We start from the raw sequence: 72,089 nt of genomic DNA, 5'->3' as shown, positions 1-72,089 counted from the left end.
ACCATTGTCCGAACTACCTTAGTCGACACCGCTAAATTTTACTAATGTAGAACTAGAGCATGCCAATTTCAGGAAAGTAAATCTGATAAGGGAAATTTAGAAAAAGGGATTTCCGATTTCACAAATCATCCCGAGAGTGCCATCTAGGCCGAAACGGCCGAAACACTTATCTCAATTTCTTAATCAGAGTTAAATTAGATTTACGCATAATTGTAATAAACGAAACAGGGCCGAAGACCACGTTTGTTGTTGATTTGGTCAGGTATAAAATAATTAAATAATTTTCAACAAATTAACAAAAACATTTAACAGCAAACGGGTCAACTTCATCGTAGAACTTTCATTCTTTTTTTATATCGGTGATGCCTAGTTGAATACAACATAAAGGTGCCTTGCGATGGCTTCAATTACCGATATGAACGTAATAATTAAATAATGGGTAATTAATTTGCATATGTGCTAAGAGAGTGGGGGATGAACGCGAACCGAAACCACCCTCAAGCGTCCAATAGGGAAACACAAGTCAAAATTAAAATGCGCGAGCAAATCCGGCTGAGCCGTTTCTTAAAAACCGAAAATTAGGGAAGAAGAGTCAGTCATTAGACGATCTTTGATTGTTTCAGTCGTACTTTCGGGTGACGATCTGCTTTATCGAAGTAATTCCGTGCTAGTGAATTTTCTTGTGCCGTGCACTTAAATTTAAATTGTTTCATTTAGATTTCTGTGTGTTTGTGCTGTATTAATCGTTTTCTAGTTTTTGTAATTGTATTTTGTGTAACCACTCTAAAATTCGAATATATACAGGATCGTGGATTTGACGAAATCCCCAACGTAATTAACGATTTAACGAATTTTACACTAAACAAAAAATATCGAAAAACCGAAAATTTGAAAAACCATAAAACCACCAGCAAAAGAATTTCGTTATCGTTCTTGAACGGGTTTAGCTAACGCAAACGTTGTTTGGAATAGGGGATACGGGGGGGATCTGAAAGTGCAGTTCTGAGATGAAAAAAAACTTATTTATATGGGGGCCCGTGTCGTGAATCGTACGGGTCCTCGCTCTTACGAGAGCCACCTTTACTTTAACATCGTGTGAGGAAACAAGAACATTCAAGCAAAGAAATGGAACCCTCAGTTAACTGTAATCCACTGGTCCTTTGTTCGCTAATTCAGTTTGCATATTCCGAGCTTCGTTTGTCGTACATTCGGTGTATTTTGCTACGAGTCGAATTCTGGACGTTGCTCGCGTGGGGCGTTCTCGCCAATCTTAGACCGGACTTGGACCGTCTAGCTAGAGCGTAATCTAAAAACCCGCGATGTAAACCAACCGTTAACTAAACACTTATTGCCTAAAAACCCGCGACGCCCATGTCTAAGTACGGTGTAAGTTCGAAGTGTCAAAATTTGTCTGGAAATCGAAGCGCATCAAGAGACCTGAAGTTAGGGGTAGTTGAAAAAGGTATGATTTTTGGGAAATCTCTTCAAGGTGCCCAGAACTCTGTTTAGTTAGCGGAAATCTCTTCTAGATTTCCGAAGAGGAAGTTAACGAATTTACTCGCCAACGAATTTACTTGCGCCACCCCGCGTCGTGCAGGAGTTAACTTAGACGCGTTGCTTGATCTAGGTGACATAACCCCCTCTGCTCTGGCCCATATTATCATCCTCTGTATTGTTTATGTTGCATGTTATTGTCTTCCGGATCTAGGATTTCGGACTTAAGATTTGGCCCTGTAAATTTAATTGATGTGTGTCAATAAACTCCTTGATATGTATTGCTGCTTTTAAATGGGTGAACCCCCTCCTTTGGTGTGTGGTGCTACTTTGCGGGGACGCTGAGGATCCTGAATTTCGACCCCGAGCATCCTTCGATGTCGGGAATAAAAAGAAAAGAGGTAATTAGCTACCCCTAATCAAAATACACAACGTAGGGTAAGCGAAGGTTTGATTTACCTTCGGTGACGATCACGCGAGCGCATCCGCCAACACGGCGGGGACTAAACGTACCCCTTTAGGGAACAACAACGGGAAAAAGGGGTTGTCTCACTACAGTACTAGTCATTTGCCTTCCCTGAACACTTACCATATCATGTTGCGGCGACTCTTCATCGAATTAATCAACAAGCAGGGTTTTGCACTTTTAGCAGCTTGGTTACTGTCCGTCAAACATATCCACCCATGTTAGAAGAATCCAGTGGCATAGTCGTTCATGGTGGTCAACAACACCGTCCAGAACGTTCTGCAATCGTTCTTAATGCTTGCAACAGGGTACGATAGGGTGTCAATGAAAGTCCCTTACATGTTTGCATCTTTTGGCGGTTCAATGAGAAAGAACAGGTTCAATATTGAAAGTAACAGTCCGTGTTGAAGTACTGCATAATTTTCAGTGGGTTGCTTTCAGTCTTGTTCGTCTTTTTTTCACTCGTCCAAGTTATTAATGAATGTTACAATGCCCTAAAGTTAATTGTTCGTTTAAAGAATTATCCCATAGAAAGAGTCGACCAACGATACTTTGTTAGAAATATCATGTGTGCAATTTTCATTGGAACGTAGGTATAAATGATGTTCATTGTCGTTTTGATTCATGTTTTTCTTGCACTACTTCTTTGACTCGTTATTCTTTCTTAGTGAGAAATCGTCGTGATACCGTGCAAGCACATTTTCCATATCATAATAGAGGGGGTATAGTGGTCCTAGATCGTTAGGTAGTTCGCAAGGTTTGTTGAAGCAACAAATACAACTCGCAACATCATGCACTATATTCAGATCAAAAGCACGAATCTGAAATATCAGATGTAAACAGTGTTCCTACAATTTGCAATGACCTTAGAAAATGTAACTCACTGTCATGCGTTTTTGGTGATCCAAAACCGCGTAGTTGTAGGTAAGTACATGTATCTGATTTCCATATTACTTATACGTCTTGGTATCATTAGTTGGTTTCCTATTCGAAGTTTCATTTTCCAATCTTTCGAAACGGAATATTAATGTTACTGTACGGCCAATTTGGACTTGAAGAAACTTTCTTGATAACACCTTTTAGTATGGCGGTCTTAAAAGTGTGCAGAATTGTGCCTACATTTGTCGATTCGACCTTGTTTCTACAAATCATAATTGAAACATACGAATTTATTAGTCGCATAGCCACTAAATACCATAAAACTCCGTTTTGACATAGATAAATTTGTCTTTGTCGTTGGTCTTGTAGGTTCTGGGCCACTCAACGATACAGCATTCTTCATTACTTTTGCATACCAACTATACCGACATTCACTTGTGAATCAAGTGATTCAAACACTCATGTAGGTACAAGCTAGTGCGCACAAATGGCTCATAGCTCAATTCTGCACCAGCATTTTTTGATAGCAGCACTACGTCCTAGATTTCATACGTATTGTGACATTGTGAACCAATTTTGACTTCTTGACTACGGCAGTTCAGATATTGGAGCTTCGACCTTAATCTACTTTGGATTAATGACATTATTAAGCAAAAGAAAAATGTTAAAACTATCTAGTACCATACATTTTATAGGTGCAGTAAAGAAGTTTGCTGAAAAAGGATGAAATCTATCTAATTCTGTCTCAATCATAACTGAAATAACTGTTTTAACGTAAATGCAATCATAAATGAGTCAAATCGCTTCACTGCATACTGAATTTCCATTTCCAATAAACCAGTGACATTTCTAAAGAAGTCGTGAATTCTAGCACCTCATAGCTCATAGCGAACCATGTTGCAATCATTTTTTTTGTTGATTACCAACTTTCAACAAGTTTTTGTCACTCACATTTCCTTGTGCCTACGAAGTTTTTGCACCAAAACGCGGTCTGATGCATTGTGATTAGTTTGCAATTTCAAAAGATCGAGATAAATCGCTCTGCGCAAGTTTAAATCAATGATTTTCATCATCATGCTCAAAAGTAAACATAACCTCGAATGAGAAATATTACAAATGTCAAGAATGTCACTGACGTCAGCGATTATTGACAGACCGATCGCAGGGATGTCCAAAATTGGGCGTGGGAAATTATTTTTTTCATAGCCGCCTATGATTTTGCCTCTTTTGGAAATGTTGAGGGTCTTTTTTCTCTTTTTCTCGGCAACTTGACTAGCTAAACGGTTGAGTTTTGGCACACTCAAATAATTATTGATGTTTTATAAAATGACATAAATCTTAACTAATTAAAATTTAAAATAAGACAAGTAAAATTAACATTTTTAAGACAAAGATGACGCTGGTAATGTCACATCATCCTTACCTATTCAAGAAATTATATTTTAAATTTTGGAAAAATCCGTTCATAAATGACAAAGATATTGAGCCCGAAAGTCTTAGATGGGCCACCCTGTATATTTCATTTTCTTTCCATTAACTTTTTTTTAATTTGTTTCATTTTGGAAAAATCCGTTCATAAATGACAAAGATATTGAGCCCGAAAGTCTTAGATGGGCCACCCTGTATATTTCATTTTCTTTCCATTAACTTTTTTTAAATTTGTTTCATTTCTTCTTTATATTCTTTAGATTTAATCCAATTGCATTCCCACATTTCTATTAAATTATAGCCAGCTTTTTTATTTGCTCGCTTCTTTCTATTGTTTGTTCATAAAGATCTTCCATAGTTGTTTTATTCTTATTATTAATAAAATCTGAACTATAACATTTTGTACAACCATGCCAAAAACAACCGTGATATTGATAGACTGTATTAGTTTTTTCATCAAAGCCATCAACTTTTGATCTACATATTCTCACTTCACCATCGTTTAATGCATGTTTTATATTTGGATTATGAAAACTATTCAACCAAGAAATTGATTGTTGAGAATATTGATCTTTTTTTAGATTATCAACAACTGCAATTGTATCTTTCTTAATATATTTTGATCTATATATAGCCATACAAACACCAGCAATTGTAATGTATCTAAAAGGATCTATGTTAGCTATTTCTGGAAATTGTTTTCTTAATTCAAGACATCCTCTTCTTAATATATCCACATCAGAATTACAATAATCATAAAGTTCATTTTTAAAATCAAATAAATAATTTTCTTTTCTTTTTTGTTTATGCATTCTAAAAACTCTTGCCTATAGTATTTTGTATTTGGTATTTTTCCAACGGCCCCATCCCCTCCTCCTCCCTCTACTCCCTTCTACGTATATAAGGACGAATTATTTGTTAGTTTTTAGTTTAATCATCGCTCTGATGATGACAGCATTGCTATGGAAACGCGCGTCAGCATTTTTTGTCAAATTTGGTGTTTGGGGAATAAATTGTAATTTTGATAATTTATCAACAACACCAAGAATTGATCCAATAAATTTTCTTTGGATAAAAATCCTTATCTCTAATAAGCTAATCACTACCTGCTACCGGTGGATTTTATACGTTACCAATAAGACAATTTGCTTTCAAAAATGTCAAAGCTAACACCATAATTTTCATTTCAAGAAAAGATTGTAAAACCCAAAACTTCAAATCATCCAAAAGCAATTAAAAATGTATTCGGAAAACCTATAAATAAATATCTTGAAAAAATATTTAAATTCTTTCAATCTTTGGAAACTTGTGTTTTTAACTGTGCTCGACTTGTAAATCAATGTACTTTTTTAAATTTCGAGAGTTTTGTCGATTAAAGTTGGTCAGTTGCTTTTATCAAACTTGCGAGTTAGCAGTTTTTGACGAAATTTGGTGTTTGGGAATAAAATGTGTTTTTGATAATTTTTGTCAACACCAAGATTTGAGCCAACAATTTTATTAAAAAACGGTGATGAAAAATATTAGAAATTGTTCCGAAAGTAAAAATGTAAATAGCAGTTTTAAGTCAGAGTTATCAGATAAAGTTTTTGAAATAGAAAATGTTCCCAATAATACACATTTTATAATTGCGGAAAAAAGGTCTTTTAGTTTAAAACTGGAAAATACGAAATGTAAAATTAATGCGTAAATAACTGAATTTTGTGTGAAAAACAGTGAATTATACCGAGTCCGGCAACAGTAATGATCACCCTCAAAATCGTTTTTAATTTCAAAAATAAATATTTGCAATTTTGCATTCGCTTTATCAAGCTTAACAATGTAAAGCAAAAATTTGCGATGCATTAGAAGAGTAATTTTTAGCGATGTTTGTTTTTTTAACATAACTGTGACCAGCTTCATCTAAAATTTAATGTAACTTGTAGTGCGATTCGAGCATAAATTGCTGTCTTAACAAGTTAGTTTTCAAAACTATGACGGACAGTGGCAAACTACATCAAATTTTTACAAGTCACTTCAATTTTGATTAACGTTGATTGTTGCACCTTTTGGACACTAAATAGAAATAGTTAATTATTTACATTGAAAAATAAGAACTTAGGGCCCGATTTCAAATCAGTTGAATATACCTTTGTTCCCTACCATCACTAAATAATCATTTACAATGTCAGGATTAATATGAAGGTTTGCTGCCTTAATAATTATGTATTATCATTTTGTACAGGGAATTAAAAAACCGATGCTTTGTTCAACTTAGCTCAACTTTACCGCAATTATTCGGACAGTGTTTTCGCAAGAGCTGTTTCAATGAATAAACAATAATTTTACACAATACAATAATTTACACATTATTAGGTTTACCCAAAAAAAAAACAATTTCAGGTTACTGAGTTTTGAAAAATAACTTGTTACTATACTTACTGATAAACAGCATTTCTTCTAAAATTTTAAACACGATTTGCATACAATAAAAAAAAACAATTGAAATATTTTGAACACATTTATATTAAAAAAATATATACAGGGTGGCCCATCTAAGACTTTCGGGCTCAGTATCTTTGTCATTTATGAACGGATTTTAAAAAATTTTTAAATATAATTTCTTGAATAGGTAAGGATGATGTGACATTACCAGCGTCATCCTTGTCTTAAAAATGTTAATTTTGCTTGTCTTATTTTAAATTTTAATTAGTTAAGATTTATGTCATTTTATAAAACATCAATAATTATCCGAGTGTGCCAAAACTTAACCGTCTAGCTAGTCAAGTTGCCGAGAAAAAGAGAAAAAAGACCCTCAACATTTCCAAAAGATGCAAAATCATAGTCGGCTATGAAAAAAATAATTTCCCACGCCCAATTTTGGACATCCCTGCGTTCGGTCTGTCAATAATCGCTGACGTCAGTGACGTTCTTGACATTTGTAATATTTCTCATTTGAGGTTATGTTTACTTTTGAGCATGATGACGAAAATCATTGATTTAAACTTGCGCAGAACGATTTATCTCGATCTTTTGAAATTGGAAACTAATCACAATGTATCAGACAACGTTTTGGTGCAAAAAATGCGTAGGCACAAGGAAATGTGAGTAAAAAAACTTGTTGAATGTTGGTTATCACCAGAAAAATGATTGCAGATTGGTTTGCTATGAGGTGCAACTAGAATTCACGACTTCTTTAGAATTGTCACTGGTTTATTGGAAATGGAAATTCAGTGACACGTATGCAGTGAAGCGATTTGACTCATTTATGATTACATTTACGTTAAAACAGTTATTTCAATTATGATGGAGACAGAATTAGCTGATTTCATCCTTTTTCGGCAAACTTCTTTACCGCGCCTATAAAATGTATGGTACTAGATACTTTTAACATTTTTCTTTTGTTTAATAATGTCATTAATCCAAAGTAGATTAAGCTCGAAGCTCCAATATGTGAACTGCCGTAGTCAAGAAGTCAAAATTGGTTCACAATACGTATGAAATCTAGGACGTAGTGCTGCTATCGAAAAATGCTGGTGCAGTCGGTATAGTTGGTATGCAAAAGTAACGAAGAATGCTGTATCGTTGAGTGGCTTAGAACCTACAGGAGCAACGGCAAAGACAAGCTTACCCATGTCAAAACGGAGTTTTGTGGTATTTAGTGGCTATGCGACTAATAAATTCGTATGTTTCAATTATGATTTGTAGAAACAAAGTCGAATCGACAAATGTAGGCACAATTCTGCACACTTTCAAGACCGCCATGCTAAAAGGTGTTATCAAGAAAGTTTTTTCAAGTCCAAATTGGTCGTACAGTACCATTAATATTCCGTTTCGAAAGATTAGCAAATGAAACTTTGAATAGGAAACCAACTAATGATACCAAGACGTATAAGTAATATAGAAATCAGATACATGTACTTACCGACAACTAAGCGGTTTTGGATCACCAAAAACGCATAATAGTGAGTTACATTTTCTAAGGTCATTGCAAATTGTAGGAACACTGTTTACATCTGATATTTCAGATTCGTGTTTTCGAACTGAATATGGTGCATGATGTTGCGACTTGTATTTGTTGCTTCAACAAACCTTGCGAACTACCTAACGATCTAGGACCACTATACCCCCTCTATTATCATATAAAAAATGTGCTTGCACGGTATCAAGACAATTTCTCACTAAGAAAGAATAACGAGTCAAAGAAGTAGTGCAAGAAAAAAATGAAACAAAATGACAATGAACATCATTTATAACTGCGTTCTAATGAAAATTGCACACATGATATTTCTAACAAAGTATCGTCGGTCGACTCTTTCAATGGGATAATTCTTTAAACAACCAATTAATAACTTGGACGAGTGAAAAAAGACGAACAAGACTGAAAGCAACACACTGAAAATGATGCAGTACTTCAACACGGACTGTTACTTTCAATATTGAACCTGTTTTTTCTCAATGAACCGCCAAAAGATGAAAACATGTAAAGGACTCTTATTGACACCCTATCGTACCCTGCTGCAAGCATTAAGAACGATTGCAGAACGTTCTGGACGGTGTTGTTGACCACCATGAACGACTATGCCACTTGGATTCTTCTAACATGGGTGGATATGTTTGACGGACAGTAACCAAGCTGCTAAAAGTGCAAAACCCTGCTTGTTGATGAATTCGATGAAGAGTCGCCGCAACATTACATGGTAAGTGTTCAGCGAAGGAAAATGACTAGTATCATCGAAGCAATTGTTCCAGTTGAAAGCGACAAGCGATTTGCTCGGACCAAGGGGCCTCAAATTCATTCTTCGCCATCACAGAACATATCCAAAAACTTATGCTGCCCCTAATTGTTTGTGTCCATTTCGTTACAAGAAAATTCAAGAAATGAGTTGCTAGTAAAAAAAAAAGCCAAATTTCATCGCATCGCCAACAAGCAAAATGACAGTGACCAAACGCTTACAATATTCCAGCATTATTTGCACTTGTTATAAATGTTCAAAGTACAGACACATGTTGTAACAGTGTAAATATCTGATACATTTGTAAATTTTTGTACATTCGTTCATTACTATTGTAGAAAATATGGTGTTACATTGCTATAATTGTCACTGGTATAGTTTATTCACTGTTAAAACTTTGTACCTTACAATAAAATACCTTGTAACAAATTATGTTAATCAAAGTAAAGTATCGTGATCATCTAATTCTGTCTCCATCATAAATGAGAGTACTGTTTTAACGCAAATGCAATCATAAATGAGTCAAATCGCTTCACTGCATACGTGTCACTGAATTTCCATTTCCAATAAACCTGTGACAGTGCTAAAGAAGTCGTGAATACTAGTTGCACCTCATAACGAACCATTCTGCAATCATTTTTCTGGTGACGACCAACTTTCAACAAGTTTTTCGCTCACATTTCCTTGTGCCTATGAAATTTTTGCACCAAAACGCTGTCTGATGCATTGTGATTAGTTTTCAATTTCAAAAGATCGGGATAAATCGTTCTGCGCAAGTTTAAATGAATGATATTCATCATCATGCTTAAAAGTAAACATAACCTCGAACGAGAAATATCACAAATGTCGAGAAACGATGCTCGGTTCAATGCATTGTGATTAGTTACTAAAAGATCGAGATAAAAAATCGTGAATGTGCATGTTTAAATCAATAGTCCTCATCATAATGCTCAAAAATAAACATAACCTCAAATGAATGTCACAAATGTCATGAATGTCACGGATTCATCAACAAGTCAGGGATGTCCAAAATCTAAACTCGCTGTAGAAGTCAATTGTTTCATAGCCGACTATCAGTTAGTATCTTTTGGAAATGTTGAGGTCCTTTTTTGTCTTTTTCTCGGCAACTTGACTTGCTAGACGGTTGATTTTTGGCACACGCGTATAATTATTGCTGTTTTATAAAATGACATAACTTTTAACTAATTAAAATTTAAACTAAGACAAGTAAAATTAACATTTTTAAGACAAGGATGACGCTGGTAATGTCATATCATCCTTACCTATTCAAGAAATTATATTTTAAATTTTGGAAAAATCCGTTCATAAATAACAAAGATATTGAGCCCGAAAGTCTTAGATGGGCCACCCTGTATATTGAATGGTTCCAAAAAACCTAACAAATAGATAAAAATTACACTTTTAAGGCGTCGCGACGACAAAACTATCGGTAATAAAGAACAAGTTTTTGCGTCATCTCCTAGAGCTTCTTCGACTATCTATTAGCGTATGTAAATTTTTAAAATTTTATCTCTAAAAAAGACAATTTAGGGGGTGATCACAAATGTTGCCCGACCCTGTATCAGGACACTCAATACACTTGCTACAAGTGTCTTCGATGTTTGTTGCCGAGAGCGATCAGTTGGGTCTTTACCTGCTTTTACCCGAAAGCAGTTTATTACAATTGGGCGGAACGTCAGTGAGCGGTCGTAAATTATGAGATTTGAAGAAGATGATTTGCGTTAGTTGTACTGTTGGTTGCCTATTTTTGATTTGTTTTTTTATTAATAACTTCAAAATTATAGCATAATGACAAAAACAAAAATGTCACCTCCATAGAGGTTTTAATTCTCCACATGTTGATATATTTTTTAACTTAGTAGGTTGCTTCATATTCCTTAAAAACGAAAAATGGGAATTTCAGTTTTTAATTAATTAAAGTCAAATTTTTCACTTTTTCAAAATTCGAAGCTGTCACCTTCATAGCTCTACCTAAGACGCATACATACAGAGGTCGAGCGATTTTTCAAAGTCCAAAATGCGCTTCAAAATCGAAAAATCGTAAGCCATATACCGGGTATATGCGTAGCGTAGAGCCTTAAGGCAGTACAAAAAAAACTGTTTGCGATCTGTCGCATCGCGAGTGCAATCCATTGCTATATCGATTTTTGAGTAAGTGCAACAAAATAATTACCGTAAGGGATGAACTCTTTAAGGGTTGGATCAAAATCCAAAATTTTGGTGGTGCATGGTGATGCAGAACGTATTATTTTTTCAAATGAGTACATACAGGCTGTCCCAGAACGCTCGCATGGGAAATTCAACTCAGATTTTTATGGAGAATTTCTCATTAAAAGGATGTGCGAGCGTTCTAGGACACCTGTCATGTCACAGCAACACTTAGAGTTGAAAAACTGTAAGACTTGATTATTGAGGGGATGCAAAAAATCTTTTTGCGGTGCATGATTGTGCAGTCATTTCGCAACGTTCAAACTTTGTTTTTCTTTCGACGGGGTACAAATGTCACGGATCCAACATTTTCAATGAAAACATTTTCTGAATGTTTATTAATCTGTTGAAAATAAATTTTTATTTTTTTTAGTTGTCATTTTTAATACATACTTGTGTTCTGCTTCAGTACATATAACATATAACATTTTAAATCGTACAAACATGAAATAGGCTTTTCAGTTTTTCAATTTAGGGTTTACTTTAGTTTCTATCAAGCATATTTTTTAGTATTTTTTGCCAGTTTTAAAAAAGGTACGCAAAAATTTTCCCAAAAAATTGGCTTTCAAAAAATAATAATAAGTTAATTTTGATATTTAAGAACCACTTTCTGAATATATAATGTTTATAACGCCATTAACTTCGTGAGGAATCATTGTTACTCTGTTTTTTTTTGTTCGTAAAGGCGGTTTGATACGATCACATTTTTTCTCAAAGTTGTACGAATAAAAATTTGAGAATTTATTTTCAAGCAAATATTCTCGTGACAAACAGCGAAATTGGGTTACCCGAAATTGTAGAAAACATTTTTGCAAAAATATTTGCAGAAAACTTTTAAAAAATGTTCTAAAAAATTCACAAATAATTTCACAATTTTGCGCAGTAACAATGCGTCAAGTGAAGAGAATAAACCCCCCAAACCGCTGATTTTGGAGGTTAACGAACAGGAAAAAATTTTTCGCATTAATTTTGTGACAAATCTTGAACGTCCATTTAAAAAAAAAATTCTCAAATTTTTCTTCGTAAAAATTTGTGAAAAATGTGATTTTCTTTAAACCGCCTTTAAAGAGTTATCGATAAATTTGTTTGGGACAATAAGTACAGCATATGATCATAGTAACTATCTTACAAAGTTTATTTAATCGTTTACCTACCTTTACACAAATAAATATGTACCTAGAATTATCGTTAGATGATTAGACAATTAATATATTCATAATGTTTAAACAGATACATGGATGTGGCAGAGCTATATCAGGATGGCATAAATCTTTGTTCCCTTGGGTGGTTTTGTGGAAGAGACAGGCAGCCTGGTAGGAACCGACAGGAAGCCAATGGTCAAGCGTTAAAGTTGTTTGAGCATTGTGGAGTGGTACCGACGCGAGACCAACAAAATGCGCGTTGTCCTGTTTGCAACGTCTCATTTAACCGAAATCCTCCTGTTGTTTTGATGGGGACGGTAACAGACAATGCAAGAGAGGGATGGCGCTTCTGTTGCCCCAATGGCCACAAACGTTCACGCTTTTGTGGCACCTTTCCCGAGCGTGCTCTGCTCAACGATGTGGGGGGATCCAGGATTCTGAAGATAATATGTTGCTGGTTACAAGATATTAATAGTTTGTCAGGTCATTTTTGAATAACATCTAAAATTGATTGGAATTTCAGACTTAACACAAGCTGCTTGTTACCAAACTGTGCATTGTACCACCGACGCCATCAACGCGTGGTACAGTTATTGTCTTCGTTCCGTTCCGATCGGCGGTGACCACGATATTGTGGAGATTGACGAAACCCATCTCTTCAAACAGAAGAACCATGTTGGGAGATACACACAGTGGACGCATCATTCGCTATTTGGGGGAATCCCACGCACAACTGACAAGAGGTTTGGAGTGGTGGTGCCCAGACGTGACAGGAACACGCTTTTGCCATTGATGCAGCAATTTGTTGACTCCGACTCGGTGGTATTTTCGGACGAATGGCGAGCATATCATCGAGTAGTAGGACAAGCATTTGCTGGTCACATGATGGTCAATCATAGCGAAAACTTTTTATATCCACCAAAGGATGAAGACCCACTTTGGGCACCGGCAGGCACATTTCATCCCAGATGCCTGGAAACATTTATCGGTCTTCGTATGGAACAAGCGTATCGCGTTTCTACGAACAAATGTGAACGCTCCTGGAGAGATTTAAAGAAGACGCTGCGAACAGTGAATAATGTTGAGCTGACCGATAGTGATATTGGAGTATTGATATATCGACACACCATTTTGGACAACCATCCAGACTTAACGGCCAAATTAGATTGTTTTCGCAGACGCAGACGCAGACGCAGACGCAGACGAGAAAAAACTTCTAACAAAATATGTTTTAAAAACCAGACGCCAAATTTAGGCCAAGGAACGAGTATACGTCAAATGCACTACTGTTAGGAGACATGCGACGACTGCTTTTATCAAAAAAATCTGACGCCTGTTTGTCTTTACAATTGAATCAGACTAGACAAAACGATACAGCACAATTGGAAAAGAAATTCTGGGTATTGTCTTTGCGACCATATTTATACGGCAGAAAATTCATAGTTCATACAGATCATCGACCCTTAGTATATTTATTCGGTAAGACCAATCTATCTAGTCGTCTAACCAAATTTCGTTTAATTTTCGAAGAATATGATTTTATTATCAAATACATTAAAAGAAAAGATAACGTGACAGCAGACAGAGTTTATCTAGAATCTAAATCAACTCAAAAAAATTTGAAAGAATTAGGAAACAACGTGTGTTCTTCAATGAACGTAATGACACGAGCCCAAAAGGTAAAAGAGATTAAGAACAATGAGAGAAAAAATGAAGAAGTTCCTTTAGTTTTAGAAGACAGGCTCGATCACCTTGGAGTGGTAGAATTAATTGAACGACCTTCATCACAAGCTTTCGAACTTAGACCAATTTATAAAAATGAATACGATACGATTAAAAAAATAAAGTTTACTTGTCCTAGACGCAACGTTAAGAGATCTAAAGAATTGTTATGAAATATAATATTCAAGCCAGAAAACAACGAAAATCAGCGAAAAATCGTCGTTTTGCATCGAAATAAGCGGATTTCTCTAAGAATTTTGATTTCGTGCAGATTTCTGCTATTTTCTTGCAATTCAGCCTTGAATCTTGATAAAAATTGATGGTTTTGTATACAAAATACAAGCTCTTCTTTGAGAATTCAAGCCAGAAAACGACGAAAATCAGCGAGAAATCGCCGTTTTGCATCCAAATTAGCGAATTTATTAAGAATTTTGATGATTTCGTGCAGATTTCTGCTATTTTCTTGCAATTCAACCGTTGAATCTTGATAAAAATTGATGGTTTTATAGATTTCAAGCTCTACTTTGCGAAGGATACGTAGACACGTTAGAACAAGTAGATTCTTTCCAAAAATGGAAACAAATCAATAAGCTTAAGTGGGGCGCTACTCTGTATCAAAATGTAGAGCTTAAGGTTGGAAGCCACGTGGACATTCAAGACCCATCGACAAAAGTAATTTTTGTAGATCCAAAAGACCCACAGATGAGAAAAAATGCAAAGCGCTTTTAAAGATAAATATCCTGAAATACAAGAGCTCGAAGGATCTTTCGAAGTAATGGAACAGATTACAAGAATTAAAAATAAAGGACCAAATGAAGGGATCATGCTGATGTCGTGAGGCCTTTCGGGGTCCTCCGGTTTCTGGGGGCTGCCTAGCTTTCGCCTTAGTGCCACCCATCCATATAGGATCAGGATCAATCGGATACGCCGGATCAACGCACATGTTTGTGTCCCATGTTACCAGAAGTATCTCCACAGGTCAGACTGCTTTGATCGCTCTGGTGAACGAAGCCCTATCCAAGCTCTACCCTTGTTAGCAGTTGGGTGCCCGAGCAGTTGCCAATCCAAGCCCGCTGCTCACCCGGCGAGTCCTGCCCCGGGGACTACGCTCCAATGGGCCTCCTGGTATAGACAGGTAGCAAACAGAAGTAAGCCACCCGCCATTGACCCAGATGGCATCCACTTGCGCGGACAATGAAGGGATCAGTCGGAAAGTCATTAAAATTACCCAGGAAAATAAAGAAAACAGTATGTGGGAAAACCTGGAGAAAATACGTAATGAAGCTATCTCAGACTCCAAAATAGCACCGCACCAGGTAAACTCTACAAGCACCTAACATTTTGGTCAATTCGAGCCGGATAAAACAGACGTCGAGTACAGTGTAGTGTTACATCTGTAAAACCAGAAAAGTGTAAACAACCAAGACGTCAGAATCAAGACCCGTCCATCCAACTAGGCGTCGTAACTGCCAAGACCCGTTCGGTGAACCAGGCGTCATAACTGAAGCTAGACCGCTTCTCAACCATAAGTATCTGACCTAAACCAAGACCCGTTCAGGCGCTAGGCGTCGTAATCAAGACCCATGACGCTGAAGATAACTTGCCACTATCAACAGTTAAGGATTTGTTAAAAGATGTTAAACAATTAGGAGCAGTGAATGATCAAGCGGTAGAAGATTTTATCAAGTTAGATCAAAATCTAGAAACCAAATCAAAAAATTTTGACATTCAAGAAGTAAACTTCAACTATGAAAGTGATGGTGACGAAGATACCGTTGAAACAAAAGATGACATTTTGGTGACTGGTGAAAACAACGAGATTAATTCTAATAATAAGGCTCTAAAAGTGGTCAATATATTAAAGCACTTTGCACGAGAAGATTTTACTGCATTTCACCACATACAAAATTTAGAATGTCATTTCCAAAATTGCCTTTTAGAACAAAAAAAAATAGGGCATTGCGTCATACTAATATTTTGAATTTTGAAATAAATAAACGATTACAGGTACGACGTAGGAAAAAGAAGAAGTTACCGCGCTCGCGTTCAAATAAAAAATTGTACGAAACGAATTAAAATCTATGTACCCGGTATCGGAATGTAGGGTGAACACGGTTCCCACCGCCGACGCCACACGTGTTGGGGGGGGGGGCCGCCCATAAATTTGCCATCCACTTATTAACCGTGTTAAAGATTCCCGAGAACTGAGCCCTTGAAAGTGTTTGCTACAGTGGCCCTTTTTAGTTGTGATAAATCGAGAAACAGCCCGCGTCTATTCAAACAAAGAAATTTAAATCGCTTTTGCCTGCTTCCCAGGAAATAAAGACAATCCAAGTAAAATTTAGTTACAGGAACGTTAGATAACGTAACCACAATTAGCTGACATCGAAATTAGGATCATTTAAAAGGGAAATTAAATTAATAAAACTAAATGTTCGGAATATGTAGTAGTGACAGCGACGGGGGCCGCACAATCAAAATTAACCCGTAAAAATTCGTCCGGTACCATTGGAAAAGTAACGTGATCAAAGTGCACCAATTAATTGGCCAACTTTAAAGGAGAAAAAGTCACACGCTTTGGCAAGCATAATCTAGGAGTTAACTTAGACGCGCTGCTTGATTTAGGCGACTTAACCCCCTATGCTCTGGCCCATATTATTGTCATTTGTATTGTTATGTTGTATGTTATTGTCTTCCGGATCTAGAAGTTCGGACTTAAGATTTGGCCCTGTAAATTTAATTGATGTGTGTCAATAAACGCTTTGATATGTATTGCTGCTTTTAAATGGGTGAACCCCCTCCTTTGGTGTGTGGTGCTACTTTGCGGGAACGCTGAGGATCCTGAATTTCGACCCCGAACAGCCTTCGATGTCGGGAATAAAAAGAAAAGGGGTAATTAGCTATCCCTAATCAAAATACACAACGTATGGTAAGTGAAGGTTTGATTTACCTTCGGTGACGACCACGCGAGCGCATCCGCCAACACGGCGGGGACTAAACGTACCCCTTTAGAGGACAACAACGGGAGAAAGGGGTTGTCTCACTACAGTAGGTAATACATAGTAGGATTTTTCCATTTTTTATTGAAGTATTATAAGTTTGTTTGCTTAATTGTAACAACCGTGTACCTTTTTTTGTTTCAGTTGAATTGTTATGAATAAACAGACTAATTAAAATGTTAATCATCAATTTAAAGGTCTACGATCATAAATTCCAACAACCGGACATCTATCACAACCGGACAAAAAAGATGATACCATGAGTGTCCGCTTATGGGAGCTTTTACTGTATAATAATATTGTATCTGCGATTAAATCAATATTGGTACTAGAAAAATCGTCGTCATCCACTAATACTTCTAACTCCAGCGCTGGTACCACAATCCATATCAACATCACCAGTGCGGACACATCTAATTCGGTTCTCGCCAATCTAAAACCTCTCGAATTGCAATCGTTTTTCGGAAAGCTAAGTGAAAGGTCCGCGTTTTTTGACTTGTTTCAATCACTAATTCATAATGAAACCAAGCTTAGTAAAATTCGGAAATTTTATTACCTGCGGGATTGCCACAAGGGCGAAGCATTTAACTCCATCGAATCGTTGGCCGTCTGCAAGAAAAACTATGACAGCGTCATACAATTACTTCAAAATCGGTGTGAAAATAAACGGCTAACAATAGAAGAACATTTCGCTCATATATTGTATTTTCCTCCATTGTTATAGTCAACAACATCGGAGCTGCGTAATTTAATTGATACTACCAACAACAACATAGCAGCATTAAAGGTTCTACAGATACCTATAGGACAGTGGCATTCACTATTAATCGCTATAATTATTGAAAAATTGGATTTATTGGTCAAAAAGGAAGTATTGGACAATAAGTTGCCCAAATTCGAAACAATCAAGCAGTTTTTCGAAAAGCGGCAACAAACGTTGGAATCGACCGACCGTCTAAAGTCCAACAATGTCGAATCTAATATCTAAAATCCCTCAATCCCACGGTGAGGTGCGCGCCAAAAGGATGCGTGGCTGGAGAGCGGTCCAGTCGTGAGCGGCCAACTTCGGGGCACCAGGCACACCCCGTCGGAGGAAGCCTTTCGCACGTGCAGGGGGCACCGCGTGCGACGACAGTTCAATCCCCCACACTCGTGGGAACACAGATGGAATCTTTTAACAAACAAATCAAGGAGGAAAGGGTGGACGAAGGAGCCACCGGAGAGCAGACAAGGTCGGATGCAGGAGGGGCACAAAGCCGAAGCGTGCAAGGAGGAGCCAAGCTGCAACCGCTGCAAGGCCAAGGGGCACAGGAGCGACACTCGCGCATGCCCCAAGCACCGAGAGGCTCAGCAAAGAGAAAAGGAGAAAGCCAGCTCCAGGAGCAAGAAAACTCCTGAGGAAAGGGGGCAGCGGGGGGCCCTTCTCGCGCATGAGGGTCTTCCAAGTCAACCAAAATAGGTGTGCAGCAACGCATGAGCTGCTGCTTAGGACGGCGTCTGAGAGGAAAGCAGACGTTGTAATGGTGGCCGAGCCGAACATCAGGATGGCGGGCCACAGAGGGTGGCTGACTGAACCCAACCGGGATGCCGCGATAAGGTTCACCAGCAACAAGTACAATGGTAAGTACACTGGTGGCGGGGAGGGATATGTGTGGGTGGACGTAGATGTATGCGTCATGTACGCGTCCTACGATTCATCAAATGTGCACATCGAAAAACTGAGTAGGGTCCTAAACTCTATTCGACATAGTGTTTGGGCGGCAGGTGAGCGTCGAAATATGCGTCAAGAGTAGAAGACGAAAGGGGCAAGATCCTCAGCGAATGGGCAGCGGCGAATGAACCTGTGGATCCTCAACCAAGAGGATGCACCTACGTGAATCAGACTTAACAGAGTGTCGCACATTGACGTCATGATGAGCAGCGAAGAATTGGTAAGTTGAGTTTGTAGCATTTCAAAAATGCTACAAATAAATAAACAAATATTTACTTCAGGAACCTCTTCGAATGCTAGGGTATTTAAAATGACGGCTTTAACATCACTGCTAGAGTAGCGTTATCATCTCAAAAACTGAAACGTTAGTTTTGTCAGTATGAGATAAATCTTTGTTTTAACGTTCATTCCATCATTTAACTCATTCAATCCGCGTTACGAAATTTTTCTATTGTGGCCGCCCTAAGGCATCGGATCAACCACGTGTTACCGCCTCAGAATTTCAGCTAGTAGAGGTGCTATAACTTCCTACCCGAATTTCACGTTGGATTCGGTAATCCCGTCTTAGCTTTCCTGTCTTCTCTTATCTCTTCGCAACGTTTATGTTTCGGTCCCATTCGAGTACAGGCAGCACAAAACTTGAACTTTACGAAATAATTAAATTATATAAAAATAAGAATCCGCAATATACGTTAGACACATTTATGAATGAAAAAGGATTTTATGTACTTCGTCTGCCACCCTATCATCCCGAGCTGAATCCTATAGAAAAAATTTGGGCTCTGCTAAAAAACTGGGTGGCAGCTCGAAATCTAACTTTTAAGTTAGGTGATGTCCAAAATTTGGCTAAGGAAAAATTTTCACAAATAACTACTGAAAATTGGTCGAACATTTGTCAACATGTGGACAAAGTTGTCGACGAATACATGAAAAAAGAACATATTTTAGGTGGACTGCAAGACAATATGTCATTTATTGTGAACACTGGCGATTCAGACGACGATATATGGTCTGATGAAGAAGAAACTGAGGATGGTCTCAGCGTTTCGCCATTAGTGCATTAATGTTGAAATTTTAATAAACGGTCCGGCAACACTTGTGTCCACCCCCAAAATCGTCTTTTATTTTAAAGTTACAATTTTGAAAATTTGCATACGCTCATAGTTGACAAAGCTCTAGAAGCTGACGCAAAAATTTGTTTTTTATCATGGTTTGGTTGGCGTCGCGACGCCTAAGAAGTATAATTTTTAGCAATTTTTGAGTTTTTGCGGAATTATTCGCGAAATCAATTTTTTTTCAATATAACTGTGATACAAATATCTGAGTTTTTATTTTAAATCAAATGCAAATTGTGTTTAAAATTTGCGATAAAAACGTTGTTTTATCAAGTTAGTTTTCAAAATTATGGCAGCGCATCGGCAAACTACGTTTACACCAAAATTTCACAAGTGACTTCACTCACTCTTATAAAGGTTAATTTTGATTAACACGGGCATGTTGCACTTTATGGACACCAGAAATCGTTAATTAACATCGACAAAGCGACAATTTCACCAAGTAAGACTTTTGTTACAATCTAAAGCGAGCCAAAAGATAGATGTCATTTGTGACACAAGATGCTGACAGATGGGTGTAAACGTAGTTCCCAACTTTGACGTAATGAAATTGGAAACCAACTTGATAAAACAGCATTTTTTTCTCAAATTTTGAAGACAATTTGCCTTGAATCTAAAATAACAACTGAGATATTTTTAACACATTTATATTGAAAAAAAATTAAATTAGAGGTTGATATCACAAACCCTCACAATTAACTAAAAATGACATTTTAAGGGCGTCGCGACGCCAACACTATCAGTGATAAAAAACAAATTTTTGCGTCAGCTTTTAGAGCTTTGTCAACTATGAGCGTTTGCAAATTTTCAAAATTTTATCTTTAAAATTGAAGGCGATTTTAGGGGTGGACACAAGTGTTGCCGGACCCTGTATAAACGTTGCTATGTTTTATTTTACAAAAATCCGCATTCAAGTCATTTTCTTTAAATTTAAATATTTGAAAACTTACACAGTAGCAGTTGCAGTGGTTATAAATTTCTTTTTATTTTTGGGACATAATAATGCGAAATTCTTGAAGTAAAAATCGTGTTTGGTACACTGTTCAAGTCAGAAACATCGACTTTAAAAATTAGTTTAAATTTGCGGATAACCCCAATAATAACTACAAACGGTTACGCCACTGTTCTTTTCACGCTTGTCAGATCGTGATGACTCACTGTGTACATCTGAAAGTATTCGTACTCTATCCCTTAGTTTTTCGCTCGAGAACCTCAAGTCATTTTATCGAATTATGTTAAGTTACGCCGACGCCTCTTGAAATTAGGTTATATGTACCTGTCGTTCCTATCAACTCAAGTTGGTAGGCAGTTTTAATGCCCTCACCGACATGTGAGTGAGCGACACATGCCGTAGCGTTAAGCTCACGTCTTTTGTGTACATCATCATAGTGATAGTGTTAAACCGCAGTGGCGCTCAATCTCGTTATCATCTGTCTGCTTTTGAAAATTTAAAAGAATCCTTACTTCGACCTAAATGCTCTCCGACGTAAAACTGCCGTTTGCTTTTGTGTGCGCAGTTCTGTACCAGAAGTCGTTACAACCTAATAAGGTCTTTATTAAAAGAAAAATTAATCGGTGGGGAGCAGTCAATAGAAGTAAAGTCCCTGAGAAAGACATTCAACGGGAATCAATCGGCGATCTTAATAACCAACGAGGCGAATGCGGAAAAACTAATCTCCCGCGGAAAGATAAAGATTGGTCTTTCTATATGTAATATTTCAGAAATTAGAAGAGCAGAGAAATGCTATAGATGCTGGGGTTACGGACACATAGCACAAAATTGCACCGACGTTGATAGGAGAAAAAACTGTCAGAAATGCGGAAAGGAGGGCCACAAAAAAGTGGAATGCCAAGACGAAGCCTTCTGTCCCCTTTGCCAAGCCAAGGGATACGAGGCAGGAAGCTATACAGTTTGGGGAATTAGCAACCGTTATATGGCAATATATTTTAATTGAAAGTGGGAGATTAGAGGAGTGATGGGGCGAACCGCTGACGCATTCCCCTTAAATCCCGCGATACTCGTGCTTTGATTGTTCTTTTCGAAACGTCAGGGTAAACGAGTAGGTGTCATTGTTCAATAATAATCTCACTGTCAAAATGAACTTAGAAATTTCTGAGAAGGTACAAATTGTAAAGTGGTTTTTTCAAGGTCACTCGATTGTAGAAATCACTTCTAATTTATTTCTTCTTGCGTTTGAAAACCGTCCTCCTCCCTCAATTTCTGCAGTGTACCGAATTATCCACAATTTTGAAACACACGGCTGCGTCTCTCCAAAAAAACATAAATTTCCGAAACAACCAATTCTCAATGAAGAACGGGAAAACAGGGACACAATGATTTGTGCAAGCGTTGAGGAAAATCCAATGCAGTCAAGTCGAACCCTTGCTGTGGAATTTGGAGTTGACAAAAACACAATCCGCCGTGTGTTAAAAAAGAATGGTTATCGGTCATTTAAACTGCAAAAAACAAACGAAATTTTTCCCGAAGATCGAATCAAACGTATGGATTTTTGCGAACACGTAATGGAAAGGGCAAATCAAAATCCAGAGTTTTTGGAAAACATTTTATTTACGGATGAATCCACTTTTCCGTTACATGGGCACCATAATCCATCCGTTTCCCGATATTGGGCGAAAAATAATTTGCATTTAACCTACACTGCTCGCTCTCAATACCCCCAAAAATTAAATGTATGGGCAGGTATGCTTGGGAATCACGTTATTGGTCCCTTTTTCATAGATGGGAATTTAAATTCTCGCAAATACTTAGATCTACTGCAAAATAACATTATTCCCGCAGTTAGACAAATTCCTAACATACGGATTGAAAATATTTGGTACCAGCAAGATGGTTGTCCTGCTCATAGTACTCTTTTAGTTCGGGAGTATCTACAAACAACGTTCCCGAACAAAGTTATCAGTTTGAGAGGAAACATTTGTTGGCCCGCCAGATCACCGGATTTAGCTCCAAATGATTTTTTTTTGTGGGGTTATCTTAAATCAAAAATTTATGGGTTTGAAGAAAACCGAGCTAATAGCTTGGAAGAATTGCAAATTGGTATTCAAAATGCAGTTACAACTATTGGCCCAAAAATGTTGACAAACGTACGAACTAGTTTTTATAACCGTTTAGGTTACTGTTCAGCCCAAGAAGGAGGATGTTTTGAACATTTTTTATAAAAATTTCCTTTTGTGTTTTTAGAACTTAATTTTGTTTTTGGAATAATTTTTATTCTATTTTTTTAGTTAAAAATTTCTTTTTATTTTGGGTGGGTTGTAATTATTGCAACAATGAGAATATTTGTTTATGTTTGATGTAAGATTAATAAATATTTGTATTCAATGATTTAGTTAGCTAACGATTTCAATTTATTGTATTTCAGATTAAAACAACAACATCCCAACGATTTCTAATGAGTACTGTTGAGTACGGCGGACAATTTCATGAACTGAGGTTGTTCATGTGGTGGGAGATACTTTCTTTTATCTCTCTTGCACTAGTGGCAAATGCATGTTTACTTTATCCCACTCATTATTTTTCCATCTTTCGGCGACAATTCACCAAAAACCAGGATCTATCGTGTGCGCGCGAGTGAAACGATAGTCATTTGCCTTAGTGTGAGAAAGACACCCACTAATGCGGGCGCAATATGAACAAGTAGGTGGGAGAACACTTGTCCCCCACATCGCCTTATAATTTGGTCCATATTACGGTTGTTAATTCACCAAACTGTATGTGCTGGAGGCTGAAGAAAACGCTGGCCTAGCCCGAAGGGCTAGTAAACCAGCAAAGTGCTACAAGGTGCTGCAGATCAATACAACAGCGCGGGGTCCCATGAAATGACCATGGCGACGTCCGCAAAAACAAATGAGATCTTATTGTCATAACTGAGTCACACAAACGCAGTACAAACAACAGAAGAAACATCTATTGTAATAGCACAGGAACTATGTAGAGACAATAATTTCAACTTTCAAGTTTGTGAGTTTGCATTAAATTTATTGGTCGAAAATACGTTTCTTTCGATTGTCGAATAAAACCAAAGCTCAACTAAAGAAACCGTTACATTATAAAGGAACTTGTAGGTCTTCTGGGAATTTCAACTTTGCAACCGTTTTCTACTTTTTCAGATATAGGGTGATTTTTTAAAAACGGCAGGCGTTGTAGAATTTTTATTTATGAACCGATTTCAAAAATTTTAAAAACAAATTAATAGTTATTTACAGTCGCGTGTGGTAACTTACATTTTACAGCGCGAAATCAGTTTGAAGCACGACGGCGTAGCCGGAGTGCTTTAATGATTGAGCGCTGTAAAATGGTTAACGCACAAGAGTTGAATTAAACTTTTTGGGTGAAAAATTTTAATTTAAATAATTGGATTTTTCAAAATTTATGGGAACTGTCACATCTGACATTTGTAAATTTCATCATCTGTCAATTCTGTCAATTCTGTAGTTGGTGCACAAAAAGTACACAAGATGGCGCTGGATAAAAAACGTTTTAATATTACTTTAAAAATAGAAATATTGTCTTAATTGAGATAATAATTTAGGTAGATTCCACTTACACATTTCTGAATCAAGAAAATGAATATCTTCCAAATTATGAAAAAAAAAATGGATTCCAATTTAAAATAAAAAAGTTGAGTATCGCCCAAAAGATACTAAGACATTTAGAAAAAAAAAAAAATTATCAGTTTATAGTAAATTAAAAACCATTTAATTTGTTTTTTAAATTTTTGAAATCGGTTTATAAATAAAAATTCTACAACGCCTGCCGTTTTAAAAAAATCACCCTGTATAATAAGCGTATTTCGCCGAATGTTTTCAATAATTTTCGCAATGTTCATTTTCGCTCTTGGGTATCTTGTCACCCGTTATTTCCCCCAGACACAAAATATGCTGTTTATTCTCACCCAGTCCACCCCACTAGATACAGGGTCCGGCAACACTTGTGTCCACCCCCAAAATCGTCTTTAATTTTAAAGATAAAATTTTGGAAATTTGCATACGCTTATAGTTGACAAAGCCCTAGAAGCTGACGCGAAAATTTATTTTTTATCACAATTTGGTTGGCGTCGCGACGCCTAAGAAGTATAATTTTTAGCGAATTTTGAGTTTTTGCGGAAATATTCGCGAATTCAATTTTTTTCCAACATAACTGTGATACAAATATCTAAGTTTTTATTTTAAATCTAATGCAAATTGTGTTTAAAATTTGCGAAAAAAACGTTGTTTTATCAAGTTAGTTTTCAAAATTATGACAGTGTAGCGGCAAACTACGTTTACACCAAAATTCCACAAGTCACTACATTTACTTTTATAAAGGTTAATTTTGATTAACACGGGCATGTTGCACTTTATGGACACCAGAAATCGTTAATTAACATCGACAAAGCGACAATTTTACCAAGTAAGACTTTTGTTACAATCTAAAGCGAGCCAAAGAATAGATGTCATTTGTGACACAAGATGTTGACAGATAGGTGTAAACGTAGTTCCCAGTTTTGACGTAATGAAATTGGAAACTAACTTGATAAAGCAGCATTTTTTTCTCAAATTTTGAAGACAATTTGCATTGAATCTAAAATAACAACTTAGATATTTTTAACATATTTATATTGAAAAAAAATTAAATTAGGGGTTGATATCACAAACCTTTCAATTACCTAAAAATTACATTTTTAACGCGTCGCGACGCCAAAACTATCAGTGATAAAAAACATTTTTTTGCGTCAGCTTCTAGAGCTTTGTCAACTGTGAGCGTATGCAAATTTTCAAAATTTTGTCTTTAAAATTAAAGACGATTTTGGGGGTGAGTAGTATAGGACGCGGGGTTCTGGGACACTTCGATGGCCTATGCCATCCGCATCTGTCCATGACCTTCATGAAGGTCATTCTTTGTCGGGTGAAGAAGAAGTCTTCAGGAGCCTCTGGTATTGTTGGTCAATTCCGGAGGCTGCTGAAGAGGTGGTGTTGGTGGTTGTTGTTGCCGAGGTGGGCGTGGTCACCGAAGGGTGTGGTCACCGAAGGGTGTGGTCACAGGTGTAATTAAAGGTGTTTTCCAGGTAGGTTGAAATCAATGGAAAAAAATGTATTTTTTATATTTACCTGTATCGCTTAGGTGACAGTTACCTGTGTTGGATTGATCTTTGAAAAAATGTGAAAGTGTTGTTGTGGATTTGTGTTGGTTTCGAACCGTGAACCTACGAGTTGTGAAGCCGAGACGTACGCCTGCACCAATGTGCTCCACATACGTTTGTTGATGTGAAAGTTGGGTAGATAACAAACAAATAATCGAAGTAAGTAGGTGGGTAGGTAGGTAGTTAGTTAGTTAGTTGGTTGTTTAGTTAGTTAGTTAGCTAATTAGTCAGTTAGTTAGTTAAGTAGTTCAAAAGAAAAAAGAAAATCTAAAGATAAACCAAGAAAAAAAAAAAATTGTTTGGGTGAATAAAAAGATAAGAAAAAGAAAAAAAGGGGAAAAAAGGGGGTTGGAAGCGAAGCAACTGACTCGCCTAGCCTAGCCTAGCCTAGCCTAAATCTGGTATATAAAACGAGGAGATCTTCAATAATAAGTCATATAATAATGAATCGAATGTGTGATTGTGTGTGTATTCAAATTGAAGATGAGGATGTCATCGAGTTTCCACTAAAAGGTAAAGAAAAATTGAAAGGTGATGAAACTGATGATGATGAAAAATATGAAGTTTTAAAAAAATTGCATCAGATGTTGACAAATCTAGATACTACCAGGAGGAACCTAATACAATTATGTGATGTTATTTCAAAATTGTTAAAAAATGTAAATTTACCTCAATTATCACAAGACTCAGAAACTTGTTCTGATTAAGTTATCTTGCTTATCTTTGCCGACTCAAACTATAAAATGGTTGAGTTCATTAGAAAATTGTTCCAGTCTGTTGTCAGCACTAGTTGTTAAAGCATAGTTTATAGAAATGTATTTTAGAAAAAATAGATCTGTTATTGCGTTTTTCGCTTGTGTTTTGCTTGCTGTAAGTTTTAGTCAACAGGGTCAATCAATAAGATTAGTACGAGTAGAGAAGTTTTCTCTGCCAGTACGAGATGATGGTAATTTTCATTTGTATGAAGTGCATCAGGATAAATTTGTGTTAAGACAATATCCAGCTTTTTATTTTGATTTGAAAGAATTTTCTTTTGGAACTCAAATTAAAGATTTAACCAATAGGACAGTTGGTACTATAATTGGTCATCACTGGAATTATTATCCGATAACCTTTAGACAATCAAAAATGTACTGCGGTAATTTCAAGATGGAGGACTTAGCAAAAGATAAGGAGATCTACTATCAGAGCCAAAGATTCAGCACTTTTGAAGACTTAATGCATGTATATGATAAAAGTCGTGACATGGACTCATGTTTTGTTTATGTATATTAAATAAGAAAATAAAATACACTTGAATAATTTTTAATTTGTTTTTATTTATTACTTATACAATGTTATTTTTATCAATCCAACTATTATGATTATCATCAAAACCTAACCATTTAACAAATACTTTATTTTGTTGTCGTTTTAGTACTTTTTCCACTAGATATACATCAGGATATTTAACTTTTTGTAATTGTTCTTTATAAAATGCACCTTTGATGTCTTTCTTATTAACATCTTGAAGTAAATATGTGGTAGGGTTTGTTAACTGTATTTTTTTAATTGAAAAAATTTCAGTAGACCAATTTGGCATGTATTTTTTATCAAAGACTCCTCTAATTTTAGAGATACGTACATGATCGCCAATTTTAAATTTGGAAGGTAAATTAACCACTTTAATGTGATTGTAGGCTTTATTTAATATTTCTTTTTCATGTTTTTGGTGTACATCAATCGGTTTCATTCCAATTGTTCTATGTTTAGAATGGTTGTATTCATCAACGACCTCCTTAAGTAAATCTATCCACTTATAATGCCCATAATAATTAAATTTTTTCCACATACGATTTTTTAATGTTCTATTAACTCGTTCAACAATTGATGCCTTCTTTTCACTGTACACGTTGTAATGATTAACTTTATACTTTTTCATTAACATTGCAAAATGTTTATTGAAAAATTCTTTACCCATATCAGTTTGCAGATTATTAGGTTTTACTTGTCTAAGTACAATTTTCATGATTTTAGTGACTTCTTCACCAGTTTTAGTTTTCAAAGGAAAAGCCCATACAAATTTGGAAAAACAATTGATCACCACTAAAATGTACTTAAAACCATTATTTTCATTAGCGTATGGAATCATTTCAACAAGATCAGCTTGAAATAAATCATTCAATGATTTAATAATAACATGACGTCTTTGAAAATTGATTCGTGCTTGTTGATGTATTTCATTAACGACTTGTTTTTTGGCTTCAGTAAGTTTTGAAGAAACCATTCTTGTTTATTCGATGATGCCGTTTTCTTGTAGTTCTTCAATGATACTGATGATCTCGTTGCGATGTCCTGTATTTCCAGCTTGTTGAGAAGAAATTAATAAACGTAGTCTCTCTACCAATTCGTTTGGATCATTCCAATAAACAAAATCAAGTGGTTTGTTATTAACTTCCTTCAATAAACAACCACCTGTTGAGAAAGATTTAGTTTTATGTAGTGTTAATGGAGCAATTATATTTTTATATTTGAGTAGTCTGCTTCCATCGATTTGTTGATTAAATTGATAATATCTTTTGTGTGCGTTTGTTTTCTCGAGTATTTCTTTATACAGATTTAAATCTTCATTTGTATATCCTTGTGGATTCTTTTTAAATAACAATTCATATAAACCACGTGTGCCTCTATATGATTTGTTTTTAACAATTACGTTAGGACTGTTATCTTCAAATATTAATCGTGAATCTCCGATAAAAAATGCTTCAATGTCAGGATCATGTCTTACACCATATTTATGATCAAATTGATTTTCTGAATCATTTAACATTTCTCGTAAATATTTTCGAGGTAGCGGGGTGTATTGTTCATAATACTCTTCATATATATCATCTGTGATTCTAGACTGTTCAGGTGTTGGTTGCAGTGGTGGTGGTGGTGATGATTGCACAAAATCTTCTATCAAATCTTCATCGTTTGTAAACACATCCCCATCATTTATGAAATTTACATCAGATTTAATTTTTACTTTTCCTTTGCGTTTAGGTGTTGTTACTTTATCTTTGTCGTTGTTGTTGTAATCATCGTCTTCATCTTTTAGAGTAGAGGGGAGGGGTTTTTGCTTATTTGGTTTACGTTTATCGTTGGAAACAAGATTTTCCAAAGTTTTTAAATGTTTTGTTATCGGTAAGAAAGAATCCTCTTGCATGAATTCACCTTCTTTCAATGACTTCAATTTTTTTTTAATAATTTTTCGTTTTTCAATAAGAGATTGTTTTAAAGTTTTAATGTCCTTTGGCATGATGTATGTAGCTGTGTGTGTGTGTGTTTTTGCACACAAAACAGGTATAGAAACAGGTCTGATCTGGTCAGGAAACAGGTCTGATCTGGTCAGGAAACAGGTCTGATCTGGTCTGGAAACAGGTCTAATCTGAGCAAGGTCATATGTCAATTAGCTTTTTATTCATTTAGTGAGATATAATGATCAAACCCCTGTCTATATCTTCCGTTAGTAAGATTACAGTCTTTAAATATGGCTAAAAACCCATATGTATCTTTCCAGCAGACACTACTGATGTCTCTAAACGTGTCAAAAGTCATATCAGTACCAACATGATCTGTATAGATATGCTTTAAGTTAAGATCATCCTGTTTGAATAAAACAAGAACATTTGCATTATCTCGAAGAAGATGTTTAGGAATTTTCGCATATGATTGACAAAGATAAAAACAATCGATATTGTTATGACGACCCATGCTAAAATATTCACGTATCACATTTTGGTTTTCACATGCTACATCATCAAATAAAATGATTGAATTTGGTTTAGCGTCTGATGGGCTTGTTATATTTTCACTACTATTGTACGCATAGTAACCGATTCCTTTGATAGGTTTTAATAAATTTTCCAAATAAATATATTTGGGTTGATAGAGGCTCTTTGAATACACATAAAGATTTTCAAATTTCAATCCATTTGGATGTTCGATTAAACTAACAATAATATTTGTTTTTCCGCAATTTGATGGTCCAATAACTAAACATCGTATGGTTGATGGAAATAACACACCATGTTTGAAATTATGTTCTTCATTATGATTTAAATCATTGTTTTCAATCGGTAACAACACTTTTTGTTTAACAATCTTCATGATGCTATTGATGATTTTAGACTGAATATAAATGGTTAAACACTGTACTATTTATGTCAGTAGAAGAAGAACTAGTCATTAGTTTGTTACTGTCTCTCGTGTAGAAAAAAAAAAAAAAAAAAATGACTTCCCAAAGTGGTACCGGTTTATTAGATAAAACATTGTTTGCGATTCCACATGAACTTCATCTTCCTGGATATCAATTTTGTGGACCAAATACAAAGCTTGAAGAACGTTTGAAACGAGGAGAAGTTGGTATAAATGGACTTGATGCAGCTTGTAAAGATCATGACATTGCCTACTCTCAAACCAAAGACATAAATTTTAGACACAACGCTGATAAGATGTTGGCTAAAAGAGCACTTGAACGTTTTCATTCTAAAAACGCTTCATTTAAGGAAAAACTTGCTGCATTAGGGGTTGCAGGAGCAATGAAAGCCAAAGTTAAATTAGGATTGGGTTTATCATCATCATCATTATCTGATGCTAATGATTCAGCAACAATTAAACGATCAACAACTTGTACAAAAATTCTTAATCAATGTCTGAAAGAAATGGATAAGAGTATTAATAATCTTCAAAAAAGTAAGCAAAAACTTTTAGATTACAAAATAACTAAACCAAGTGAATCAAGAACAAAACCTAAAAAAACAAAACGTTTTTCAAAACCAAAAAGATCCAAAAAAGAAAAACCTAACAAACTTGATAACATAATGATTGTTAATGACTCACCAATGGATACAACAACAACAACAAGTACTTCGACTATGCAAAAAGCTGTAAAAAGAAAACTTGATACTGATGATGAACCTGAAATTAAGAAAAAAACTAAATTAAATAGTTTGGAACGAGTTACACTTAAAGCAGCAAGAAGAAGAAAACGCAAATTGGTGAATGATGATGATGATGATGAAGATATCTCATCAAAACGAGTGAAACTCATTTAAAGCTAATTTATTAAAAAGTAAATTTTAGTTGTATTCTAACATTCAGTCAAGATGGTTAGAGTAAAAAAAGTTGCTAGAAAAAGAGTTAGTAAACAATCAAAGAAGAGGAATGTAAAGAAAAGAAAATCAACAAGTTTTCAACAAATTACTAAAAACATTAGACAAAATATTCGTAAAAGTAAAGCAAAAACTGTAAAAGATGCTATTTTAGTGGCACTGAAAACAGCATCAAAAAAGAAGAAGAACAACAACATTAAAACTGCTCGTGTTATAAAGATCCCAAAAACCGGTGGAATTTTGCCATTAATTCCTATTTTTGCTGGTCTTAGTGCACTTGGAGCACTCGGTGGAGGAGCTGCTGGAATTGCGAAAGCCATTAATGCAGCAAAAGAAGCTAGACAAGCATTAGCCGAATCTGAGAGACATAATAAAACGATGGAAGCTATTGCAATGGGCAAAGGTTTATTTTTAAAACCATACAAAAGAGGATTGGGTCTTTTTTTAGATTAAAAAGGCTACCTAAAAGACCCTTAACAAATCTGGATATTGAAAAATTTGCAAAAATATATAAAATTCCTTATTTTCGAGGTGTCTTTTCACGAGATGTTCTTCCGAAAAAAATACGTCACAACGAATCTGGTGTTATTAATTTGGATCAAAACAGCGGAAATGGAACACATTGGGTAGCTTATCGGAAACAAAGTAATTTAGTTGAATATTTTGATAGTTTTGGTGATTTGCAACCTCCACAAGAAGTGGTTAGGTATTTTAATTCAAATGGATTTTGTCAAATTCTCTACAACCATAAGCGATTTCAAAAATTTAATACGTATAATTGTGGTCATCTTTGTTTATCTTTTTTAACTGAATAAATAAATAAATAACCTAATAGAACATTATTTTAACTTAGTTTAATTTCAGTTGTACACGCATCAAGATGTCTTATCATTTTCTTTTCAGTGATACAACATCCATTTTATCAATGGATTTTAATCCTCCTATTGAGTTGGAGAAAAATTGTGCTTATGAAATTGGTTTGTTGAATTTTAATGTAAATAATGCAATTCCAAATGTTGATAACACTAATAATATGTTTTATTATGGTGAAAACAACACTAGCATCGCAATCCCAATTGGTAGCTATGAAGTGCAAGACATTGGTGAATACCTGCAGAAAGCCTTACTTTTAAATCAGAAAAACGGAGAAAAACCTATACATTTACAGTTGAAAGCAAATTTGAACACATTAAAATGTGAAATAAAATGTGACAGTGTTGTCGATTTTTCAAAAAAGAATTCCATAGCATCTTTGTTAGGATTTTCAAAAAGAAAACTTACAGCCGATAAACTACATGAATCAGATTTTCCTGTTGACATAATAAGGGTAAACTTAATTCGAATTGAGTGTACTTTTGTAAAAAATTCTTATCTAAATGGAGCTGCTGAACATATCATCTATGCGTTTTATCCTAAAGAACCTCCGGGTTATAAAATTATTGAAAAACCTGTAAACGTGATCTATCTACCAATTAACACAGATTTCATTAGAAACATAACTCTTAAAATAACAGATCAATTTGGTAAGTTGGTCAATTTCAGAAACGAGCTCATCACGACAACATTACATTTACGTAAATTAAATCAATAGTAAAACATATAAAAAATGGTGATTTGTTTTAATGTACCTATTAACAACAACAACAACAATAACGTGCAATATAAAAACGTTAGTAACGTTTCAAAAACGTTCATTCACAACAAGAACAGTGCTCCGCTAACACCTGAAAATCGAAAATTTCTACAATCGTTAGGACTGCGTGTGAAATAAAAAGTTATGGAGTTGTTAAATGTGACTCAAAAACCAACTATTGACAGTTCAATAACCAACTTGGAATGGCATTCATATCAAGCATATACAAACACTCCACTTAAGCATAACGATGAATGTCGAATTGGTATTCAGCAACAGGAATTACTCACAGTGCCAGGATTAAGTGAACTTCATATTCAAGGAAGATTAGTAAAACATGATGATGAAAAACTTGTATACACTAAAGGAAAATTGGTGAATAACTTTGTTGCCCATCTATTTGAAGAAATTCGTTTTTTACTGGGAGGTGAATTAATTGATCGTGTAAAAACTCCTGGTATTACCAGTAGTTTGAAAGGTTATGTATCTTACACACCAAACGAAAGTACTGCTTTGATGAATGCTGGTTGGTTTCCTGTTGATGACGTAAAACTTGTTGATAATACAACAGGACAATTTGATGTATGTTGGCCGCTTTCGATGATACTAGGTTTTGCTGAAGATTATAAAAAAATTGTGATAAATCTTCGTCAGGAACTCGTTTTAATTCGTTCAAATTCTGATTTAAACTGTATTATTGAAACAACAGGCCTTGAAAAAGCTCAAATTTTGATTGAAAAAATTACATGGAAAGTGCCTCATGTAACAGTATCCGATTATGAAAAGTTAAAAATATTAAACATAATCGATAAAAATATTCCTTTGGAGATTGTTCATCGAAAATGGGAACTTTTTACTTATCCACTTTTGCAAGAAAGTCATTCCTTTAATTGGGTGTTGAAAACCTCAACATTTCTACAAAAACCACGTTTCATCATTGTTGGATTTCAAACTGATCGAAGAAACAATTTGAAAAAGAATGCAAGCAATTTTGATCATTGCAATTTGAGAAACATGAAATTGTACTTAAATTCTCAAGCGTATCCATATGAAAATTTAAATTTGGATTACAAACACAACAAGTACGCTTTGGCATACAAAATGTACACACATTTTCAACAAGCTTATTATTTTAATAAAAAACCAGTTTGTGAACCATTATTAAATTTGGAAAAGTTCAAAAAGGTTGCTCCATTAATTGTCATTGATTGTTCATATCAAAACGAAGTAATTAAACAAACCACCATAGATGTTCGCTTGGAATTTGAAACTGAAGGAGATATAGATGCTAATACTGCAGCTTATTGTTTGATTCTGCATGAACAATTTATCACATATGAACCACTGACAGGTCGTGTCCGTTTATTGTAAAAACATTTTATAAATTGAATTTTTGGAAAAATAAAAACATTAATTATCTGCTTATATTTTTATTCTAACCCATCGAAAAAGTTTTTTTCTGCATCTGGATGTTGACGATGATTGACGGGTTCCTTTCGTCGTCGATTCTTGCACTGCTTTTGAGAAGTTGAAGGAGCATTATTGATGACAACTACATCATCCATCAAATCTTCATCTTCTTCTTCGACTGGTGGCTCTATGTACACCCGTTTCTTTGGACTAGTTAGATTCTCCACTTCGTTGACATCTTCTTCAACGAGGTTGAATCTGAAGCGTCTCACAACGCTTTCCAAAATCTTGAATTCGGCTTCATTGTCTAATTTTGTGCGAATATATCTAATTGGTAAATTGCCAAATTTTCGTTTTAACGAACTGCCTCGAGGGCAATATTTAAGGGAAACAAACACTTTGTCTCCCAAACGTTTAATCTCGAGCACGCCATATCTGAACATACACCAAACACATGAGTCAAAAAATACTAAGAAAAAAATAATAAAAAAACTTACTGGAATAATTGCTTCATTACTACCGTAATATGCTCAGCAGGCAGATTTTCAGGATCTTCGCTAAACACTACAATAGTACATGGTGTGGTTGACATTTTGGTTGTGGTGTTGAGATTCAAACACTGATGAAGAAACAGAAAATTCTCGCAGCTTTTATAGTATGCAAACTAAAAAATGTTGATAATTTTTGTTACAAAATTGTAAGGTTAACTGATAAAAACATGCTGACAGAATTGATGAAAAAAAAACACACCAATAAATATCAATTTTGCACTTACGCTGCATTAATTTGTTTTTGCAAAATATATGGAAAAACACACACCAGTTATCTTTATTTTGTTTAACATTTAAGAAATGCAAATGCTGCTTAAATTATTGGGAAAAACATCTTTATCAATAACTCGTGCATGCATTTTTAAAAAATGTTTGGGTATAAATAGGTGAAGATCTGTTTCTGGAATTAAATTGTATTTTACATCAACTGTGAAAAGAAGCAAAATGTATCTACTTGACATACAAGGTTACCAACTCGGTACATGCTTTGTATGCAAAGAATTGGCAATTCTGAATGTCGACACCCAACAATACCAACACGCCTTCATCAAGTTTCCGGTCACAATCGAGATGTGCAGTGCTGCCTTCCAAAAACAGATTGACTACGCTACTGATCAAATACACGGGGTTGAATACTACTATGAAGATCCATCAACAATAAGGTATGAAAGCATCGAGAAATTTCTAAAGGACTTCATACAATACAATCCAAATCAAAAAGTCCATGTGGCAGTGAAAGGTCTGCAAAAGAAAAAATGGTTACAGCAATTTTTTCTGGATGAGGATATTGTCGACCTCGAAACTGATGGATGTCTTCCAGTAAACACCATGAAGACAATTTTTAAGTCCCACCACTGCTTAAAGCATAGTGAATACTTAAATTGTGCTCTAGAAAACGTGCACAACTTATACATGTGGTATATGTATTGTAAAAAATAAAAATATATAAAATATAATTTTGGTTTTTTTTTAATGTTGCAAATGATTATCACATTCTAAAAATTACAGTTTTAGATAAAATTTGATAATTTGAATGTCAAAGGTTAATTTTCCAAAATGATAATTATTTGCAACTCTTGCAGTTTTAGATGATAAAAATGACACGTGCATGCTCTGATAATTTTTAAATTTTATAATATAAATACAGCTTCAATCATACTCAGTTTTCAATGTGTCTCTGCAGTTTACATTTCAAGTGTTGCTAGTGAAATTTCAAAGTAAGTACTTTTGCTAATATTATTCTTTTATTAATTCAAATTTTGTAAACAGACTATAAAAGATGGCCAGTCAAAAGATTTTAGATGAAATCTCAACTTCTGCTGTTAACAAAATTGAAAAGGTTAGTGGATTAATTAAACATAAGAAAGAATTTCTAAAATATATAACTTGGCTCAGAAAAACCATTTTATTACATAAGAGATGTTTAAAAAATAAATTAAATTGTGTAAAAAATTTTGCAAAAATTGAATCAAATTTAACTATTTTAAAGGATTATTTACTAATCTTAAAACAAAAAATACATAGTGTAAAGTATTTAAAATCTAAAAAGTTAATTTGGCAAGATGTTGACTCTTGTTTTAAAAGTAGAATTAAAACGGGTATGATAACAAATTTTTCTTTGAAAGATCCAAAAAAATTTCTCTTAAAATGCTTTAGAATATTTTCAAGACGAATTTTACATGAATTGAAAAGGTCGTTATTAAAAGTAAATGTAATTTTTGTTGGAGTCTTTATAAAACCTCACACTCACGAGACAACTCATAAATTTTTTTCTACTCCAAATATGGTAATTGATAAAAGTACAGATTTGAAAAATTGGTTCAAAATTAATGTTTATGAAAAAATTTTGTTACAACTAGAAGAGTTTCAAGAAAGGGACAGTGGGTGGGCTCTAAAAGAAATTTTACATCTGAAAGTTAATATAAATAAATATAATCCGATCAGTGTTGGTATTTCAACATATGTTGATTTACCTGATTTTGTTAAAAATACTAAAAGTGTAGTCAATATCAAGAACAATGACCAATTTTGCTTCTTATGGGCTGTTGTTTGTGCTTTATATCCTGTAAAAACAATAAAAAATGTTTCACGTGTAACATCTTATCCACATTTTAGTTTGGTGTTAAAATTCAACAATATAAGATTTCCCATTGCTCTTGAAGATATTCCAAAATTTGAAAAAATGAATCAGTTGGCAATAAATGTTTTTACTATTTTGAATAAAAAGAAAAAAATACTCCCTTTGCTGTTGAGTAAAAGTGAAATTTCACCTAAAATTAATTTACTTATGATAACAAAAGATACTGATAATGATGATGATGATGATGATGATGAACTTTCTAATAAATGTTTATTTCATTTTGCTTACATTAAAAATTTAGCACGATTAACAAGTTATCAAATGGGTAATATTAAAAATAAAAAGTGGGTTTGTGAAAGATGTTTAAATCATTTTTCTACTCAAAATATAGTTAATGATCATATGCGCAATTGTTCAGTGTTAAACGAAACTAAAATAAAACTTCCCTCTAAAGATAAAAGTATTCTAAAATTTAAAAATTATAAAAATAAACTGATGGTGCCTTTCGTTATTTACGCTGATTTGGAGTGTCTACTGATAAACTATAAAGATTTAAACAAAACAAACACTTGTGAGAAGTATCAAAAACATAAACCGTTTAGTATTGCATTTTATTTAAAATGTTCCTATGACGATTCATTATCAAGATTTCATACCTATACCGGTAAAAATTGTTCAGTATGGTTTGTACATGAATTAAAAAAGATTTCAAATGAATTGGAAACAATTTTTTCTCACCCATGTAAAATGAAATCATTATCTGTTGAAGAAGAGCAAAATTTCTTATTAGCAATGAAATGTCATATTTGTTGTAAAGCATTTTTAAACGATGATAATGAGAGAAAAGTGAAAGATCATTGTCATTTAACAGGAAAGTTCAGAGGTGCTGCTCATAACTCATGTAACCTAAAATTTCAAGATATGAATACTATTCCAGTAATTTTTCATAATTTATCTGGTTATGATAGTCATTTTATAATTAAAGCTTTAAGTACAGAAATTGATGGACACATTGATCTATTACCAATTAATAAAGAAAAATATATTTCGTTTACTAAATACATTCTCAACAGTAAAATTAAATTTAGATTTTTAGATTCATACAGATTTATGCCAAGTAGTATTGATAAATTATCCACATATTTAAATGATGAGCAAAAAATTATTATACGGAAATTTTATAAAGATGATTTAAAATTTAATTTAGTCACTCGCAAAGGCATCTTTCCTTATGAGTATCTTGATTGTTGGGAAAAATTGCAAGAGAATAGTTTACCATCTATGCAAAAGTTTTTTAGTCATGTGTCTAATACTGAGATTTCTGGTGCCGATTATGAACATGCTTGTACGGTTTGGCAAGTATTTGAAATTAACACTCTTCAAGAGTATGCTGAATTGTATTTAAAAACTGACGTTTTACTTTTGGCTGATATATTTGAAAATTTTAGATCTACTTGTATGAAAACATATGAATTAGATAGTCTTCACTATTGTACAGCTCCAGGATTATCTTTTGATAGTATGTTAAAAATCACAAACGTTGAATTAACTTTATTAACTGATGTTGATATGATAATGTTTTTTGAACGAGGTATTCGAGGAGGAGTTTCACAATGTTCGAATAGATACGGGCAAGCAAACAATAAATATATGGGTGAAGCTTATAATCCTAATAAACCATCAACTTACCTTATGTATTTTGATATCAACAATCTTTATGGAGCTGCAATGAGTTATTCATTGCCTATGGGTGATTTTCAATGGATTAGTGGTCCAGATATTTATAAAATTGATTTTAACACACTATACGATGATGATTGTGAAATTGGATACATTTTTGAAGTAGATCTTGAATATCCACCAACACTATTTGATTTGCATAAAGACTTACCTTTATGTCCTGAGCATTTGGTTCCACCAATTTCCGATTCAAAAAATACTAAATTATTAACAACTTTGTACAAGAAAACAAATTATATTATTCATTATAGAAATTTAAAACAGGCTTTAGATTTAGGTTTAAAACTGGTAAAAATTCATCGTTGCTTACAATTTAAACAAGCACCCTGGTTAAAAAAGTATATCGACTTAAATACAGAATTGAGAAAACAGAGTAAAAATGAATTTGAGAAAAATTTTTATAAATTAATGAATAATGCTGTTTTTGGAAAAACTATTGAAAATGTAAAAAAATATAGAGATGTTAAATTGGTAACGAAATGGAAAGGACGATACGGTGCAAATTGGTATATTTCACAACCAAACTTTCATAGTTGTACAATATTTAGTAAAAATATGATTTTAATTGAAATGAAACGGTTGGAAATTACATTTAATAAACCTATCTACGTTGGAATGTCAATTTTAGATATATCAAAAACTTTTTTGTACGACTTTCATTACAATTACATTTTATCAAAATTTGGAACTAATGTAAAATTATTATATACTGATACAGATGGTTTGATTTACTTATTTAACGATGATGATATCTATGCACATATAAAAAAGGATATTCATAAATTTGATACGTCAGATTACCCACTGAATAATATTTATAACATTCCACAAAAAAATAAAAAAGTGTTAGGCCTTATGAAGGATGAGAACTGTGGTCGAATTATGACTCATTTTATTGGTCTACGATCGAAAATGTACTCAATTAAAGTTTTACATGATAACGCTGACAAACAAAAACGTCTTGAAAATATGCAACGAGAAAAGTCAAGTAAACGGGAAATTTATAATTTTATTGCAAATTTTGGAATTATAAAAAAGGCTAAAGGTATAAAAACATCTGCTCTTAAATTAATTACTTTTGATGATTATTTTGAATGTTTGTTTAATAATCAAAAATTAGATGTTACTCAAAATGTTATCCAATCACAAAAGCATACAGTTTTTACCTTGAAACAAACAAAGTTGGCTTTAAGTGGTTCGGATGATAAAAGATTAGTAAATAATATGAGCACAGACACTTTACCTTGGGGATATTTGTATTAATTTAAATTCTTTCAATTTTATTTTAATTTATTAACACTTTCAATTTAAAAGTTTAACAGTCTGAGATCTAAATGGGACACGGTTTTTGTAGACGTCAATCGTTTTGATAAGGATATAACTGAAAAGGCTGTAAAAAGAAGAATTGTTCCTACACCCATCCAAAGCAGCAACAACAACAACAACGACCAAGGAACTGTGTACTGTCACAACTGTGATTGTTTTTTTTGTTTTTGTGATTATTCAATTGAAGTACATAGTGAAGAAGTAGTAGTAGAGACTAAAAAAAGTAAACTGTGTGGTGGTGGTGATAACATTTTGAACTTGTTGTATTGTACTGAAGACTCAACATGGTTAAAACTAGCATAACTTATGAACAAGCCACAAAGGAGCGTATAAACAATTTTTTTAAAAGACGTTTTTATTTATATCAGGAAACCAGATACTTAGTTGAGTTGGGTAGGAATCCACGACAATTAAGCAAAAATGATGTTAATAGAGTTGTTGCGAAATCGATTTTACCAAAAACACTTAAGCAAAAGTTTAAAGAAACGTTTAATTTACCAAACGAAATTGAAGAGTCTGACTATGATTCAGAAGAAACAATTGCTGAAGATGGATAAATCGTTTTAAAATGTTTTGTTTTTTTTCTTTTTAGATTTTACCACATCATATTAAGTATATTAGTAAACGATTTTATGGTGATTCCTGTGAGGGAACAAAATCAAATCCGTTTCACCAAGTTTTGACTGTTGTGCAAGAACAATTAAATTTGTATAGTAGTAGTACTAGAAGATGTTTTGTAGCAGGTGGTTTTGCCGCTTGCATGTTAGATAAGACTAATCATTTTAGTGATGTAGATATATTTGTTGAAGGCACACAAGATGATGCTCCTCAGTCTGTTGATACAGTAATACGCTTTTATAATCAATATGTTGGTATCAAAACAGAACAACACTCATTTTTTTCATACTATAAAGTCTATAAAAATATTGTTTTTAACATTATTTGGATTGGAAACTATCCAGAAATTTCAAATTTCGAATTATTTGTATTTAAAATTATAAATACATTTGACATGGACTTTTGTAAAAGTGCCTTATATTTAGAAAATAATAATTGGTACAAAATAAATTTTGCTGTAACAAATTATAGAATAACTAGCAACCGTAATGAAGAACATAATAAGCGTAGGTTGAACAAATATCTCAACCGCAAAAGATCCGATAAATTTAACGTAAATTTCTTAGCTTTACTTAGTTTTAAAGCAGCAGCATGTCACATATAGTCTGCTTGTTTAAACCGCAACTTGTTAATTTGTAACCATAATCTGTTATGTATTGTTAGAGGCAACATGCCTGTACCTGTTCAATTCAAATGTCCAAAATGTCAAGGTGAAACCACCGAGCAAGGGGCTATGTGTACTATATGCCTTTATGTAAAATATATCCAAATGTTATATAAAGAGAAACACCCAAAATACTAATATGTAAATTTACGTTAAATAAAAAAAAGTTAAAAAAACTTGAATATTTATTTGTTCCTTTCAGAAATCCAAACAACAACTGAAAAATCTTTTGAGACGGAAAAGAAAACAGACCGAATCTTTGCTCAAAGCCTTGAAGAAGTTAAGAGCTGACATTGAGTTCTTGCAATTACAAAAACAAATGCAAAATTTACATGTAAAATAAATAAAAATATATATGAATTAATTATATTGATTTATTGAACCCATTAGTTACAATGTTGCAAAACTGATTAAAGTTGAAAAACAAGATGATTTGGTGTTATTTATAAAAATATAATGTTGCAAAACTGATTGGAGTTGAAAAACAAGATGATTCAGTGTTATTTATAAAAAAATTTAAAAAAGACCTGTGTAAGCTAATCATGTGTTTACTTATGAGGATTTCATATAAATACGCTAGTAGGTATTAACTTGTCATTCAGTCAATTGAAGTTTTAAATCATGAGTGAAGGTAAGAAATTATTTATATAATTTGAACATACCTATAATTTTCTCCTATCTCTTTCTTTAGAACTAATTCAGTGTCCCCTAATTAAAGACCATTGGGTCAAACCAACACGCATGTCTTTACATTTACTTAAATGTAAACGACGTTTACAACCCTCCTTTGAAGCTTCAAAAGAACAACAACTTAAAGAAAGATGGAATCTTTTGAATAATGAAACTTATCCACAATACCCGTACCACCACAACCACCACCACCACCACGACCAACAACAACAACAACAACAACAACAACAACAACAACAACAACAACAGGGTACTACACCTCCAGTTCAAAGGAGATTTAATTAAAACTGTACCACAATATTCCTTAAGAAATGTACACCAGGAGCAAATGCAACATTATTCATTTCAATAATAAACAAAATAGTTACTAACTTTGACTTTTTTCTTAATCTTCCTGGAAAATTAGGCTAGGCTAGGCTAGGCTAGGCGAGTCAGTTGCTTCGCTTCCAACCCCCTTTTTTCCCCTTTTTTTCTTTTTCTTATCTTTTTATTCACCCAAACAATTTTTTTTTTTCTTGGTTTATCTTTAGATTTTCTTTTTTCTTTTGAACTACTTAACTAACTAACTGACTAATTAGCTAACTAACTAACTAAACAACCAACTAACTAACTAACTACCTACCTACCCACCTACTTACTTCGATTATTTGTTTGTTATCTACCCAACTTTCACATCAACAAACGTATGTGGAGCACATTGGTGCATGGCGTACGTCTCGGCTTCACAACTCGTAGGTTCACGGTTCGAAACCAACACAAATCCACAACAACACTTTCACATTTTTTCAAAGATCAATCCAACAAAGGTAACTGTCACCTAAGCGATACAGGTAAATATAAAAAATACATTTTTTTCCATTGATTTCAACCTACCTGGAAAACACCTTTAATTACACCTGTGACCACACCCTTCGGTGACCACACCCTTCGGTGACCACGCCCACCTCGACAACAACAACCACCAACACCACCTCTTCAGCAGCCTCCGGAATTGACCAACAATACCAGAGGCTCCTGAAGACTTCTTCTTCACCCGACAAAGAATGACCTTCATGAAGGTCATGGACAGATGCGGATGGCATAGGCCATCGAAGTGTCCCAGAACCCCGCGTCCTATACTACTGGGGTGGACACAAGTGTTGCCGGACCCTGTATAGTACCAAAGTTGTTAGCTGTATCTAGACTGAGCTGGATATTCATTTGTGTTGTAAACTTTGGAAGTGAACAAATGTGCTATCATGACTTGCTCTGAATTTTACGATTATAAAAGCAGGGTACGTATAATTACTTACATTATTTTGAACAATTATAGTTATGAATCTTAACTGATTGCTTTTTATTTTGTGTTCTTAGGGCCCAATTTCATGTTGACTTGCGGCATTGCAAATCAGAGTTCCTCCTTAGCAACCCCATCAAACTGATGCTACCTTAGCAACTGCGTCAACGCAATTTTGCGCCACTGACTTGAAATCGGGCCCTTAGTTTACTAGACTTATGGTATATTAAATATATTGGACTGATACACAATTGTTTAGATTTTAAGAATATTTGAGCTAACTTCAAAGAGCTAGAGGCTAAATTCTTGCACTTCGGAGTATAGGACGTATATTCAAACATAGAAGAAATCCGGCAAAACATTTTCTTGATACCTGAGTACTTCTCCCTGGCGCATTGCGTTGCGGAGAACCTCAGAATGGGGCGCGGTATTGCTATGGACTTCCGGTAAAACGATAATTATAATTCTTTATCTTCATTATTATACCATCAACAATTTAGGCTAAAATTCGGCAGAGTTGACACTCTAAAACGACAAGGGCAACGAACGGGAGGTGTTGCTGTGTTACGGTTTCCTGTGCGTAATATTTTTTTTTGGTCTCATGAATTGTAAACGTCAAATTAACATTCAATTGACATCTTCGGAAACATGTTTACAAGCGTCCTGGACGTTTACACACGCCGTGCGGTAAAAATGCCCAAATCGTCTGTTCTGAGCCCAAATGCCAAACAGAGCAAATAAAGGGGGTTTAGTGGGTATAAAGCCCTGGATGGTTGAACCGAGTCCCACACTTTGCCCAGCGGGCGGAGCCATGCACGGGAAGTGCGTAAATGCATTTCCGCTCCGGTAGAAAAAAAAAAGGTCAGGTCAGGTCTGACAAAGAGAATCAACTGTTTTTTGAATGGACCCTCCTGATTTTGAAAACTCCAACTATAAGTAACTATAAGCTTTTTAGCACAAAGTTTTCACATGTGTTATGCATGCATGTGTTAGTACAAAATCGTCGTCTAAGCAGCAACTTCCGCAATCTCATTTTTTACAAAGTCAAGCGGGAGCGCAAACAAACTGATTTTTTGGCAGTGTAAATAATTTTTCTCAATGATTACTTGTATCAAATCTTTGCTTAAGATGAAATCTATTCAAAAATATGAAAAATAATTTCCACCAGTAAGATTCCCGTGAAAAGCAGAAACAAAATATTTTCACAACTGAGATAGCGGATGTTGCCGCTTAGACGACGAAATGTATCTACAGTAAGGTACGTTACGTCCTTCCTGAAAACTTGCCTGAAATAATCACATAAAAATCAAATACTGCCGCAAGCCAATACTGGAAACTAGCAACGGCCATGCAACAGGGATTCGAAAAACCACCACCAACAGTAGAATTTGTACGAGTTGCAAAGCACGAATGTATTAGAAGTTACAGACTAGGTGAAGATCGTATCATCGCTGTTTTAAAAGCAAAATGTCGTCCAAATGTCCAAAGAGCCATAAGAAATATTGAACTATGTCCATTTTTTATATTTTATTGGACAAGCACACAAATCCACGTGTACAACAAATATATTGTAGAAATAATTATAGTAGAATTTGTATTGATGCGATAGGATCTGTAGTAAATAAAATTTAATGAGCATCTGGAGAAAAGCGCAACACATATTATCTTCATTCTACAACTATGCAAAACCTCTACTTCAAGATTAATCATTGTTATGACGTTCTATTTATTGACGCTCAATTTCTAAAGACTTGCTACATTAGAATTAATGTAGTTTACATCAGAATGGTTTCAGAATGGTCTTACTTCAAAAATCAACGCCTTTGACAAAACAATTTTATTTATGGCAACTCATCAGATGTACAGATGTGTTGGACCTAGTAATAATTATATCGCCTTTATTTGCTGTTGCATATACCGGCACTAAGAAAATAATAAAAAAGAAGACCCACAACTTGTGAAACTTGAAAAAAATTGCTGAAAACGCGAATTAGCACTGGAACAATAGAGCGGCCGCGAACGACTAAAAAATCTAGTCCTGAACAAGACTCTCATTGAACTCCTTTTTAAATGATTGAAGGAAATAAATTTTTAATTCGAGTGAAGAATATTTCTACTAATTGGCAATCATTGGCAGAAAGAAAGAACGAAATTGAATTTAATAATTAGTTTTTAAAAATCTCAAACAAAATTCCACAGTTTACGGCTGTCAACTGCAGTCGAAAGCAATTTTATTAACATTAAGAATACAACTTTTGGAAACAACCAGTTACCAGTTCGAGTAAACTATTATCTAACAATTCACATAAGAATAATGAGGTGAGGCTTTTGGTAAACTTCATCTGAAAAGTGTCATTATCTATTTCAATTCCCATTCTAATTTTCTCTTAAAGGCTGTTCGGGCTCCGGCCATGGTTGGAAAAAAGATCAGCCAGCGACAACCTGGAGTTAAATCCATCAAGTGTCGCCATGACGAAAGCAGTAGATAAAGAAAAAGTAATATCATTTGGAACTGGTGCCATCACCAAATCTAGAAAGTTGTATATGGTTGTACGGAACAGATATTGCATAATGTGGCAAAAATATGAAAAATCGGAAAAAGCACCCTCTGATAACTGCTGAAAAAATTTGTCCGGATCGTCTCCCTCAATGGAAACAAAAATTCTAACTGATGGATTCTCTAGAAGCATCAAAATATACGACGTATTTTTTAAAAGTACTGCTATACCCGTCTGCAATCATGGTGTATTGCAGACGGGTATAGCAGTACTTTTAAAAAAATACGAAAAACTGGCCCGTATTGAAAGCGTAGCGTAGTAGATATCAAACGGCCAGAATGATTTCACTTGGCAAAAACCCTAAGAATGTACAACCACATACAAATATCATAGTGCAAGAGAATTGTAGGCTGTCAGAAGTTTTTAAAGAAGCTGCAGTAAGAAATCCTAAAATTTCTCAACTTCCACAAAAATAAAACGATTAAACAAGATAAAGCAGGTGAAAGAAAAAATAGAATTTAAACTGGACTGGTTCTTCAACGAATTTGTTTCCAAAGTAGAAAAGTTTTACTGATAGATAACGCCTGCTTCCACCCTAATCAAGAACAACTTGCAGCAGGTATCGTCATGATTAAGTTCTTACCGCTTAACGTTTACAAGCTACAGATCAAACCTCGAAAGAATGACACAATGGTCAGGTCAGGTCAGGAAACCGGAAACCTGGTGAAGTTGATATCTGAAAATAGTAATACGAAAAAGGAAATAAAGGCTGAGGTAAAGAGTCTAAGGTGGGTCGTGGAAAAGATGGTAAGGGTCACAAAGGAAGCCACTGTATCCCTAGAGAAGGCCGACGCAAGAGAAGTAGTTTATCAAAAGCAAGTGAAAATAGTTACAAGATCGACACAAAAGAACGAGGAGCAAATTAAACTAAGTGAAGAGAAGGAGAGGCAAAACAGAAAAGGGTGCATTCGAGAATCACTGGCTGACCGGGAAAAGGACGTTCACAATTTTTTTCAATGTTGCCGAGCTCAAGTGGCCAAAGAAAATGTATGCAAATACAAGGCTGGAACGGAAAGCACAAGAGGAACAAGAAAGAAACCTGATGCGCATACGCATAGAAGGATTCAATCCTGGGGTGCAATTCTCTTGTCTATTCGCAACAATGCGTATACGAATTAATGCGTGTGGAAAATTGCGATTCGCAATAAATTTTGGTATTCTCGAAGTGCACCTAGTGCTACTTGCAACCGAGTTCGCATACGTAAATTTAGGTGCGAGTGGAAACGTGACAACGATGTAATTCTGTCAGTGTTGACAACTCGAAAAGGATTTCTAGTGCCAAAAATTGTGTAAGTAATAAATTATATTGCATTAAAACATTTGTGTTGAAATAATATCATTTTCGTTGTTTAGAACATGGAATCGAAGCGGTCGGGAAACATTTCAAGCGAACAAAAAGAAACTCTAAAGGAGTTCATGGTAAAACACCCAGAGCTACGAAAGGGAAAATTTTCTCAAAATTTCACATTCAAACAAGGGCAGTTATTCTGGCAAGAACTAACCGATACATTGAATCAAATGAGGGGTGGAAAAAAAGAGTGGAAAGCATGGAGGAAGGTTAGTAAATTGAAACTTGAGCGATTCGTGTATTTTCAATTATTGCTCTAAACTTTTTCATAGACATGGCAAGATCAGTGCTCTAGGACCAAACAAAGAAAATGCAGCATTAACAAATCAAGGCGACGTACAGGCTGGGGAAGTCAGGATGAAGAAAAGCTGACAGAATTTGAGGAAGGTGTAATAAATCTTTTGGGAGAAGTTGTCATTGAAGGTCATCCTGGCACGGAGGAGTCACTGGTTCCCAGTCTAACAGCAGAAGAACTGCCAGAGAAGTTGTTACTTACTACACTTCGTCAGCCAGTTCAAAGTAATGAGGAGCAAGAATTAACACCTATGCAATGAGACCATAATAGTAAGACTGAACCAAATAGAGAATCTCTAGCAACTTTCCCAACTCATCATATGACACCACCATCATCACAGCATAATCTTCAAGTCCAAGTTTCCAAGTCCAAGTCTTTGCGTCGATCTACAGCACGATTAGATCATTCGCTTGCGGTTACAGAAAAATTAGCATCTCAAGTAGAAGAAAAACTCAAATTAAAAAGAGAATATTATAAAAAAAAGTTAGAATTGTATGAAAGGGAAGTTCTGGCAATTGAAACGTATTATAAGAAAAAAACCGAAGCTCTATAGAATATGAAAAATTTTCAATTTTGTACTCTTTAGGAAGTAGTTTTAATTAAGTACTTGTTTTTTCCGTTTCTGACAGGAAATTTTTCTCAGGCGTTCCTTATTTTTTTTATAATATGTAGTTAGGTTTTCGAAAAAATACTAATAAAATATTCTATTTTACCAATATAAACAATTTTATTTTAAAATAACAATCAATGTATAAAATGGTTACGAACAATCAACTCTCTGTGCCTTCTTCCTTCATTTAATTCGGCCAGAGGCCTCCTCTCGCGTTGCTCTTCTGCTTGTTGGTTGAAGACACCATAATCAATGTTGAAGTCTTCTGGTTCTGGAGGAACCCCTGGTACGTTATTATTAATGCATATGTTACGGAGTACTGTAATGGTAAAATTTCTTAATATATTAAATTTGCTAATATTTTAAAGTCCAACAAAGCGGACAGTTACCTCTACCAATTGCTGAGAACGCAATTGAGTAATGAGTTCAATACCCATTACCTTTAGCGAAATACTTCCATATATGGTAATGGTTATTGCAGGTGAATCTGCTGATACAACCCAATTTGTTTGTTATAAATAGTTGCTATAAAACGTATAGTTAGTTAGAGTCATCGTCCACACAATTAATGTATTGTCAATGCCGAAATGTGTAAAGAAAGTGTGAATAGAACTTCCCCGTAACTTGACTTCAATTATTTTGGTACCCGAATCCCATCATCACAGTACCGCACAGGCATTAATGATTTTCGATGCACGCTCTGGGGCATAGTGTAGAACTCTGTGTTTGAGGAGGCATCGAAAACGTAACTTGAGCACCCCGTTACACTGTTCAATCAGTGATCGTACACTTTTGTGGCGTTCATTGTATCGTGCATATGGAGTGTTTGGTTCAACATTTTCGTAAGGAGTAAGATCGCAATGGATATCCAGAGTCACCTAGTAACCACAACAGTCTGCATCAAGCCTTCATAGCGAGCGGTCGTGTTTCAATCTACTCTCGCTGTGCAGCTGTGTCGGCTTCCTTTGTTACCGCTGGCGGCGGCGTGCTTTGTGTCTGGGCGAGCGCATCTACTCCGATTAATTGTTACTGTAAGCGTGCAGGTGTTTCTCGACGGCCGTTGGCCGTCGAACTTTAGTTATTTAAAAATGACGCAACCGGAAGATGTTAAACAATTAGAAACTATCTGTGTAAACGGCTTGCCCGGAAATCCGACCATCCCGGAAGATAAAGTTTTAAAAGCGGTGCTAGATAGCATAAATAAACAAGTGAGTGCGTTTGTTGATTTTGTGAACTCAACTAAAGAACCAATCGCAAAGCGGAATCAGGCCGTGAACGCAGTGACAGCCCTTCACACAAGCTTAAATGATTTGTGCAGACTCTACACCAAAAACGTCTCTCGCATTAATTACGAAGATCGCCTGCTAGATAAACTGAAGGATGTGCTGAAAGAAAACGAACAAAGACCTTCTGAAATGCCACTAAGCTACTCTCAAGTTGTAAGTACTGCCGTATGTACCAAATTACCTGTAAAACCCCATCGTCCCGCTCCCGCACATAAAGTTCTAATTTTCCCCTCAAAAAGCTCCAAGAACGTTAACTCATCGGAAGACACCAAAAAGATTTTGTTTAACTCCGTTAATCCCCGCGAGTTGAAAATCAAACCGGACCGGATTATTAAAATTCGTAACAATGCCTACTCATTGAATCGTCTTCGAAAGAAATTGAGTCCTTGCTAGAAAATGACCTGCTCAAGCTAGAAAATGACCTGCTCAAGAAAGCCAACCTAGACATTAGACGACCCTCTAAAATATGGCCCAAAATCATCATCTATGATGTTCCAGACAATTTAAATCAAGACGCGATTATTCATGAAATTGAACAAAATGTGCAGGACGATATTGAGCTGCCTGAAAATTGGGTCATATCAGCATTTAAGGTGGGCTCAATTAAAGCGAATTTTGCTAATTGGGTCATTGAACTCTCACCTGTGGTCTGGAAATACCTCATCAATAAAGGCAAACTCTACATTGACTGGGTCTCTTGCAAAGTAGAACGATTCCTTAGAGTGACCAAGTGCTACAAATGCCAACGTTTTGGCCATGTGGCAAAACATTGTCTTTCTGACTCCAGTTGCGGTTTTTGCACATCCTCGGAACATGAAACAAAAGACTGCCCACATGAACATGACCCGTCCAAACACAGGTGCATGAACTGCATCAATGCCAAATTTAGAGAAATCAACCACGCCACCAACAATAAAGCGTGTCCAGTATACATCCGGAAACTTCACGAAATGGAAGGTAGCATCTCCTATGGGGAGTAGCTACAAATTCTTACAGGCCAACTTGAAACGGTCCAAAACCGCCATGATGGATACGTTGAACACCATAAAAAATGAAAATATAGCTATAACAATAATTCAAGAACCCTACTGCTACAAATCACAAAACGGAAATTACAGCGTACAGAGGAAACAGCTAGGCTGAATGATCATCTTCTTGACCGGTTTCCGGTGCTGGCCTGTCCAAGGAAAATCGACGAAGCGCTGGATGAATTTTATTGCAAACTAAACGAAATCTTGTTTGGCCTGGGACGCAAAAGAAAGGTATTTTCCGGCAGACAGCACTGGTGGAACAATAGAATCGACAGATTTCGACGCGTCTACCTTAGCAAGAAAAATTTATTGTACAAAAACAGAGATCCTTCGCGAAAAGACTTTTATATTTGCGGAAATGAATAATGCCCGAGAGAGGTATAAAAAAGAACTGCACTCAGTCCGCGAAAAAGCATGGAAGAAGTTTGCAGAGGAGGATTTAGCTCGAGATCCCTGGGGCATCGTTTATAAAGTGGCCTCTCAGAAAATTAAGAAAACTGCGCTTCTGTCGGCCTTTAGAGCGGGGGACGATGCCACTTTTACTGAAGACGAAGCCATGAATTATCTGTTAAACTCGTTGCTACCCGACGACGTTACTGGCGAGGACGACCTCGCCCATGACATCTGCAAACAAGACTTCCAAAACATAAAATCCCAATATAGAGACATTGATGGGATTCCTCCGGAAGAATTAAACATCCTTATCCGAAACTTGAACAACAAAAAGGCCCCTGGGGTTGATGGTTTAAAAGCAGGCATAATTAAGAAAATTCATCCAAGTGTAGGGCCTTTTATTTTGCATGTTTTTGACTCCTGCCTGAAAACGGCATATTTTCCAAAGCTGTGGAAAAAAGGGAAATTAGTCGTTCTTCCCAAAGACGTCTCCGGTGATCTGTCCAATCCTAAAAACTTCAGACCAATCACACTGCTTCCGGTCTATGGGAAAATCTTCGAAAAAATCATCAGACAAAGGATGTACGACTCCAACCAAAACTTCTTTACGCCTAATCAATTCGGGTTTTGCCCCGGCAAGTCCTCAACAGACGCCATTAATTCCTACTTAAATAAACTAAAGTCTGATAACAAATACATCGCGTCCATCTTCGTGGATTTTAGCGGTGCTTTTGACAATGTATGGTGGCCAGCCTTAATCCGCTCGCTAAGAAAAAAGAAGATTCCCAATTATCTGGTGGAATTAATTAAAAACTACTTGTCAGATCGCAAAGTTACCTACAGTGATGGAGACTTATCGTCAACAAAAACTTGTACTAAAGGGTGCCCCCAGGGATCAGTGCTGGGTCCGACACTTTGGAATTGCATCCTCGATAATTATCTGGAATTAAACCAGCCTCCTGGTACCGAAGTTATGGCTTATGCGGACGATGTGGTTATTGTATCTAAGGCAAACTCTAGAGACGACCTAAAGAGTAGAATGTTTAATGGTTTTGGATTATTGCGAACATGGGCAAGGAATCATAAACAGACGATTTCCCCATCTAAAACCAAAATTCTGTGCAATAAAGGACCCAAAAGGCTCCATAACAGGGACCTAAAACTCCAACTGGACGACAAAAAAATCGACGTTGTACAACAAATGAAGTATCTGGGACTGATTGTAGATGAAAAATTAAATTTCTTGCCACACGTCAAGTATATCTGCGATAAAGCTAAGAAAATACTGTGGTCGCTGAGGACAAAAGCTAGAGATTGTTACGGCGTGAAATCTTCTGAGTCTCTTCTGGCAATATACAACAAAGCAATTGTTCCCATCATTAGTTATAGCTGCCAGTTTTGGTGTCATCGTATACATATTAGCAAAATCAAACGGTGCCTCGCACAAATCTACGAATTAATTTCAAAAATTGTATCTAAATGCTACACCTCGGTTTCGGCTGACGCCGCCGGTGTCTTGGCTGGCATCATTCCGCTAGACCTAGTCATTGCCAAAATTGGTACTTTAAAAATCCTTAGACACAACGAAGTTTGCACCTTCTTCTCCTTTAATCTGAACCTTACCGAATTTCCCTCACGGCGGCATCTAAAAGAATACTTACACATCCTGTCTCTCGATATCTGGCAAGAAAGATGGGACAGTACGGACAAAGGCAGGGTTACGTACTCTTTTTGTCCAACTGTGCCCGAAAACCCTAGACTTCTCTTTACAAGAAAATCATCCGAAGTTCTCACCGGCCATGGGGAATTCGGTATTCATCTGTACCGCATCGGCAAATCCGATTCTGATGCTTGTCCGGCCTGCGGAGATACAGACAACCCCCAACACAGACTGCTGTCATGTCCCAACTTCGACCATGAGAGGGTTCTGCTGACAACAAGCTTGGGGCCCAACCCAGCTCTTCCCGACGTCGCCAGGCTACCCCCGGATTTCCTAGCGATGTTCGCGCGCCCTGTGATCTAGTTAGTGCAGTGAGTGTTTTACGGCGCAATACTTCAATCGCAAATCCACTGTGCTGCGCTAGTTCTTGACTGACTTCAATGCGTAGATAGTGTTTGTTAAACAGAATATATTTGTATGTATGATATTGCTGTTTACGGTATTTTATTCTATCTTTATCTCATTTATTGTATTTTGAATGTCTTTACATACTACCTGTTGTTTTGTACTGTTCGGTCGCATTTATACTTTACTTAAGTTGCAAATTGTATGTTACATGATTGTGTTACTCTTTCTACGATCTCGATTTGTATAGTAGTTTGATTACTTATTTTATACGTTACTTCGTATCTACTTGTACAGTGTATAATGCAGTGCCCCACCCTTAGACTTTTCCGGGCTATTGAAGCTGATAGCGCTTGTGTAGTGGCAGATTGTACAAACAGTGGTGTTTCTTGTAGTGTATAACGTGGACTTTAGTAATCCGGAAATTTGATGACGTCACGGCTAGTGCTAAGTTACGCTTCGATAGATGACCTGTTGTTTTATTTTTTAGTCCATATTTATTGCGGGTGGTTGTTTGCTCGCAACCTCCCTACTTGCATTCGTTGCTGCTATTTTCTAAGGCTATAATTACTTGCAAGCCATATGGTTAAGTATAGTTGTTTGTTGGTATGTTGTATGTACAACTTGTTATTTTTTTGCTGTCAGGCACCCAATTTGGTGCCATTGTATTTGTATTTGGATGAACAAATATACCGTGGCCTTGTGACACCTTTTTTTTTTTTAGTAACCACAACGATCTGTGTCCCTGGGCATGTAGCTGTTCCATAAATGGTAGCACATTTCTATTCCTCCAAATATAACTGTCATGAGTACTCCCTGGGAAACGTGCGTTTATGTTGAAAATCTTCAACTTGTAATCGCAAATAATCTGTGTATTTATCGAATGATACCCCTTTCTGTTTACATAAATATGTTCCGGATGCAATGGGTCGTTTCTTGGCGGTGGATAAATTGCTATGTGGGTGCAATCAATGCATCCAATGACTCCGGGAAACTGTCCACGTTGATAAAATCCATTGCGAACGTCTTCTATCTCTTGAATGTTGGCAGGAAAATGAATATAATTGTTTTTTACTTCTGGCAAGTTCAGCACATTACTAATTTCTGTCACAGATCGACTTACTGAAGACTGGCTTACAGCTGCATTTAAATTTTGTCCAATATTGAATTGGTAACTACCATAAGCAAAAAAATTCAGCGCAGTAAGAACTTTTGTTGTAGCATCAAGAGCAGATGTTCTTGTAGCATCGGGTATAAATGGTTCAACTACGTTGATTAAATCATCTGTTAAATTTTTGGGGAGGCGGTATGTTCTTTGGAATTGTACAAAGACAAAGTTTCAAATGGATTGTCTCTGTGATGGAACTGTCTTGCCGGTGCAGCATTTCTCACTTCAGCTTCCTCCACAACACCTATTGCTGCCAAATTTACTAATTCATCAAAATCCATTTTTAAGAAAATCGACTATGTGTGAACTAAATTACAAACGTTTTCCCACTATACACAGTACCGTGAAAAATTAATTAATGAATTAAACTTGATCAAGTTATAAACTGAAAGTCACAGGAAATTATTGACAGGACAGTTAGCGCCACGATACCATCAACAGTCAAGAGCTTTCCTAGATTTTTTCTCGCAATATCTCATTGCAAGTACTTATACCCACTCGCAACGCAACACTCGCATATTTGCGCGTACGATTATCTACGAGTGGTTGGAGAATACGAGTACGCTCCCTCGTTCGTACTTTTCACTACTTGCGTGTACGCAAGTTATGTGCACCGTTTCGAGAATCGCACCCCTGGACAAATTGGGCAATGGGAATACCCGGATCTGAGAAGGTGGAACTCAATGGACCCAATAGAAGGGGACATTGAGGTAACAACAATAAGCATTAAGACCACCAGCAACAGAATTGGTTGGGAGGAAAAAAGCAAGCAGTGAGTGCCCAAACTGCGGTGCTGACGAAGACTCCGCCGAGCGCACGTTCTTCGGTTGTCCCAGGTGGAGCAAATGGCGCACAGAACTGCAAGTAGAATGAGACACCGAAGTTACTCCAGAAAATGATACAACATATGATCGAGAGCAGTAGCTGTGCACCGAATAGGGAAACTCGTGAATCAGAGGTGTTGGTCGTGTGAGGAGAAAAACGACACAGCTGAGCATACCTTGATTGTTTGCCGTAATGGAACAGCGGGAGAGTCCAATGCAAAGAAAGAATTGGAGAAAAATTGACGAAAGAAAGCCTGATCAGCACAATGCTGAAGAGGCAGAAAGAATGGAGAGAGGTGGAAAAAATGAAAAGGACAATCATGAAGGAGAAAGAGGAAATAGAAAAGCAAACGAAAGCGTAGAGAGCTCTCTTGCAGAATTGTAAAGCAGAGCAACTCAGTACAATTTCAAAGTTTTAGCATTCATCTTAATAAAATTTCCAAAACGCATTAATGCCGGCAAATGGCGTAATTGTAAACATCATTAATCGTCCGAATTTGAGAAGATACTCGAACGTCGTTTAGATTCTGTTTCAAACGCAACTCGATTACCAATTATTTTGCTCGCTCGATAAATAAAAGGTCTCAATAAGTTCCAGTAAGATGGTAGGTGACCACCAACGCGTTTGTTCGAGACCGCAAACTCAAAAGAGACTACCCAAACCCGAATGTAGTTCGGAGGCAACATAAATTATTAAAAAAAAAATAGAAAAAGAAAAAAGTTTTTAAAAATGTTTATTTTTAAGTAAAGCTAACAAATTTCAAAATTTACTTGTAAATAGGTGGACCTCGGAAATCTGTGGATCTCGCTTTTCCGTGGCGTTGGATATTTATTTGTGATTCCTTGATCCACCTACTACATTACCACAAACTTCATTTGTGGGATAATAGTGTGTGTAGTAACGGTTTGTGGTGCTTTTTAGTTGATAGTGAATATATTTGTGTGTGTGTGTGTGTGTGTATAACTAGTGTTTACATAAATTTGATAGTGACAATGTTTATTTCTATAACAGACATTTACAGTTATGTGTATGATTTTCCCTCTAGTTCGCAAGGGAACACTCGACCTCTCGAAGAGGGCGAGCGACTGTACAAGGTGTGTGTCATGGAGCTTGCAATAGAAAGCTTTTCAACATTAACCCATTGGTCCTAGCGTAGAGTCACGTGGGGCAAGTGTGCGCAGCGAGTAAGTGTGCGCATGCCAAATTTCTAGGAAATGGTATATAACTACAGAACGTGAACCCCTTCCCTCAATGCCCCACGCGACTCGGTACGACGTGCATGTGTGTCGATGGTCGCCCGTATCGCCATTTTGATTTCAAAGGTGAGTTAAGATTTTTGCATAAGTTTTTGCGTAATTTTGTAATGTTTGTCAAGTAATCTTTTATAAACCTATGTCGTATTTGAAAATTTGCTTTATATCATCGGCTACCATGTTTCATTCAGTTTGACTAGAGCTAAAGTTTTAGTTGCTCGGATGACGTAATATTGAACAATTTCAGTCGCATCACGATTTGATCATTTGGGTTAAGTGTACGCAGACGCTTGTCGTGCAAGTGAGCGCATGCGCACACTTACCCCTAATCACTTTGCTTTACCATGGCTTTGTGTTGATGAAGCAAAATTTTGTTTCAGGGTTTACCTAGATATTAAAAATGCCTCGATTCTACCAGAGAAAAGCTCCAGACAGAACTGTCGTTACAGATAAGCAGCTTGAAGCTGCGAGACTATTAATTTCGAAGGGTACCAGCAAGAGAAAAGCAGCAACACAAGTTGGACTGAAGGAAAGCACTCTAAGGAATCGTTTGAAAGCTGGGAAGACTGCGGAGAGCATGGGAAGATTTTCCACTACATTTACGAAAGCACAAGAGGATGAAATATATGAATATCTGAAACGAAGTGATGATCTTTATTATGGTTTGACTAAAATTAGCCTCCGAAAATTGGTTTATGAGTATGCAGAATTGAACGAAGTACCTCATCGGTTCAATATATTTTCAAAATTAGCTGGACGTGATTGGGTATACGGATTTCTAAAACGATATACTGAACTGAAATTGCGACAACCGACCGCTAGTAGTATTGCCAGGGCGATGGGTTTAATAAAACCCAAGTTAAGATTTTTTTATGACAACTTACAAGACCTCTACAAAAAACATAATTTTTCGCCAAGTAGAATGTACAATATGGATGAAAGTGGTGTTAATACGGTACCAAAGAAAATCCCCAAAGTGATATTAGTAAAAGGAAAGAAACTAGTAGGTAAAATTTTTTCCGCTGAAAGAGGCCAAACGATTACACTGGTTTGTGCAATGAGTCCTACTAGAAATTTTGTACCACCTGCCTTTATATTCCCTCGAAAGAGAATGCAAGGATATTTATTAAATAATGCACCTGAAGGAAGCATTGGAATTGTTTCTGATTCTGGGTTCATAAATACCGATCTGTTTATAGACTACCTCGGCCATTTTGAAGATAACATTCAACCGACTAAGGATAATCCTGTCTTGCTTATTTTAGTCAACCACTCCAGTCACATATCCTTGACTGCAGTTAATTTCTGTTGTGACAATGGCATTCATATGTTGACGCTACCCCCACACAGTTCTCATAAAATGCAACCCCTAGATCGTGGCTTCTTTGGACCTTTGAAAATCAAATTCGCCTATGAATGTGACAAATGGCTAAGCCACCACCCAAGTCGGGCAAACAGAAATAGCGCATTTAGTGAACGAAGCTTTTCAAAAGGCAGCATCGCTCAGTAATGCTGTCTCGGGTTTTAAAGTCTCTGGAATTTGGCCAATACACAGAGATATTTTCTCTGATGAAGATTTTGCGGCAGCTTCTGTTACAGGTATGATTCCAGCCTCAGATACAACAAAGAATTCAGAAACTGGGTGTTCGAATACGCAAAATGCCAAAGAGCCTGAGCAAGAGTCGCCTTTACTGTTGTAACAGTCAAATTTAGGAGGAAGATCAGAAGGAAAATTTTTAGGCAACCAATATAACGCGTATCCAACGGCGCGAAGGTGGAGAGTTATTGTGATTATCGTCAATACTTTTTCTGGAGTATCGTGAGTGAGAGGTTTCACCTTGGTCTTCTTTCTTTTCCGTTTTGGTGGTCGTACTAGAAGAACGTATCCGGGGAAACGCTGTAGAAAAGCCTAAAAGTAGTAATTGTGTGTGAAGACCTTTTGTGGCAAACGACGACGTCGGATTTAACAGCATAATACCTTAGTTTGGGCCAGGGAAGTGCCCTCGACTGCGGTCGGATTTTGGAGCGTTCCGGAACCACCCCAAGACAATAAATCTTTGAGGCCGCCCACCATCCAAAGGTAAAAATCATCCCCATTGTAAGCACTCCGTGATCGTCCACCTAAATCTCTGCGTAATGCTATATTTTTTTTGCCGGTTTTGGTTTTTCCTTCGTGTCCACGTGTTCTGATCGGTGATGGAGGTTATGGTCATTTCTTTTTTTTGTGGACCCAGAAGTAAGTTCTGTAATTACAGGCCTCTCTCTCACCCCTTGTGTCTCGTATCTATCTCGTCTCCGTGATATCTGGGCAACGTCGTTCAACGTCGTTGAATATTCTCCATCTCGGCTCCACCGATTTCCAGGAGTAGTCCGTGGGTGCAGAAGGGCGAGGAGTCGAACCAGCCGGACGCATCCGCCAGAAGACCAGGTCCTTCAGACGTTAAGATTTTTTTTTTCTTTGTCCTTCAGACAGTAAAATCTTACAGGTATTCAAATTTGGGGTAGTTAAGATCGATTGATTGCCGTGCCGGGTTGTCACTTGTTTGTCGCGGGCGCGAGCGGAGGCCGAAATTTGCAGCTGCGATTTTCGCGAAGTGCGCCTAGACGGTGGGTGAAAGCGCTAACCGGTCAAACTGCGTTAATTTGAATATTTTGTATTTTTGTTGAGAATTCATTGTTTTTATAGTATTTTGTTTAGATTGTAACGATTCACATTTGTTCTTTTGTAACTTCAACTTCGTTAGTCATTATATAGATTTTTGTTCAGACTCTGTTTGCTGTTATTCCTCCTCTCAACCCCCTATACACTAATAAGGTAAGTTTTCGGGTTTTTAATAAGCCTAGTGGCGCTGAGTTTTGGTACCGAAAACCCGTGGCGCCCTTTTGGTATTTTTTTTGGTTCTTGAACCCCCCGCCTCCCGTCAGGGTTGGCCGAGCCGGTACCCAAAACGCGCGCTAGGCCTGAGATTGCGTCACACTGTGTCTCACAGAGCCTACATCTATTGAATCTCTAGTAACATGACCAAGCTTCTTATCACAAGAGATTGACACCTCATTATCGGAATCTATAACTGACGTAACAATAGTCATTCCACCTGATTTATCGCCTCCAATATATTCTGCACCTTCAACCAGCAAGGAACACGTAGCATTGTCGACCATTCAAGCATTGAGTCTATCATTGCACCTGAAAGTCCTTACAAATTGGAGCTAGAAGAAAAGAAAAAAATCGAAGAAGATAAACTAGCCAAAAAGAAAGTACGATTAAACTTAAAACAAAAACTGACAAACTAAAAAAACTGCAATTAAGAAAACTGAGACTAAGACTATAACTAACAAAATTAAGACTATTAGAAATAAGAAAAAAGAAAATGATGAGAAGGTGTACTTTTGTCCACTGTGTGGCAAAAAATATATTTATCCACCTAATGAAGATTGGAATAAATGTAGCCTATGTGAAAATTGGTGGCATGAGCAATGTACCAGCTCTGAAAATGGCAATTTCGTGTGTGATAGTTGCAATAAATAATTTTAGTTTTTAGGGTTCCTAATAATTGTTAATTGATCTCATTCTCAAAGATTATTTTTATGTTTACAGTTTAACATTTATAGGCGTTACTGTTAGTTATAGTTTAAAAATCTTGTAAGAACACTTTTTTCCTAGTCTGATTAGAGATAATAATAATTACCTCAATTAGGAGTTGCGTACACTTACCCCCAGTGATGCGCACAGTTACCCTACCTTTGGGTTATGTGTACGCATTTTGATTACGCTTGTTTTGATTATTTTTTAAGGATTTGGCCGAAGATTAAGGATTGTTTCGTTTATTATTTTGTTGATTAATAAATACACTAACTGATTAGCCTAATTTTGATTTATTTTACTTATACTTTTCGATTTTATGACATAACAAAGCTTAAGTGCGCACACTTGACCCACATGACTCTAATCCTATTATAATCATCTTAGTTGTATAAAAATTGATTTAATCCGAGATTAGAGAAACCAGGATAAAACAGATCTGGCTAATATTACTCTATAAACGTGGGAAAAATACCTCAAACATGTAATACAAATTCCGATATAAATAGAACAACGTTGGCACTAAAAAATTTGCGGAATTAAAAGTCATGCAAGAGGGCCGAGAGAGATCCTTCCAAACCATCAACTATAACCCCAGTTTACGAAGCGATTCGGGAACTTCATGCGCCACAAATTAAAAGAATGTTAAGTAGATTCGACGATATTACTTCAGATATTGATGAAGATACGAATAGGAATATTTTTTTACAAAGGGAATATGATCAATTATGACTTTACAGAGTTTACGGCAAATATGATAGTAGACGATGTAATCATAGATGTCTTTGATAATGTTGACAGTAACAAATACACACAAAAAATGTATCTAAGCCTGAAAATAAGTATACGGTTAAATTTGAGATGTCCTTGATCCCGAAAAAAAGAATGACTTTGTTTCAGGAAATTCTATGTAATGTAAATAATGTATATTCCTCCGCCAAGTATGTTGACAAGGTGGAATTCATACCTGAGTTTGTAGAAAAAAAAATCATTTGTGATATATGTTTAAAATCATTACAAACAACCAGCTGATTAACTTAAAAAACCGAGGCGAGTTAATTAAGCCATCGAAATCAGTTATAAAAATATGTCAAACGACTGAAAAAAACATCAAACAAGCTAGCAATATTTTCCACCCGAACATTTAAGTAACATTATCAGTTCATGGAAGAAACGATTTAAAAGATTGTATTCTGTTCTCAGAGTTAATTCTAACTCAAAATAGTGTAGAGAATCACAGGAATTTATTATTTAAGTATATTAGGTATACATTTTTTTTAAGTGAGAACACATTGCTCACACTAAAGAAGAAAAGTGATATTCGACAAAAACGAAATAAATTAGTATTATTTTTAATGACTAGTAATGTAATTAAACATAAATTTCTTGTAAATATAAATAGTAAAATATGACCCCTCCTCTTTGTTTTTTACCATCCCATTTATCAAGAATGTGCAAATAAGTGTGAATTCGCGTTGAACCAGGTTAAAGACACCGTAAAACAAATTTTGTTACAAGACGTCATAACTAAATTAAACGGTAGGTCATTAAACGTAATCAACTATAATGAAATTAAAGAATGGAGCAAACTAAAATTTATGTTAGGGCCAGTTTCATAATTGAACCTTAAAAGCGCCTTTAACAAAAGCTCCTTTAAAGCAACCCCATGTTTCTTGAATTTTTAACTAAAGGCGCGTGTAGGGGAAATCACATTCTAAACTATTCTAAAATACAATTTTGTGTTAATATTCATGTAATCAGCCGAGAATTTCAAAATTTGTGTTCGAAGGTAAGTGTCAAGAATAAGTTAATAAATTTGTGGTAGATACACGTTTGAGCATATATGTAGTTTTGGAACAATAAATATATGGTAAACTAGTTTAAGGGGTTAGGGGTAGTCAGAATTTTCAAGAAATCGTTTTTTTTTGCATTTTCTTAAAGTATAATGTCTTAAAAATATTGTGTTAAAATTTGAAGTGAATCCGACAAATACTTTTCGAGATATTCAACAACTAACAAAGGGCGCTCGGGCGCTGCGGACCATTCGAGAGCGGGTAGCTAGCAGCAGCTATTTTTAGGTAGTACACGTGCTGAAAAATATTTTTTTGTTGCTAGTATGCCTGTAGTCGTTGCACTGAGCAGGTACAATGGGACGTGATACTAGAAAAGTTTCTAGAGAACTTCGGAGTTCTGAGAAAATTAATAAGTCGCGTTCAGTGAAAAGAATGAATGTTTTTAATCCGAAGACAGCAAAACTTTAAATGTGTTTTTCTCAAAACTATGATTTTTAAACTGGTGAACACTGTAACTTAAAAACCGCTAAATTTTTAAACTGGTGAACACTGTAACTTAAAAACCGCTAAGTAGATTTCAATAAAATTTATACAGCTTTTGAAAAACATAAAAAACTCGTGCCTGATCGAAGGATTTTTTTTTTTCAAAAATTTCGATTTTTTTTTAACAATTAACTGTGGGTTTTTTTTTCTAAAATCTGGAAAAAAATTTCTGAGGCCGCCATTTTGTTCATTTTGAAAAAAAAAAAGCTTCGATCAGGCACAAGATTATCTATCAATAAAAATAATTTTTCTTATCCGATTGATTTTAGATGAATCTCCAAGGACTTGTGATGTTCACCGCAAGGGACTTCTGGAAGAACGGGCTTCACACAATCAGCGATAACTTGTGAAATTATAAATTTTGTTTTTTGAAATTTTGGTTAACCCTTTGGGTACATTTGACGGCCCACGCTCGTCATGCGCAAATTTTGGCGTAATAACATTTGACGAGTCCGACTCGTCATTTCAAAAAACGCAAGCTAAACTGGTGCTGGGGATGCCGAGTTTGTTATAAAAACAAAATTAGAAGTGAAACTACCTGGCAGTGCAAACAATGCCAAGTACCTCTGCATTTACCAACATGTCTCGAAAAATATCACACTTTGCAAAATTATTAGTAATTTTCTTTTTGATATATTTAGTTGTTAGTTGAAAACTACTTGTTATTATTTTTGTTTGTTTTATTTATCATTATTATTCTGTAATTATTATAAACTTATATCTTATTTAAACTATGTATTAAATTAAAATAAACAATTTGTTACATACAAAATATTGCATTATCATACTACTTCAGATAGCAACAAATTAAATACGTTTCAGATGTATGATACTCTTTAAATAATTCAGTACCCAAAGGGTTAAGTCAAGTTGAAACATGATGTTTTGATGCAATGTTTTTATTTTTGTAAATTCTTGAAAATCATCATTTTTTCGGGTCTCTGACTACCCCTAACCCCTTAAAATGTTGAGACATTTTATGGAAAGATAAAAGATTGTTACGAGAAGATTCTGGAAGCTTCGAGCGCCAGCGCTGGAACGTTCCGTGCGCTACTAGAGTCGTCGTTTCTAGAAGGTCGCTGAGTCATAGGCGGAACTCCCGAATATTCTCGCAGCGCTCCAGCATTAGGCTAGTGGTAGGGGAATATCTGTATATAGGGGAGTAGCAATAGGATTGTATACTTTTCCAAGTTGAGACTCGTTATTATGGCCCTGCAATAACGATTACCGCAAACATTATCAGTGGTTTCAAGGTTGTAAAGAACCCTACCATAAATTATTTCGTAGGTAGACCGAGAGATCTCAAACCAAGAACGGCTGACAATTATTAATTTTTTTTCTGATTTCTTTTTAAAATTTAGCAAATAAAATAAATTCTAACACTACTTAGTAAGATTGGTACTTATATAAAAAAAAATAAAATAAGATATTCAGGGTTTAGTGTCACGGATAGCTTTGGCACCAAATGCAAGTTTTGTGTCTGGTGCAGTTCTGGTCGAACCCTAGTGATGAGCTGCAACCGCAATTTATGGTCTGCATTGTGAAGAAATTTAACTTTTACACAAAGAAGCACCCTCATAAAAACGAGTCTCAAATTGGAAAAGTATAGATAGTCTAGTATTTGGAAGTCCTGTAAAGTGTTATAATTTTGAATTACGAGGGTGTTCATAGTGCACAATAAAATTGTTAATGTTACAAGCGAGATTTTTGATTTTTCGGCCAACGTGACAAGATTTTAGGCCGAATGGTCAACATTCGAGTGAAAATGCAAGGGATTTTTAGGTATTTTTATCAGTCAGTCAGTATAGACAAAACGTTGAACTAAACATCATTTCCAATTTACTAAAAGATTAATTCGTGTGCTTTTTCCACTCCTCTGCGAAAACGTTCCACCAATTTTTCCAAAGAGAAAAAATTATTATTATTAGAAGAAGTAGACAAATTTAAAGGGATAGTGGAATGTAAAATGTCCAATAAAGTGACAATTCAAGAAAAGGTAAATAATAATTTTAAAAGTTACAAATTTTATATTTTTTGTTTGTAGCTTGGAGCAGCATTGAGCTAAATTTTAACTCCAAAACACACGATGCGAACTTTGGATCAATTAAAAGCCAAATATGAGAACTTAAAAATCAAGGCCAAATAAAGCGTGGCCCAAAACAAAACGTTTTATAAAATAACGGGTGGAGGACTGTAGCAAGAAGAAAATACTGATCCCGTGGCACAATCTGTTTTAAATATCACAAGTGCAAAAACTGTGTTTCGTTTACAAAATAGTTATGATTGTGATGCCGACCAACTAAGCATTTCTATTAAACATTATTGTATTGAAATATGATTACTATTGTTCTAGGTACTTTTTATAGGAGACAAACATGTCACTACAAAAAAAAAGCATTCGTCAAATCAATGAAAAAATTGTGGAACCAAACCTAGATCCTAGTAGCAGCGTCGTGCTGGAAGCATTAAGAGTATATTAATTATGCATTAATTTAAAATTTTATATTTTACGACATTTAAGTCAGTAGAAAGTTTAGAATTTACGATCGGTTCCGAAGAGCCGAAACCAGGAAGTTTTGCAAGTACAAAACGAACAAACAATGTTAGTATGTAATTCATAACAGTAGACACCAAAACCGAGTTATGGCCGTTTGAAATTTTGGGTTGTCGCCAGAGGGCCAAATTTTTGACGGTTCAAAACAATTCGTGCTCGATATCTCGGAAACTGTTTTGTATATTGAGTGAGATGCGGTTTACGCCATCGTTTTTCTCACAATTTTTTAGATAAGAAATAGTTCTACACTCGAAATTTGCAAATTTTTGCAAAAATTCATGACTAAAACTATGGCCAAATTTTGATATCGTTATCTCGCTTATTTTTTAGAGTAAACAGTAGTTATTATACATCAGTGTACGCAGAATTTTACGCAGATTGCAAATCTGTGATTTAAATTCAGTATCTTTATGATGTCATGGCTTTGGTAGTATCAGAGGAGGATTAAAACGTAAAACTGATTGGTTTGTTTTAGGAAGTGCCACTTGCGAAGGGTTTGCCAAAGGACTAGCACCTCAGCTCTTAGATTGCCATCAAATGGAATTTACAAGTTATTGTAATCAGTTAGAATTAGAGCAATAATCAATTACCATTAATTAAGAATGGATAGTTTCGTGCTAACGATAAAAATATCGCAATCGTAGCGCGTATGGTCGGTATGGAAGACTTTTGGAGTTCCATAAAGAATTGGGCATTTTAAGATCGTTGACCCAACAACATCTGTGCGCAACCTAAAACAACGAAATTCAAGCTTTCGCCGTTATACGCTTACTGTAGAATCATCCTCCGTCGCATTTCTTTTGTTATTCGGTCGTATAGTTAATACGATTCCGTGAAGGAGGTGTGAGGGTACAAGCTACTCCTAAGCACTTCGTACTGTTACCAGAAGTGGAATGTAAAAAAAGATGAAGTGGAAGGTTTCCAAGACAATGACAATGAAAAATTTCTGAAACTGGCAGACCAAGCTAGGATCTTTAAGCCTCATTTCCACGGTCCGTTCTAGAGAGAACAGAATTTGATTTACGATGGAATTTGAGTTATTGCACCATATTTTGCGGTCAGAAAATTTGCAAATCCTATTGCACCCTTGGTTTACAATCCTCTGTTCCGATTCGGGCGGACAAGCTGGTTGAAACGCTGAACCACACCACACAAACTGCTACATTTGGTGATAACCAAACAGTTTTAATTACTTCAATTCTTTTAATTTGAACACTAATTTTTTATCATAATGTTAATAAGGTAAATAACACATATAAATGTGGATTAATTTTAATAAAGATGGTGATAAATGTAGATGAACGTACTTATTTCCTGCATTGAAATTTACAGAATCATAGTATGAAAACAGGCGTGAATGAATGCAGGTATGTAGGTAGGTTTCTTATCTCTGTGAGTGGATTAACCCTTTTGAAGTAACCGACAGGTAGTATTTTTGTGGATTTGGTCCGACTTATTATCTGAAAATTTGAATTTTTAATTTCGTTCTATGGATTGAATCTAACCTACAATACAAAGTTTACTGCTTCAATTGAACGAACTATCTTGTCTGTTCGACATCGGTTCGGCGGACATTTCAACACAGAACAAAACATAGAACGCCCAGAATTGATGTTAAAATAACTTTTCCACCAGTAAAATAATGTCAGGAATCATCAATTTAAATCCAGTAAGATTTTATTTATTCCTACTTAACGTGAAACAAAAATTTTGAAATGCATTGTTAATTTAAAGTTTTCTCCAAAGGAGCGGTTAATATCAATGATTCTGTGCGTTTTGTGTTGAACTGTCCCGTGTGTTCTGTCCTGGTTCTGCGTTGAAATGTCCCCCGAACCGATTCTGTCTTGGTTCTGTGTTGAATGTCCGCCGGACCGATGTCGATCAGACAAGATGGTTCGTTCATTTGAATCAGAACAGAATGTTTCTGAATTTATTTCATTTTCATTTTATTTATACTTCAAGTTACCTCTTACGTGGATATGTCTGACAAAATTAAAAATTCAAATCTTCAGGTAATAACTGATCAAATCCACAAAAATACAGACCTGTCGGTTATTTCTAAAGAGTAAATCCACTCACAGAGATAAGAAACCTACCTACCTGCATTCATTGACGCCTGTTTTCATACAATGATTCTGTAAATTTCAATGCAGGAAATAAGTACGTTCATCTAGATTTATCGCCATCTTTAAAATTCATTCACATTTATATGTATGTGTTATTTAGCTTATTAACATTATAATAAACAAATAGTGTTCAAATTAAAAGAATTGGAGTAATTAAACTTGTTAGTTATTATCAAATGTCCGTGCGGCGGTTCGGCGTTTCAACCAGCTTGTCCGCCCGAATCGGAACAGAGGATTGTAAACCAAGGATGCAATAGAATTTGCAAATTTTCTGACCGCAAAATATGGTGCAATAACTCAAATTCCATCGTAAATCAAATTCTGTTCTCTCTAGAACGGACCGTGGAAATGAGGCTTTATGGTGAAAGGATTAACACGCCAGTGGAAACAACCGCTTGCATTCTTTTATAAGGAGAACGCAATAAAAAGTGCTGAGGTTGTTAAAAAGATTAAAATCATTTCTTCCTTGCAATAGATTGGATTAGAATTGGTGGCGACTTTGTGTGACCAATATAGCCAATCAGCAATAAATTTACTTGTTGATTCAACCAATCAAGAATTGATCAAGAAAGGTCAAAGTGCAACTCTATTCAAAATAGATAATCACAAGTTAAAGTAAGTATACAAGCTCATGGTGCAGAAGTTAGCCCACTCCAAAGCTCTCGCAAAAAAATTGAAAAGATGATCTTTAGTCTTACAACACGGATAAAAACGCGAATCTAATGATCTTACTAAAAACCTCCATATTATGTATTTATTTCTTATTGGTTCTCATTATTATGTTTTTCCATTGCCGATCTTTCGGATTGGAAAAAAATGTGAAGGCTTGTCTTATTATTTATTTATTTACTGGTACATTCATTTTAACGCTCACCTTACATTTTTGGCACTCTGTTTGCTGAGTGACATACGTGGCTATTTGGAAAGCTTCGAATGTTAAAATAAAAATAACTCATTTATACCATAAATACATTTGTTTTGTAATATACATTACCTTACTTCCGATTAAATAAATATGTACTTATAGTACAAACTAATTTTTATTACATACGACCATGTAGTTATACATATATTGATAACGTAGTTCGTTTTAAATGAGCTATAATAACTATAACTGAAACCTGTGATTGGCCGAAAATCATTTAGTTATGATTATTTTGATTAGAACTCATTGTTTCAACAGTTTATCCTAGTACACAATGAAAACAGTCAGATTTTATTTTGATAACTAAAAATTCACTACAGTCATCAAAGTTTTTGTATATTTTGAAGAAGAAAACAGTCATGAAGAAGAAAACATGAATGATAGTAGTGATAGTAGTTCTGAAGAATTAATGAGTACTCCACTGGACATTGCAAACCGCAACCCTAAATGTCTTGCGGAGAAACTTCAAACGTTCGTGACTACTTTCTTGTGATCGTAGATAAACCATAGTATTACACTCGCATGTCATGGCCCTTATCCACACGCTTGATTTACTCTACCCGCTCGCAAACTCGCTCGTGTTGCAAACTCAACCTTGTATAGTAGGCAGCTTTTACCATGGCGTATCTGACTTTTAGAGTCGAATATTATCTTATTGCACTCATAATGTGGAGGGGTAAACAGGCTATTGTGTCCGAAAATTAAAATTTACGACATCTTCAAGTAGGTAGAAAAATGTGGACCCGTGGCTCTTCTAGGTATTAGCGCGGGGGCTCAAGATGATTGTTGATCCCTTCACCGTGTTTTTTTTTAATGACGTTAATAAGCTTTTAATTTTTGTTAATTAATTTAAATTTTAAACAAGTTAAAAAAATCGAGGGCTATCAAGTTTTCAAAATTTTACAATGGGAACGAAAAAATTAGCATCATTTTAATGTTGGAACGTGTATTTTACATAATCATAAAGAATTTTCGAATTACTTTTTGACATGGCGATGTAAAGCAACCTTTATTGTCATTGTGACTGACATTCAAACTAATTTCTGACACTTGCTGTGCCGTTTATAAATTTTAAGGTTATAAAGACAAAGGACAGTTTACAATTTTTAAACATCAATCAATTTGATGTGCGAAATTTTAATTTCGCGATAGTTATTCAAAATTTAATATCAACAATATCTTTTTGAATTTGCGAAATAAATTTTTAAACATCAATCAATTTGATGTGCGAAATTTTAATTTCGCGATAGTTATTCAAAATTTAATATCAACAATATCTTTTTGAATTTGCGAAATATACATTTATACATTCGTTTCCTTCTCATTGTTTTTTCCCAAAACGGTACCATTTGCATTCGTATTTGACATATGCAAAATTAGATTTCTATCGCAATCCAATTTTGCTGTTTAGTTAATCCACAAATAGGTACTTTCCAGAATCCTTTTGTAAGAAGTCTGTTTAATTATTTGTTCTTAATTCTTTAATTTTTAGAAAAAGTGGGGACTTTAAGTCGAACATTAAAATGTCGTTATACCTGCAAACACAGCAAAGCTCTTCTTCGAACTACATCATGACATTGTTCAAGATAACCTCAATGTTGTTTATTTCTTAATTTTTTTCAGTTATTCTGTTCCTTAAATCTTCCAAATCATTAATTAAAAAAATCTGCAAGTGTAAGATCACATGATCTTGGGGCCAGTTATATTCAGAATCCAAAAATATGGAACAGTTGAGTTGACAGCGGTTCAAGTTACGTCCAATATCGATCAAGGTCTCACGGCGGAATTCATAAAAAAAAATGTAAAAAATAGGAATAAATTGTAAAAATTGCAGAATTGTAAAGCAGAGCAACTTAGTACAATTTCAAAGTTTTAGCATTCATTTTAATAAAATTTCCAAAATGCATTAATGCCGGCAAATGACAGAACTGTAAACATTATTAATCGTCTGAATTTGATTTGACACTCAAACGTCGTTTAGATTCTGTTTCAAACACAACTCGATTACTAATTATTTTGCTCGTACGATAAATAAAAGGTCTCATAAGTTCCAGTAAGATGGTAGGTGACCACCCACGAGTTTATTAACATAAATTATTTAAAAAAAATAGAAAAAGAAAAAAGTTTTTAAAAATGTTTATATTTAAGTCAAGCTAAAAAATTTCAAAATTTACTTGTAAATAGGTGCACCTCCGAAATCTGTGGATCTCGCTTTTCCGTGGCGTTGGATATTAATTTGTGATTGCTTGATCCACCTACTACATTACCACAAGCTACATTTGTGAGATAATAGTGTGTGTAATAACGGTTTGTGGTGCTTTTTAGTTGTTATTGAATATATTTGTGTGTGTGTATCTGTGTGTATAACTAGTGCCTATATAACTTTGATAGTGACAATGTTTATTTCTATAACAGACATTTACAGTTATGTGTATGATTTTCCCTCTAGTTCGCAAGGGAACACTCGACCTCCCGAAGAGGTGTCATGAAGCTTGCAACAGAAAGCTTTTCAACAGTAACAGCAACAGATTTGGCCAAAATTTGTTAGCGTGTAGATGAGGTCGTTCAAAACTACGTAAAAAAAGAACATATGTTGAATGAAGCGAGTGATAAACTTGATATTTAAGCTAAATACAAGAGATTCAGATGACGTTAAAGAGGTATTTTCACACTTTAAAGACCAGTTGGGATGCATTCCATTAGAATAAACAAATGTCTTTCTTCGATGATACTCAATTAATTTAAATATATTTTTTTTATTTACCGTATTTATTTTATTATTATTCTTATTTTTAACCCCGCTCGTTTCATTGGTTTAATTTTGGCACTGCCACATTCTAGTGCCAATGTTCACAAAATATTCTATTATGAATTTATTAAAAACAAAAACTTGGAAAAAATTCTTCGAACAATGCAACTTGTTATAACTTTATAATAAACGATAAAACCATGAAATAAACATGAAATCTAATATTTTATTCGGCCATAAGAAAAACAGAATTTAGTGATAGTGATGACAGTAGTTAATTAATATAAATAAATTAATATTTTGAATTTAAAGCACAAAAATTGGATAAAAATGTGCTATATTATACGTTACATAGTTTTGTTTTTTTTTTTGTTGTTGTATTGGTCCTATAGTCACGGACATCTTAGACGTAAATCGAATCGTGTAAAACCGCATTTACAATTTGTAAGCTTACTTTTTTAAATGTGAGTTTTGACAGTCTCCATTTTTTAATTTCAAAATAAATGGATAAAACTGTATCGGTATTTCTAATTTTACAGGCATCTTACGGTTCTATTCCAAAAAGATTATTCTTATTTTAATGGTGGTAGATAATAGTTCAAAAAAATGACGTCTAATATTTTGTCCCCGCCTGTATGTTATTGTTATTAACTTTTTCAAATGTTATGATATTATGATTATTTATTAAATTGTATGTTATTCTATGTTTATTACGAAAATATTATATATAAAATGTAAATAATTTTTATTTATTATTTTAAGCATATCAAAAATAATAAATGTTGGGGTTAACCAATGTTGGTAAGTAATTTAAATTTCGCGCTTAATCGATACAGTCAATGCACGACTGTCGTGAGGATTTCATCATAAAACCCAAACCCAAAAACGTTTAGTCCTGACGGATTATCGTTTTTACTAAATACTAGGCCCAAAGCAAGTGTGTGTGAAAAATTACAATTAGCGGTTAGTTGTTGGCCCCCATGTTCCTATGATTATTGACTTACCGGTTACAGAACAGGAAATTTCTTGCATCTGCACATAATCTCACTGCACACGACGCGACGATAACCGAAACGTCTAACCCGACTATTTAAGTAATTTTAAATTATAAAAACCAAAACACTAGGAACAAATTGTTTAAACTACACGGGTTAACCACTACACGCTTCTAATAACGTGCGGCACGCGTGGTTTTCTCGAACAGCTGATGTCAAATGTGTGAAATTAGCTAGCTTGTAGTTCACCCTGTAAGCGCTGTGGCGCTAGCTGTCAAATTGGTTTAAGGTCACTAGATGAGCAAATTTATTTCTTTGGTTAACAATTGGTTTGACATAATGAACTCATACACACCAAAACAAACATTGCAAACCAAAAAGCCGTATGGCTTGGATATTGACATGCAAAACGGAATTCTAACGAAACATACAAAGTACGCATCAATGAAATGTGTCGGAAAAACATGTTTGCAAATTTTTCAAAAGGGGATATTAATGTCTACACGATCACTTCAATTACTTTTTAAGGACCTTCAAAACAGTTTCTTAGCTCATAACAAGCAGATTAAACCAGGACGCTTTAGAAAAATCTTTTTTCACAAGTTCGACAGACTGGAGGGCTACATGATCACCCATCTCTCCTTAATGCAATTCATCGAATTAAATTGATTGTTTTAAGGCGAAACCCAGGTATTTTGCAAGAAGGGACAAACATTCACTTAACAGAAGACCTATGTCACGAAGAATATCTTCTAGCAAATGTCAAAAAATCGGCGTCAATATTTATATCCCTGCATTTGAAGATACTTCATATTCATTTTTAGAA

The 72,089-nt window shown here is 35.2% G+C and overlaps 6 protein-coding genes across 6 annotated transcripts; 5 read left to right on the top strand and 1 right to left on the bottom strand.

Moving 5' to 3' along the window:
- The first annotated feature begins 32,781 nt into the window (after positions 1 to 32,781).
- Positions 32,782 to 34,179, top strand: LOC148170610 (uncharacterized). The gene is made up of 2 exons (XM_088042184.1): positions 32,782 to 32,924; positions 32,994 to 34,179. Exons 1-2 carry the CDS (start codon positions 32,782 to 32,784, stop codon positions 34,177 to 34,179), a joined length of 1,329 nt encoding a protein of 442 aa, XP_087898310.1.
- Positions 34,180 to 34,222: 43 nt separating this feature from the next.
- On the bottom strand, positions 34,223 to 34,826 carry LOC148170609 (uncharacterized). The gene is made up of 2 exons (XM_088041691.1): positions 34,716 to 34,826; positions 34,223 to 34,653 (listed from the first exon to the last, which is right to left on the bottom strand). Exons 1-2 carry the CDS (start codon positions 34,808 to 34,810, stop codon positions 34,239 to 34,241), a joined length of 510 nt encoding a protein of 169 aa, XP_087897817.1. The 5' UTR covers positions 34,811 to 34,826; the 3' UTR covers positions 34,223 to 34,238.
- Positions 34,827 to 35,946: 1,120 nt separating this feature from the next.
- Positions 35,947 to 41,815, top strand: LOC148170608 (uncharacterized). The gene is made up of 6 exons (XM_088042183.1): positions 35,947 to 35,986; positions 36,039 to 36,108; positions 40,508 to 41,086; positions 41,138 to 41,287; positions 41,400 to 41,494; positions 41,800 to 41,815. The coding sequence occupies exons 2-6, from the start codon at positions 36,049 to 36,051 to the stop codon at positions 41,813 to 41,815; spliced, it is 900 nt and encodes a 299-aa protein (XP_087898309.1). The 5' UTR covers positions 35,947 to 35,986; positions 36,039 to 36,048.
- Positions 41,513 to 42,258, top strand: LOC148170607 (uncharacterized). The gene is made up of 3 exons (XM_088042182.1): positions 41,513 to 41,828; positions 41,889 to 42,137; positions 42,197 to 42,258. Exons 1-3 carry the CDS (start codon positions 41,819 to 41,821, stop codon positions 42,256 to 42,258), a joined length of 321 nt encoding a protein of 106 aa, XP_087898308.1. The 5' UTR covers positions 41,513 to 41,818.
- Positions 42,259 to 46,921: 4,663 nt separating this feature from the next.
- LOC148170606 (uncharacterized) lies at positions 46,922 to 47,343 on the top strand. The gene has a single exon (XM_088042420.1). The coding sequence runs from the start codon at positions 47,078 to 47,080 to the stop codon at positions 47,327 to 47,329; it is 252 nt and encodes an 83-aa protein (XP_087898546.1). The 5' UTR covers positions 46,922 to 47,077; the 3' UTR covers positions 47,330 to 47,343.
- Positions 47,344 to 56,395: 9,052 nt separating this feature from the next.
- LOC148170605 (uncharacterized) lies at positions 56,396 to 57,505 on the top strand. The gene has a single exon (XM_088042181.1). The coding sequence runs from the start codon at positions 56,396 to 56,398 to the stop codon at positions 57,503 to 57,505; it is 1,110 nt and encodes a 369-aa protein (XP_087898307.1).
- Positions 57,506 to 72,089: the final 14,584 nt, after the last annotated feature.

This window comes from Gnatocerus cornutus, chromosome 7, assembly GCF_029298725.1.
Source record: "Gnatocerus cornutus isolate USDA-ARS CGAHR chromosome 7, icGnaCorn1.1, whole genome shotgun sequence".
Taxonomy (NCBI): domain Eukaryota; kingdom Metazoa; phylum Arthropoda; class Insecta; order Coleoptera; family Tenebrionidae; genus Gnatocerus; species Gnatocerus cornutus.
Note: the sequence above shows the minus strand (reverse complement) of the source record. Positions and strands in the feature narration are given on the sequence as shown.

What these genes read in the sequence shown, in the direction of transcription:
- LOC148170606 (XM_088042420.1), top strand. Translation starts at nt 47,078, where the DNA reads ATGGAATCGAAGCGGTCGGGAAACATTTCAAGCGAACAAAAAGAAACT.
- LOC148170610 (XM_088042184.1), top strand. Translation starts at nt 32,782, where the DNA reads ATGGTGATTTGTTTTAATGTACCTATTAACAACAACAACAACAATAAC. An exon ending in AATCGAAAATTTCTACAATC is followed by an intron (nt 32,925 to 32,993) that starts GTTAGGACTGCG and finishes AACTATTGACAG; the next exon opens with TTCAATAACCAACTTGGAAT.
- LOC148170605 (XM_088042181.1), top strand. Translation starts at nt 56,396, where the DNA reads ATGCCTCGATTCTACCAGAGAAAAGCTCCAGACAGAACTGTCGTTACA.
- LOC148170608 (XM_088042183.1), top strand. Translation starts at nt 36,049, where the DNA reads ATGGCCAGTCAAAAGATTTTAGATGAAATCTCAACTTCTGCTGTTAAC. An exon ending in CTGTTAACAAAATTGAAAAG is followed by an intron (nt 36,109 to 40,507) that starts GTTAGTGGATTA and finishes TTTTCTTTTTAG; the next exon opens with ATTTTACCACATCATATTAA. An exon ending in AAAGATCCGATAAATTTAAC is followed by an intron (nt 41,087 to 41,137) that starts GTAAATTTCTTA and finishes TGTCACATATAG; the next exon opens with TCTGCTTGTTTAAACCGCAA.
- LOC148170609 (XM_088041691.1), bottom strand. Translation starts at nt 34,810, where the DNA reads ATGTCAACCACACCATGTACTATTGTAGTGTTTAGCGAAGATCCTGAA. An exon ending in GTAATGAAGCAATTATTCCA is followed by an intron (nt 34,654 to 34,715) that starts GTAAGTTTTTTT and finishes GTGTATGTTCAG; the next exon opens with ATATGGCGTGCTCGAGATTA.
- LOC148170607 (XM_088042182.1), top strand. An exon ending in ACAACAACAACAACAACAGG is followed by an intron (nt 42,138 to 42,196) that starts GTACTACACCTC and finishes ATATTCCTTAAG; the next exon opens with AAATGTACACCAGGAGCAAA.